The following is a 59,077-nucleotide window of genomic DNA, read 5'->3' on the forward strand; positions in this document are numbered from 1 at the left end:
CGCACGCGGTGCAGGAGACACAGGGTACTCCCGGGTTCGATCCCTGGGTCGAGAAGATCCCCTGGAGGAGGGCATGGCAATCCACTGCAGTATTCTTGCCTGGAGAATCCCCCATGGACAGAGGAGGCTGGCAGGCTATAGTCCATGGGGTCGCAAAGAGTCAAACACAGCTGAGTGATTAACACACTCTCCTGGAAAATGTATCCACGGGACAAATGTCTGAAGTCTCTGAAAAACAAAAAATCACTACACATGCTCTAAAGACAACAAGAGCACGGGAGCGTGTTGTCGCCAGGTGAGCCTGTGGTAATGAAGCAGCGTGGCTGTGATTTGGGGTGCACTAGGGAGGACTGAGACAGGAGGAGAACGCAAGTGGCTGTCAGTCTGCTGTATGGCTGCAAGCACCTGAAGAGACACAGTCAGGCGAAGCTGACATCTGCCAGGGAACAATTAGCTGTGGCAAGCCCCGAGCCTCTGCTCCGCGCTCTGCAGGCTTTGAGATGCTTCCAGATGTCCCTGTGTTTCAACGCAGCATCTTCTTAACACACAGCAGGAAGAAAGAAGCCGGGGGCACAAGCTGAAAAAAGTACCCACTTGATTACCAAGTTCAGTTTAGTCCAGGGATAAGAACCACTTCCAAGGAGCTATGGGGTCAACATTAGTAGGGTCATGGAATGTATCATAGAATGGCTCGTTTAATCCCATAAAACCCTATGAGGTGGGTCACATTAAGCCACTTTCATAGGGCTTCCCTGGTGGCTCAGCGGTAACAAATACACCTGCAATGCAGGAGACCCAGGTTCGATCCCTGGGTCAGGAAGATCCCCTGGAGAAGGAAATGGCAACCTACGCCAGCTGGGTGGTAGAGGTCAGCCAGCTCATGTTCATCACAATGAAAATGCCGGGGTTCACCTGCTCTCCTGCCTCTCTTAAAGCTGCATGCAGTGTGCAGGGCCAACCCCAAGGTGGAAAGGACCCTCAGATGTGCCCGTCCTGGCACCTGGAACTTTTGTGACAGTCCCTTGGTCCTCTTCCCCCTCAAGTCATTTGCCACATTTAATGCACTCACATTTCCCTCCTTACAAATCCTTCTCACAGGGGATTCCCTGGCAGTCTAGTTGCTAAGACTCCGTGCTCCCAATGCAGGGGGCTGTGGTTCAATACCTGGTCAGGGAACTAGATCCCACATGCTGCAACTAAGACCTGGTGCAGCCAAATAAATATTTTTTAAAAGAAGCTTTACTTAAAAAAAAAAACATCTTTCTCAGTGTCTGGAGAGTTCAGAAATACACACTGTATAAAGGGTGGAAAGACATGACGTCTAAGATTTTCTTTAAACCACTTTAGCCAACCTAATAAGGGGGGAGAAAAAAGAAGAAAAGAGGAAATAGAAGAAGCAAATGTGGAAAAATCTCGACAGTTATTGAGTTCAAGGAGAGGTTCAGCCTGGGTGTAAGGGGATTCCCTGTGCTAGCCTCCGTATTTGTATACACTCTTGAGCAGTTGACCTTTTTCATTATAATTAAAAAATTTTTTTTCTTTGCTGGAACTCCTGCTCACACATCCATCCTGGCTCTGTTCCTTCTCTTTCTATACCTTCTCCCTTAAAAATGTGTTTTTCCCAAAGTCTTTGCTCACTTCTTCTGAGTCACAACTCTATGGGCTGGGCCTCGCTGTTGCTTTACTGGAGTTCTCTGTGAAGATGCCCTGACTCTATAGCTTCAGTCATATTTCAAATGTATATATATCTGTATCTATCTATATACATTCATATATATATATATCGAGGGAGAGAACTGTAACAAAACTCATAAATCTATCAGCTAACCAGCACTGACATTTTGTCATGTGTTATATTAGTCGCTCAGTCACGTCCTATTCTTTGAGACCCTATGGACTGTAGCCTGCCAGGCTCCTATGTCCACAGAATTCTCCAGGCAATAATACTGGAATGGGTTGCCATTCCTTTCTCCAAGGAATCTTCCTGACCCAGGAATTGAACCTGGGTCTCCTGAATTGCAGGCAGGTTCCTTACCGTCTGAGCCATCAGGGAAGCCATATTTCCTTCGTATTTTTAGAATCAACGTTTTCCAAATGTCGTTAAAGATCCTAACACCCTAACACACATCTCAGACTCTCCAGACCCACCTCTCTTCCCTGTTGGCCCAGAGAAAACCCCTGTTCTGAACCCAATGTCTCCAGACTATGTTTACACCGTGACTACATAAGCCTGCAATCTATGGAACTGTTTTACTTTGTAAATTTACAGAAAGCAAGTTCACTGCCTGTGTCTGTCTGTAACTTTTTTCCTTCCACATTGTGCTTACCAGGTCACCCATATTGATACAGGAAGCTCTGGTTCGTGCACGGCGAATGCTGCAGAGTATTTCAGTAGATGACATAGCACAACTTTTCCACTTACTCCCCTGTGGATGGACATCCTGGCTGTTTCCTGTACACACACTGCAGCAGTGACCGTCCTCTAAGGTCTCCTTGTGTGCACATGTACAAGCGTGCACTTTCCACTGTGCGTCACGTACCAAAGGCCCTTTAACACGTTACGGTGCTTGTTTGCTTTTCTTATTGCACCACTTAACCCCAAGCAGAGAGTACGTTCTTATCTCTATGCTATTTTTTTAGCACATTATGTGAAAGTGTTAGTCGCTCAGTACTGTCTGACTCTTTGTGACTCCATGGGCTGTAGCTTGCCAGGTTCCTCTGTCCATGGAATTCTCCAGGCAAGAACACTGGAGTGGGAGCCATGCTCTTCTCCAGGGGATCTTTCCAACCCAGGACCGGGTCTCCTGCATTGCAGGCAAATTCTTTACCTTCTGAGTCACCAGGGAAGCCCATTCATACCTATTAATGGATTAACTAAAGGGAGGGAGGCGGGAGAAGGGGAGGGAGTGGGGAAGGAAGGAAGGAAAGAGGAAAGGTAGAAGAGAAGCAAAGAAGGGAAGGAGGCAGGCCATAGAAGTCTCCATCATCAAGGTCAGCATCAAAGGACTAGATAGCCAATGGCACTGTTGTCTCTATTTTACACTAGTACTTAAACAGACCTCTCATAAAAGCCAGTTAAAGACTAACTTGGATAGTTTTTCAGATGAAGTGAAACTACATTGTCTTAAGCCAGCTAAGCCTAGACAGATAAAAGACAAGACTTTGTCAATTTAAAAAAATAAAAGAGCCATTTATCCTACCAGCAGAATGAGTTTAGCCAGAGGAATTGTAATTTGGGAATGCAGTGGACAGCAAGGAGATCAAACTAGTCGATCCTAAAGGTAATCAACACTCAATATTCATTGGAAGGACTGATGCTGAAGCTGAAGCTCCAATAATTTGGTCACCGGATGCGAAGAACAGACTCCTTGGAAAAGACCCTGATGCTGGGAAAGATTGAGGGCGGGAGAAGGGGGTAATAAAGGATGAGATAGTGGGATGGCATCACCAACTCAATGGACATGAGTTCGAGCAAATTCTGGGAGATGACAGGGGACAGACAGGCCTGGTGTGCTGCAGGCCATGGGGTCACAAAGAGTCGGACACGACTTAGCGACTGAAAAACAGTGATGCGGCTTTGGTAGACCACAGGCAAATCCAGGCAAGGAAGAGCGCTTGCTTTTATGGAGGAGAGGAGGGAGCTGGGAGGGGCATGGGGAACTGGGAGGGGCATGAGAGGTCAGGCAGCTGGCAAAGGGGCAGGACTGGCCCCGGGAAAGATCCCAAACATTGTGCAGGAGGGGAAGCCAGCTCAGAGAAAATGGGACTGAAAGAGGACTCACTCCCTCCAGCAGGCTAGACTCAGGACCGCACACTGGGCTGCCGTGTCTGCCAGACCAGGGGCAGGGGAGGCTAGTTTGGAGAAAGACAGAAGGAGTCTCTGGGGAGTCGCAGGAGTCATGTACAGATGTCAGAGGTCACAGTTGAGTCATCCCACCATGTGTGTGTACGCAGTCGTATCTGACGCTTTGCAAGCCCATGGACTGTAGCCTGCCAGGCTCCTCTATCAGTGGAATTTTCCAGACAAGAATACTGGAATGGGTTGCCATTTCCTACTCCAGGGCATTTTCCCTCCCCAGGGATCAAACACCAGTCTCCTGTGGCTCCTTAGCAGGCAGTTTCTTTACCGTTAGCACCACCTGAGAAGCCCTATATTCTGCACAGCAAATTTGAGGAGGTGCTGAAACTCTGGGCTGCAAGGACAGATATAAACACATCATGTTGTTGTTCAGTGGCTAAGTTGTGTCTGACTACTTACGACCCCATGGACTGCAGCACGACACGCTCCTCTGTCCTCCACAATCTCCTGGAGTTTGCTCAAATTCACATCCATCGGGTGGGTGATGCTATCCAACCATGTTATCCTCTGCCGCCATTAGAGGCACCCAGTGCCAGGGCTGAACTCCACCCTCACATTCTGACCCATCGCCTACATTTTCAATAAGATGATGCTTAGTTTGAGTTTCCAGATACATCCAAAACAAAACAAAATGATCAAGAGAATTGGGGCTCTGGCTACAGATTAAGTTGTTTTGGTCAGAGAGACACCTGGTGGCCCTCGAGAGAAACCACACGGTCCTGTCAAAGGACACTTCTGCCCCAAACACAGCACCAAAGAGTGGCGGGAAACCCAGCTTCTTCTGCTACACGGAGTACCCAGAGTCACCTTTGCAGGGAGGGGGTGGGCCAGAGGGGCACATGAAACTAGGACTTTGTGGCTGGAGGGAGTGGGTTCAAACACTCACCTGGATTCTGTGTCCTGGACAGCCAGCTTGACTGTTGAAATGGGGCAGGGAGGTAAAGAGCTCTTAAGGCCACTGTGAGGGCCAGCTGAGCTGAGAGTGATGGACTCGATGGTGGCGCCCACAGTATTTGAATGTTGCTTGTCCCCTGACCTTACTGGAGCCCGGTAAGGGATCAGTTTCACAATAGGTCCTTCCCGGGACCCCTACAGCCCCTCTGCTCAGATGGTTACAATGTGATCAGGGAGCTGGGGCGGGAGCTGGGGCCCCCATGGGCAGGCAGGCTTTGCTCCCTTAGTGTCCCAGCGCTGTCCACCCACAAAGCACACCCCTCAAGAAGTCACCTCCATGGGGTTTCCTTTTGTGGGGTGGGGGTATGACAGCCTCTCCCCGCCTTGATAAATTTCTACATGCTTACATTATTCCTATAAGCAGTTTCATGTTTATATCAGCAATAAATAATCACCATTTCCTTTTTGGAGGGAAAAAATGTTAAATTTCCATCAGTTCTTATTTTCATTTAGCCTTTGGATGGCCTTCCATCAGTCTGTGTTTTCCATCTTTTTGAGCAGAGTAAAAAGACTCTGGGATTTCACAGCATTATTTAATGCTCTCATGTTCTATCCTGTAATTTCAGCCTTTGTCATTGTCTTTACACAAAGGAACATGGCAGACAAGCAGACATCTCGCTCTGGAAGGAACCCAAACAGTGGTGTGCGTGTCTCTGCCCAAGCTAAGGTTGAAAATGAAGAAAGGAGGGTGGTTTCATTCCTAAGAACTCCACAATTCTTTCCAACACCCACTCAGCTTTCCCACACATCAAGGTAATCTGAAAGGGAAACTGAGGGTCAGCAAGAGTGGTTCCTTAAAGCATTTCTTTGTATATGCACCCCTCAACTTTTTTCAAAACAAAAGATGCAGTGATAAAATGGTTGTCTGTGTATAAAATTTTATTAACTTGGGAAGAATTTTATATGTATTAGGGAACTTATCTGCTGATATATCATTAGGAATTTTTCAAAGCAAAAAAAAAATCCTATAATTTAAATAACCTTTTTCTAATTCACCTATTTGATTGGCTGATTTTGGCTTATGCTGGGTTTTCTTAAAATAAAGGTCATTTTGGGAGTTATCTGGTGGTCCAGTGGTTGAGAATCTGCCTTCCAATGCAAGGTATGCAGGTTCAGTGTCTGGTTGGGAACTAAGACCCCACGTGCTGCAGGGCGACAGCCCACACACCACGATGATAGAAAGCCTGCCTCCTGCAACTAAGACCTGATGCAGCCAAAAATAAATACATAAAATTAAAAAAATTAAAAAGTCATTTTCATTATTCCATCTTACGCTAGTAGAACAAATTGGGAACAGAACTGTATTTTGACATGTCAATTTCCAGGTGCCATTTAAGAAAAAAAGAAAAACTAGGATTATTACATTCATTTAATGGGTGATCCTGTCACAGTTTTTCACTTATCTTTCCCTGGTGGCTCACATGGTAAAGAATCTGCCTGCAATGTAGAAGATCTCAGTTTGATCCCTGGGTCAGAAAGATCCCCTAGAGAAGGAAATGGCAACCCACTCCAGTATTCTTGCCTAGGAAATATCATGGACAGAGGAGCCTGGTGGGCTACAGTTCATGGTGTCTCAAAGAGTTGGACACAATGGAGCAACTAACACAAATATTAATAGTGATCCTTTCACAATTTTTCATTGAGATCTTAAAGACTGAAAAGTTTTCAGGAATGGACAGATGTTATGATTTATTCTGGTGCATGTGGAATTCTATCAGGCAAATTTGCTCAAGTTTTAGAAGACAATCTGTTTTCTAAAGAAATGGACTCCCTTGTTCAGGGGGTATCAACCTTCCCGTTCCACAATGGGACGTGCATACGACAGGAAATCCCCACAGCTGGGGCATCCAGAAGAGGGGCCTGGGACACCTGGCATGAACTCCTAAGGGCGCAGGAGGGCACTTAGGACAGCCTGTGCGTGACTCTCTGGCTGTGTGTCACACTGAGCCCCAAGACCATCACCTCGATGACTCTACAGAGAAGGGTTGGTACTAGAATGCAACAAAGGGGGAGCTCTCCCCGTCTGACAAAAGATTAATTCACCAGCATGCCCACGAGACCTACAACTGGTGTGTGTGAAGCTACTATTGTGTGTGTCAGTGAAAACTGCACAATGTCTATTTCCCTTTTAAGGCAGGTGACCACACACCCCAGTTAGCCTGGGTAGTCCCAGTTTAGGCCAGATTCCCTGGTGTAATTATTAATAGCACCTCCTTTCACTCTTGAAAGTGTCCTGGTTTGGATGATGAATGACACCGTGGCTTCACCTCTAGGTACTGCTTACTCAGAACACCCCCATCTACCCCAGGATCTCTCTGGAGGCTTCCCAGCAGAGTGCTTTGTTCCAGACTTTTCTACCCCTCTTCCCACCTCACTCCTTCAGGGACGAGGATCCCAAAACATCACCCTCCTGATGAAGATGTGTGCATCAGAGAACAGCCTTTTGTAGATAATCGCTCTCAACCAGCATCTGATGGGGTAATATAGTCCACGTCTGAACCTGCAGCATTAACACTCTGAGGGAGTGCTTTTCTGAGCTCTCCCCACAGACCACTGAGGCAGGCACTGAAGGGAAGGGGTTACACAGTGCTGGGATGGCCCAACAGGGGGCTCTGGCCACCCCCCCACCCATCTCTGCCCCCGAAAAGGCACCAAGCAAAGCCAGCGCCTCAGTTCTCCCCAAAGATGGCGCCACACCAGCCCATACACACTTCCCTCTCACACAGAGCAGGGCACAGGCAGGTTTTTAGATGAATTAAAAAAATGAAATTTTATTCTAAATATAGCATGGAATGTTTTTGAAATATGAATTCTTTCCTGACCCAAAAAAAAACAAACAACAAAAAAAATTCCTGACACTGTTTGAACATCTAAAAGGTTATCTTCTGTACAATTATATAAATATCTCCATGTCCCTATACACATAACATTTATGGTCCTAAAAGCTTTTTGAAAAGTTGATACAATTGTATTCTTTAGATATGATTAGCCTTCTCAGCAGAAACAGGAAACATTCCCAGAGCAGCAGCTGGGAACGGAGAAGGACACAACTGAGAACACAGCAGGATGGGGCTGGGGAAGGAAGACTGGAAACAAAACCACACCTCCACCCTGCACACGGATTTTAGAGGGTAAGACGCAGCACAGACTCAATGACATGCAAATGGGAAGGAGCTATCCGAAGGCAACGTGACATGACCTCGAGGTCACATTTCAAGCCAGTTCAGGGAATACGTCACCTGGCAGCTTTGTTCTTCCAGGAACAAGGGCTTTTTCCTTGTTGCTTCTTATCAAACAAACTGTTGATGGTAGAGCCAAATTAGCGAAAAGACCTCAGGGCCCGCGGACATGAATTCAGATCCCTGCTCCGGCATGCACACTGGCTGTGTGATCCTTGGCGGGATTCCTAGCCTCTCTGAGCCTGTTTCCTGCCTGTGTGAAATGTGGACAATGTTGTATCTACTTTGCTAGTTCATTGTGACGATTAGAGGTAAGCAATAAAAAGTGCTTATATCCCCCTGAAAAATAACTGACAGTAAATAACTGAAGTGTGTGTGAAGTGTGTGATAAGGGCTTCTCCCTTGAAACTGAGAACAGGCTCTACTCACTTAGTCAGATTTGGCTAGTATTAGCAGACCTCCACAGGCTCTGCCAATCACCACCAAGCTCGGAGTCTGCCGTGGGCCCACTGCTGTCGCGCTGATTATCATGCAACCGTTAAGGCCACTGGAAGTTAGAAACAGTTCCCTTGGGAGTGGTGGGCACCCCCTTCCTAAGGCACCAGCTCCATGTGCAGGAGTCGAAGCGCGTGGAGGGCTGGGGTGTCCTCTTTCTTGGGTCTCATTGCCCCAGGGCTGCGCAGCTCTGGGGAGCACAGACCTGAACCCCATACCAGACCCTGTGAGGCGACTGTCAAACCACAGGCCATGCAACTGAAGCCCCTGAAACCAGGCAAGCAGTATCTTGAGCCACATGCCTCCCCCAGGACCCCACAGGAAGCTGAATTTCTCAAGCCTCAGGCTCTCAGACCCTCAGCCCAGCTAGGCAGCGACAGTCAGCAACCACACTGGATTAAGCGTGAGAAGCCGGGACTCTAGGAAGAAGCGGTTCGCGGGCAACCAAGACCTCTGGTCACCAAGGAGAAGCGTGGCAGGCTTTCTGGTGGTCGCGTGGGCAAGGGGTTCAGGCAGGAGCACAGGAGCCCCTTGGAGAGCAGCAGAGAGGATGTGAGGATGTCAGCCCTGCCCTCGGATGACGGGGTGTCACACCCCCACCGTCAAGGGCAGAGGAGGAAGAGACGGCCCCAGCAGAAAACAAGGGGGCGCCTGAGGTACAGGTGGTCTCAGGCACGCGATGGGCCACGGGTGCTGTCAGAAAGAGCCGGACCCCGAAGTTTCTATGAGCTCTGTGGAGGGGCGCAGCGAAGATGCTGGACCCAATGAGACTGGTCGTGTCACAAATGCTAAGGCAGGGGATGCGAGGAGGGCTTGTCCTTCCTATTCTTGAGGCCACAGCAAGGTGTCCGATGAGCCCACGAGCGCGTGGGCAAGCACGCCTTCCCCTGAGCCCATGGAACCCGGGGAATCGCGCCCCCGGGCGCAGGGAAGGGGTGATCCAGAATATTCGCCCAGGCCTGGAGGGGCTCGGCCGCCTGCTGCTGCCGCTGCGGGCTGGGAGCCTCAGCCGCGGGGGCGGCTTTCAGATGCCCTGCTCCTCGTCCCGGTCATTCAGGAGCAGAGACCACTTGTCGCCCCTGTCGTCGGCCGCGCCGCTGTGCTGGGACAGCTTGTCGGACTTGAGAGGGGACAGGGACACCTGGCTGACGTAGCTGACCTGGTCCCAGGCCGAGGCCCGCGGGGAGTCGCGCCGGCGGTCGTCCATGCCGACGCGCACGCTGACCTGCGACGCGCTCAGGGGCTTCATGTGGCCGTGCGCCTGCGCCTCGTACCGCGCCAGGTCCGGCTTCCTGTAGCTGCAGGGCGGGGATCCAAGAGCGCCTGAGCCTGGGCACAGAGCATCCCACCCCCCCTTTTAATAAGCCCCGTGCAGCCCTCTCATCGAGTCTTCTACTGACACGCAGTATCAGAGCCTCGTGGGTTTTAAAGGAAAGGCCACTGAACTGCTAAGGTTCAGCTCTGCCTGATTTAGAAACTTCAGTCCAGATGCCTGGTACATAGTATAGAGCATGCGTGCCAAGTTGCTTCAGTCGTGTCCGACTCTGAGACCCCAAGGACTGTAGCCCACCAGGCTCCTCAGTCCATGGGATTCTCCAGGCAAGAACACTGGAGAGGGTTGTCATGCCCTCCTCCTGGGGATCTTCTCAACCCAGGGATCGAACCCGGATCTCCTATGTCTCCTGCATTGGCAGGCGGGTTCTTGACCATCAGGGCCACCTGGGAAGCCCCCTGGTACATAGTAGGCTGTTATTAACTCTTGTTAAATGAAAACATGAATAAGCGTCTCTTGTGTAGGAGGGAAAATGATAACAAACAGGATCCTATGACCATATATTTACATAAACAGCCCTCGAGCAGAATAATTGGAACAAGCCACGCGTGGTGACTGCTAAGCGGCAAACCGCTGGCTCGAGGTTGAGAAATCATTTACACAAACACATGCTTGGCCATGCTCAGGGCCTCTGGCTGTGGCTGTGGCAGGTGTCCCCAGTGAGGGAGTGAGCCACACATCCGCCCCGGCCCAGGCCCGCCACGGGGACTCACCACTTGAGCTGCAGTGACGAGAGGACCACAGACACGGAGGAGGCCGCCATGGCCGCCGAGCCCATCCACGGCTGCAGCACGACGCCAATGGGTATGAAGACACCTGGCCGAGGGGAGGACGACACTCAGGCCGTGGCCCAGGGCAGACAGCGAGGAGGGCCCAGCCTCGCTGCCCATCTGATGCTGTCCTCCTCTGGGCAGCTCAGAAGCCTCCTGCTGGGTGCTGGCCATGGGCCCGTGGAGCTGAGGCAGGCTGACTCAGAGCTGGAAGGTGGGGACTGAGTCGAGGGAACTGAGTCCCCCACCTGTCCAGACCTTCCTGGGACCGTCCAGAGGTGGCATCACTGGTCTGGGGGAAGCTCCAGGGCACCCCAGGGACCCCTTGGGGCAGCCATCCCGGGGCCCCTCGGAGGTGTGAGCATTGGGACAAGATGCTAATGACCACGGTCCCCGTCTACACGGAAGGTCCCTCCTCGAGGGCGTCAAAGCCCTTGATAAAGGGTGATGATACCAGGTCCCGGGATAGAGCCACAAGCATGGGAAGGGACAAGCCGCTGAGCCAGCTCTGGGGCAGGAAGTGCATCTACCAGAGCCAGGCTGTGGCGGACACGCCGATCCACCGTGCGCTCAGGCACAAGAGGGGCACGTGCGGTGGCAAAGTCTTGTTTCAGTACGGTCTCGGGGCTTCCCTGGTGGCTCAGTGGTAAAGAACCTGCCAGCCAATGCAGGAGACACGGGCTTGATCCCTGATCTGGGAAGATCCCAATTAAAAAAAAAAGAAAGAAAAGGAAAAAAAATAGGTCTTGGCCCACATGCATGTTTCCCTTGCATGAGGGTCTAGAACTTTCCCCTGTCTGGTGACACAAGATTCAGTGGGGGAGGGAGAGGTCAGGAAGCAGAAAACGTCCATCGCTTTCCACAACTATTCCTGAGTCAGGGTAAAACCTGGGGGGAATTAATTCTTAAGGTAAAGTTCTGAAGCATTGATCCCTGAACCTAGCATGCAGCAGGTGCCCCATAACTGTTAAGAATGATTACTTTTCAGACTGTGTGTCTTAATAATGCTCTGGAAAATAAGGCCATGGTAAATAGGATCAAGCACCTTGGCCAGCTTTTCAGAGCAGCCTGGAGTGAATGGAGGCCTGGTTCCTCCCTGCAGTTTCTCATTCATCTTTCATGCTCTTTGCGACTCCATGGACCATGGCCCGCCAGGCCCCTCTGTCCATGGGGATTCTCCCAGCAAGAATACTGGAGTATTGACTGCCATGCCCTCCCATGCCCTCTACCTTAGACACTTACAGAGCAGAACATAAGCAAATTAACTCTTTCCAGAGGCTTCTGGCTGCAGCTGGGGTCGAGGCAACAGGGCGGTGAGGGCCTACCTGCCGCGACGGGGATCCCGATCAGGTTGTAGATCAGGGCCAGAACCAGGTTGAGCCGTATTCTCCAGACGGTCCTCCTGGAGAGGTGGATGCTGGCCACCACATCGAGCAGGTCATTCTGTGGGAGAGGACCATAGGTGAGTGGGTGTGTGGGGGCCACGGGGACGGGGAGCCGCAGCCGAGCTCACCCTGATGAGGACGACGTCGGCCGCCTCGATGGCCACGTCAGTGCCCGTGCCGATGGCAATGCCCACGTCGGCCTGCGCCAGGGCCGGGGAGTCGTTCACACCGTCGCCCACCATGGCCACTCTCTTCCCCTGGTTCTGCAGCTCCTGGACCTTGGCCACCTTGTGAGAAGGCAGCACCTCTGCAAAGACTTTGTTGATGCCAACCTGGAAGGAAAGAGAAACGGCACTGGATAAAGAAGTACACAATAACATCCGGTGTTGCCAGGGGGCAGCAGCAGGAGCAGAAGCCCAGGAGCCACCCCAAACCCACCCCACAGCAAGCCCTGCAGATTGCGGGGCACACAGCAAACGCAACCCCCACTCCGGTCCCAATGCCACCCCCACGTCCCACCCTCCCAGCGCTCCTCTCCACATGCTGACCCGGTGACCTCTCCAAAGCAGCCGTCACTGGCACCTGTGGGTGGTGCCACACTACCTGCTTGCTCCTGCAAAGGGCTCTTCTCTTTCCCCAGCCCTCCCCATTCTGACTGGGGACCACCTGACTCAGGCCTCCTCTCCCCTGGAAGGTGTCCCCGTCTGCCAGGCTGAGGGGTAGGCTAGCAGCCCCCTGTACACGGTTTACACTCGCCCCTGGGTCACCCTCTCAACAGAACTGTGAGCTCCCCGAGGGCCATGCTCTCAACGCAGCTTAGTGAGTGCTGAATGCCTGAATGAGCTTTAACTAGGGAAAGTGAGTACTCTTAGAAGGATGGCTAAGACAGGTGCCACTGCTCCCCTCTAAGAACCAAGTCATTTTCAAAAGCAGACAGCTTTATACACATTTCCCGAAGGGCTGGTATATAACTGCCAGGAGTCTGCACTGGAGCCATCCCCGTGCAGCAGGCCAGGAAGGCAGGCAGGCAGCCGTGCTGCCCTTGTGCTGCAAACTCAGAGCCAAGCGCAGAGGGAGACCTGCTGGGACCCAGGAGCCAGCTGGTGCGGCATGAGAAGAGCTGGGCGGCAAAACACTCCCTTAACATAAAGGGGGCAAGAGTGTTTATCGCAGCCCTAAAGCCATGGTCTTTCTTCCTCACTGTAGAATCTGGGAAGTAGAGAACACCGTAACTGCTTCTCTGGGGCTGCAGCCAGCTGTGCAGAAATTATAGCACCCAGGCTCCAGCGATGTGGCCTTTGGGGTAGCAGCAAGGTGGTCCCCCTGTGGGCTCGGAGCAGATCAGAGCAGGTGGAGAGGAAAGCCCCGGCGGAGAGAAAAGAGCAGAGCAAAGCTGAGTGCTCCACGCACTGCTGCTGTTATTGCTGAGTTGCTCAGTCGTGTGACCGACTCTTATGAACCTACGGACTGTAGCCCGCCAGGCTCCTCTGTCCATTGGATTCTCCAGGCAAGAACACTGGAGTGGGGTGCCATTTCCTTCTCCAGGGGACCTTCCCAAACCAGGGATCGAAGCTGCATCTCCTGCACTGGCAGGCCGACTCTTTACCATTGAGTCACCTTTCCTCCAACTGTTTCTGCCAGCTTAAAATTGCCTGCAATTGCCGAGGTGGGAGACACGCCAGCCCCGGGCCCGCACCTGGGTGGCGATGGCCCTGGCTGTCTTGCGGTTGTCCCCGGTGATGAGCACCACGTCCACGCCCATGCTCTTCAGCGTGTGCACGGCCAGGGCGGCCTCCTGCTTGACCGAGTCCGCGACGGCGATCATGCCGCACAGTACACCTGCCGGAGACACCATGGGTGAGCACGCGCCAGGGCCCAGGCAGCGGAGGAGCAAGGCAGACTTGGCGGCCGGGGACAGTGTCCCTAACACCATGTCACAGGCCAAAACAAAACGCCGGATCGTACAACAGGACACACTGTTTTGATTTTGCTTTTTAAATTTATATACATTTCCAGATGCACACAAAAGTCTGGAAGGACTATCAGAAAGTTGGCAGCGGCTCCCTGAGGGGTGGGATAATGAGGGATATTCCATTTCTTCCAAAGTTCTCAGAATTTTCCACATATTCTGTAAGGAACATCTATTGCTTTGTGGAGTGCCCGACTCATAATAACTCAATAACTGTTAGCTGTTAAAACATGAGATACACAACAAATGCTACGTAAAAAGTGGCAACTGTCCAAACAGCTAGGAAATCCGCCCTTCCTTTCTGTCTCTTCCTACAGAGAACACTTGTGTAGAGTTTTGTTTTTAGTGACTCTAGAGACTGACACAGGAAGGTGTGTGAGAGCTGAGGCATGATGGAGAAACGAGAGTGAAGTTGGTAAGAGGTATTTTAATTGAGTCAATTCCAGCTCTTGAGCTGAGGGGGTGGTGGGTTTAAAGGACTCGGGAGAAGGAGAAAATAGAACTAAAAATAACAGAGAGGAACTTTTTTTTTAAAGGAAGCCTCAATTTCTGCCTGGCGTCTCCAGCTCCCCTCGAGAGCAGAGGGCAGGGGAGCGGGGCAGTACCATCGATGGCGACCAGGATGGCCGTCTGGCCCTTCGTCTCGTGGTCGGTCATGGCGTCGCGGACATCACTGGTGATGGTCAGGCCGTTGCGCCTCATCCATTCCCGGTTTCCGATCAGCACAGAGAAGGTCTGCGTGGCTGCGTCTGCTCGAAAGAGGGTGCGGTTATTCCCACAGAGCCCAAGGTCACCGTGAGAAAGCACTAAAGACCACAGGATCCTTCTCGTAGCAAAATGTCCACTTGATGGTTCTGGAAAAACGACAACCTGGGAAGCATCTCTTGCCACCAGCATTGAAGGACCGGGGGGAAGAAAAGGACAATCAGCATGCAGAACTGTGGTGTGAATTAAGGTGTGTGAAGGTGTTACAAACACATTAAATGCCACGTAGTGTACCTACTGGCCTTTAGAGGTGTCTGCTGCCGTTTCTACAGGGATTAGAGCAGTTAATTATGTGTTCAGAATTGACTAGACTCCTCTCTGGCTCAGTACAGATGACACAAGGTGAACCAGCCAACCACCAGCCCATGTGTGCGAAACACTGAGACTACACCTCCTAAAAGGCCAGATGAGCCCTGCACCTGTCACCTCTAACTCAGATGACACGGACAGGCAGGTCCCTGCAAGGCAGAGGAAAGGTCATCAGGGGCTTTAAATGGCTAGAAGGTGGGTAACAATAAAATCTAAATCAAAATTTAACTTCTAATATACTTAGCAAAACTCAACCTGGGTTTTTTTCGGTTTGAGGCTTTGGTTCCATTCTCATGTTGATGGCTAGCAAGCCACTCTTTAAATAACCAGGGCCATCATTCAAAAAGCAGCTGCCCCTCCAGTGTCCGCTCTTCCTTAGGTAGACCACTTCCATCCTCTCTCCCTGACTGCTGCTAGCTTCGTAAATACGTCACATCCCATCAGAGACGACTACATGGAGGTTTCCTGGTTTTCAAGAACAAAAGGACTCCCATTGGTCTACCCTGTAGCTGACGAGAAGCAAGACTGGCCTGGGATAAGAAAGAGGAGACTCAAGATTAGGGGGCAGGTAAGCAAACTCCGACTCCTTGGAAAAGACCCTGATGCTGGGAAAGGTTGAGGGCAGGAGGAGAAGGGGACAACAGAGGATGAGATGGTTGGATGGCATCACTGACTCAATGGACATGAGTTTGAGCAAGCTCAGGGAGATGGTGAAGGACAGGGAAGCTGGCATGCTGCAGTCCATGGGGTTGCAGAGTTGGACACGACTGAGCGACGGAACAACAACAAAAAGCAAACTGTGAATTTTAAGTCATACGCCACTTCTGTCTGCCATTAGCATCGAGCCACATCAGAGGACATGAGAGAAGCTGCAGGCTGCCCTGGGAGGCAGACGGGCAGCACACCAGCCCCTAGTCAACTGTCTCACAAGCAGGAACCTCGGGGTGAGCCTGGCTTGGCGCCCTCGGTGGTTGGACCCAGCCCCCGGCAGACGGAGCAGTGGAGACCGAGGCCAAGGATACCTGCTTCTGCAGGGTCGCTGCCGACTCTGTTCTGGTGAGCAGTTGGTGGGCCCTGTGGGTGCTCGCCCTGGGCAAGGATGCTCTCCACGCTGCTGACTTTGCAGCTGATTCCACAGCCGGGCACCGCCTGGAAGTCCATGCAGCACCCCAGGGTCTCTGTGCCAAGTTCCTGGGGAGCACGGGGAGAGGAAGCAGAGAACAGGGGTGAGTTGAGAAGGAGGCAGGACAGGGGTGGGGTGAGGGCAGCGGGGAGAGCAGCAGCTGCTGGGAATTAAGGGAGGGACGGTGGGAGAACTTCCCGGAAAGGGAGAGAGAGGGACTCGAGCCAGCAGCTCTTTTTCTCTCATCTGACACAGATGCTTAAAACAGGCTCAACTCTGGCCACCTGATGTGAAGAGCCGACTCACTGGAAGAGAGCCTGATGCTGGGAAAGACTGAAGGCAGGATAAGAAGGGGATGACAGAGGATGAGATGGCTGGATGGCATCACTGACTCAATGGACATGAGTTTGAGCAAGCTCCAGGAGTTGGTGATGGAGCTTCCCTGGCATGCTGCGGTCGAGGGTTAGACACAACTGAGCGACTGAACAACAAATTCTCTCCTAGAATCTGGATGCCTGGGCATGCTGAACAGGATGTGGTCCAGAAAGGACAAAGGCCATGCACATCAAACACTTTCAAGTAAAGGCTGGGGGCAGCAGGGCTGAAGGTACCAGAGTGGGGGAAGATTTTATTTTTATGCTAAAAATAATTTCATAAAACTACAGAATAGGTAAGTGGTAACTAACTCTTCTGAGCTAACTGTCCGTGTACAGACCTTGGGGGAAAGGGGCGACACGGCAGGAGAAAGGACCTGGGCTTATTTGGCTAACAGAACAGAAGGGATGCCTGGGGTGAGCTGAATCTTTCCTGAAACATCAGGAGGTTGAGAGGGGAAACAGCCGAGCCCCACACAAAGGACTCAACACAACATGAGCATTCTGGAAGACTCCCTGTCCGTCAAGAGTTGTCAGCTTTTCCTCAAGGCATCCATGTCACCCATGACATTTACTGGTGATTGTACCGTCCAGACAGTTTACACGTTGTTCAGGGCGATATTCCAGCACATCCCTGGGGCCTCCATGTTCAGATTGAAAACAGAGAACGCTCACCTGGCCCTTTTGTCTGGAGAGTCAAGGGTGATGGCTCACCACTGACTCTGCCAACAACCCACAGGCCTCTGGTCACTTCTGCTGCTTCACCTCCATCCCAGGCGTCCCCTGTGGAGCGGACTTCTCCTGCCCTCGCCACAACAGCCCATCCATGTTTGTATCCCTTTGCACGAAATGCTCATAAAGGACTGAATCCGTGTATCTGTCTTCCTCACTCGACCCTCAGCTCCCAGCAGGCAGAGTTCACATCTTATTAATTCTTACTGTCCCAAGCTCGGATGCTCAGGGAATGCCTAATGAATGACCCTGCACACTGAGCTGCTTTGTGATCATCTGGAAACGTGAGAGGGGACCTGCCGCTGTGAGCTGCACCCCCACCTGCTCCAAGGGGGCCCTGCCCAGCCGTTTCCAGGCCACACACACCGAAGTGAAAGTGTGAGTCACTCAGTCGTGTCCAACCCTTTGCGACCCCGGGGACAGTAGCCCACCAGGCTCCTCTGTCCATGGGATTCTCCAGGCAAGACTAGTGCAGTGGGTTGCCATTCCCTTCTCCAGGGGATCTTCCCGACCCAAGGATTGAACCTGCGTCTCGTGTCGCAGGCAGATTCTTTACCATCTGAGCCAGTCTCTTTAAGCACACATGCCAAGGCCCCCTGCCAGAAGCAGCTGGCTCGTGGGGCGAGGAGAAAAGGCGTGTGTGGAGGAAGGAGCTGCGAGTCTTTCGGGGCAGCTGGTGGGAGTGGGGAGCTGGGGGGAGCGAGGGCCCAGCAACGCCCAGTGCACCTACCTCTTTACAGTATCTGGTCACTGCCACGCCCAGGGGGTGCTCGCTGCTGGCCTCCGCGGTCCCCACCACAGCGAGCACCTTCCGCAGCGGCAGCGTGGCCACGTCCATGAGCAGGAGGACCCTCGAGACTTTGGGGACCCCGTGGGTAATGGTGCCGGTTTTGTCGAACATCACGGTCTTTATCTGCCAGAAACAACCCCATCTCAGTGACCAAACACAGATTGGGCTCTCAGAGCCCTCACAAGCTCAAGGCAGAACTTCACCCGACCCACCCCAAGCAGGTAACAACACTCCTTCACATCCCATAACAGAATCCTCTATGCCCACCCCAAGGGTTAACCTCTCCTGCTACAAAAAACTTAGCTCCCTCTCTGCCCAGTTCTCAAAAACTCCACAGGAGCTCTCACTCTGATGTAACGGAAGGCGGTATGGTACCCTCCCCAGACAGTAACACCATGCCGACCTCTCCTGGTGTCGCGTCAGGAGGCCGACCCTGGGGGCCTGCCTTTCTCACTGTCCACCCTGTCTGCCGGGCTAAGCACTGTTTTCTCTGGTTCGTGTAGTGCAAAAGCCTACAGAGAACAGCGTTCTCCAGCTCCACGTTCAAGAAAGGAAGGGAGTGTTCCCTGGCCTTACTTACAAGTAACCACAGAGCCAGCCTGAGGGCCCGTCCCCCTCAGTCAACAGCAGCCTTGCACTGGTCTCTGCGGGTCTGGGCTTGGCCATTCTCGGCTACTGCGCTTAGATGGCCAAGTCCACCAGTCCCCGGAGCCTGGACAAGGTTGGCCCTTGCTGTGCTCAGACTGCGTCCTGCAGGCTCGGTTGCCCCCATTTAGCAAACAACAGACTCCCCTTCTTGTTTCTGACTTCAACACCATTAACAGGTCTTCCCTCAACCATTCTGGCCGGCTTTTATTCCAGCCCCAACTAGGCCGCCGGGAGGATCTTCCCAGCCTGCGATCATGCAGGTGCTTGACCCCACTTCACCCCGTTTTTTGGGTAAGCTGTGAATCCTGGACTAAATAAACCTGCAAGGCTCTTCAAGGCCCCTCTCTCCACCTCCTTCCTCCCTTCATCTCCTGTCAGTCTCTCACTCCATGACTGTCCTCATTTATTTATTCAGAAAATATCTGTGGGGTGATCTCCACGTGTCGGGCACCGGGCAAGACACCGGGGACACAATGACGGGGAAACAGTCACGGTCTCCCGATCTACGGGGTCTGGGACCGGGCAACGCGACCTCCGAGTCCCTTCCATGTGCTGGTCCCGTGGCCGGACCCCCTTCCAGTGCTGCCAACCGGCAGGTCCCAGACCTTCCCGGTCCACCTGCATCAACCCCCGTCCCATCCAACACACACAAGTCTACGGTCAGGCCTCTCACACCGTCCTCACGGCAGCTCACACTCTACATGGCGCCTGCAGTTTACCTGCCCCAGGTCTGTCTGTCTCGCTAGACTGTGGATCCCAGCACGGGATCCACATGGTAAACACTCAACAGGTAGCGAAGAAATAGAGGGGGCACAGAAGGCTGGGGCTGCTGCCTGAAGGGAGACGGCTCGTAGATACTGCCACCCGCTTCTCCACCCCAAGGTCCCGGGACCTTCCCCGGAGCCTGACCACCTGGCCCTGAGTCTGGCTCTGCATGTCTGAGCTGCAGGCCCCTGGGCCCCCGCTGCACTTTCCTCACCTATAAAATGGACACAACCAGCCCCCGCCTCCGTGCTGTCACTGAGATTATTTATACAGCATTCAGTCCTTTAACTGTGAACTGCTGTGGTTCCTACGTCATGCCCAGTGAGTCCTGGCTTCTGTTTTACTTAATCAGCAGGGCTTAACGAGCCCTCTTTCAGGTTTTTCTCATTTTCAAACTCAAATTTGAATATGAAATTTAAACAAGTACTCTTTTCACTAGGACTAATGAAAAAAAAAATTGCGCAGTTGTACAGCTACAAAATCACCCCACCCGAGACCTCGAAGGGAGCAGGGGGAGCCGACCTTGTGGGCCATCTCCAGGGGCTTGCCTCCCTTGATGAGGATGCCGTTCTGGGCGGCCACCCCGGTGCCCACCATGACGGCTGTGGGCGTGGCCAGGCCCAGCGAGCAGGGGCAGGCGATGCAGAGCACCGTGATGGACGTCTGGAACGCGAACCGCAGGACCACCTCGGCCTGGGAGATGCCCTTGCTGGGGGCCTGACGAGAGGGGAGAGACGGAGGCAGGGTGAGAGTCAGACGAGGCATCACACAGAACTCTGATCACAAAAGCACGTCTCACTCTGTAATGACCTCTGTGGGAACAGTATCTAAAAAGGAGTGGGTATATGTACGTGTAACTGACTCACTTTGCTGTAAAGTAGAAACTAGCACAACACTGTAAATCAACTATCTTCCAATAAAAATTCATTAAAAAAATAACAAAGAACATCCCAGTGCAGTCGGGGGATCTGAGATGGCTGGATGGTGCTGGGCTCAGGACGCGCTATTGCACGGCTCACGTTACTGCTCCACATCCCACCTTCCCAACCTGATCTTCAGGGAAAGGCACTATGAGAGGAGAGAATCACACACAAATCCCCAACAGGGGAAGAACACAGAGTCTACAATTGGACCATGTAGGTCCACGTCATGGCCCTGACGGTGTGTCTCAGCTTCCTCAAAACGGAGATGATAATGCCCATCTCCCAGGTTTTTGTAAAGATTAAAGGAGATAATATACAGTCCATGGGGCCACAAGAGTCGGACACAACTTAGCGACTACCACCACATATAAATACATATAAATATAAATGTACATAAGACCGCTCCTGACATAGAAAGAGAAGCTTCTGAGCAATTATAACTAATACATTATCATATTATAACATTATCATTATTCTTTTATAACTATTACACTATCATTATTCTTTTATTATTATTATAAAGCTTTAAAACATTATAGATTTCCAGAGAATTGACTCTAAGGTAATAAACACGTGGGAACAGATATGAAGATATTTCTCATAGTGTTTGTTCATAAAGGCAAGAAACTGGGAACAATCAATAGGGGATTGGTTAAATTGTATGTATGGCTTGCATAATGGAATATTATGTGGATGTTAAAATGATGATGTACACATATACTTATTCACATGGAAAGATATCAGTTATATTGCTGACTTAAAAAAACAAGCACAAAATGGCATGTGTTAATTAGTGCAAAATTATCTGCCTATATGTCTACACAGCCCTTCAACAATCCTGCAAAGATGTTCACCAGAGTATAGGGGTTTGGAGCCGTCTTTATTTTCTTCTATTTTTCACCATTTCCTGTATAAACCTCAAACAACAACAATAAAAAATACAGGTCTCCTTCCCAGTTACCTGGTGACACACATCGGTATGATTATCTGCAATCTAACATCTTGAGTGATCTCAATTTATCTTTCAAAATGGCTAGTGGCGCTCTGGTGAACAACTGAGAGATGCTGGAGTCACTTAATTACAGTGAAATGTCTGTTTTCTAAATGGAGGATACAGACCACCATCTCTTCAGCTTCGATCTAGTCTTTGAAAGGTGGGATTCTAAAATAAGATACATTAGTAAGGGTCATTCAATTTTCACAGAAACAGTGTGATTTAGGTAGAAGGGCATGGTGTTTAACCCATCATGTGATGTTTTAGACGTAAAGATGGGTGCTTTTTTAAAGCCAGGGATTCTTGTCAAAGTCACACCTCGCATTCTGAGGGAGGTGGGGTGCACTTCTGGAGGGGGAACATGAACCCTGTCCCTACAAACGACCTTCACAGAGCAGAGTGACAACAGTGTCTTCAAGGAACATATAGTACCTCTGGTGCCAGCATCCTCCCTGATATCGCAAATAAAAACAAAACAAGCAAAAGTAAGACAGAAAGGCAGGGACCAGCAGGAAGCCACCCATTCCAACTTGTTCAGGACTGAGTTTCCCACAGGCATGTGCCAGCGAGATGCTCTCCCACAAAACCAGAATTTCTGGTGGTCACGTGCCATAATAACCACTGGCAAGAAGTTCTAGGAATACAGTCACAGGGTTCTCTTCTAAGCACAGAAATCTCCTTAGATGTCAGAAAGTATCTAACTTAGACATCTTTCATTTTAAGCAAGGAAATGTGAGGGACGAAATGATAGCTAAGTGAATGACATGCACCCGAGAATATATGATATGCCGCTATAGAAAAAAATGTGTTTTTTTTTTAATATTCATTCTGTATTTACAGTTTCTTATTTTATGGCTCTAAGGCAAAATATGCATTAGACTGGGCTAAGTCTGAGATATTTTTAAAAATAAGGGAAAGTGTTGTTCCACTCACTGGGCAGTTATCAAATGCTACTCCCAGTGGGCCATCAGCTTTTTCTGTCTATCAAGGTTTCTCAAATTCATTTGGGGCCAAATAATTCTTTGTTGTGGGGGCCTGTCCTGTGAACTGCTGGGTGTTCAGCTGCATTCCTGGCCTCTATTTATTAAATGCCAGTAGCCCCCCTACCTTAGTCACGACAACCAAAAACATCTTCAGACACTGTCAACCAAAATCACCCCCAATTGGGAATCACACATGTACACAGTCATTTCCAAAGCAGAAAAAGGTGTGTTTTTTTGGCGGCGCCATGCAGCATACAAGACCTCAGTTCCCTGACCAAGGGGGAAGCCACGTCCCCTGCAGTGCAAGTCTTAACCGCTGGACAGCCAGGGAAGTCCTTGAAGCAGAAACTTTTTGTAACTTTTTGAAATTTGATAAAATTGTATTTCCGAAGACAGTACTCTTCCACTTTTTAAACTCAAAAATGTATATTCCATTGTTTCATATATAATGCCTAATAATTATCAAAAAGCTATTAGCATTACTCGGGAACCTGCAAGGTTAGATTTACATGGACACAGCCAGCCAAAAATATATTTTTCTTAAAAATAGTTAAAGAATATTATCATGCTATTGAAACTGCACGAAAACTCTGGGAGATGGTAAAGGACAGGGAAGCCTGGCATGCTGTAGTCCATGGGGTTGCAAAGAGTCAGACACGACTGAGCGACTGAACAACGAAAACGATAATTCAAATCGTGACTGATGTGACCTGTCTTCTATGATGTGTGTTTCACAACCTCAAAAATGGCCAACAGTGCAAAAATGCAAATGCTTTAAACATTACAACTGAGAGCCAACGGTGTTTGAAATTATCAGAAAGTAAAAAGTGTCTTTAGTGAATAAAAAAAAAAAACCTGCAGGAGTCGAGTGATTGATTGATTGTCCCACCCTGGCCGAGGTTGTGCTGCCAATAAGTGAAGCAAACAAGTAAGTTGTAATGGAGAATTAAAAGCCCAATGAATCTAAGACATGAAAAAACAGTATTAATGGCAATTGATTATTTAAAACACAGCAACCACACTGCCCACAGCATTCAACTTACAGGAAAGTATTTCTGAACAACACCAAAATCGATAAAACCGATTACAATCCATACCACCAACGTCACAGTTGAAATGATGATGATAAATGGGACAAAATATCCACTAAACCGGTCAGCCAGTTGCTGAATGGGTGCCTAGGGAAATAAAACACCAAGATCGTGGGACGTTACAATCTCTGAAGAAATATACCGGCCATGGGTGGACAAGGGCTGGGATTCCTAGCTCCCTCATTAACTATAGTTATTAGTCAATCTCTCTAACTCAATAAAATCTGCCTGATTCTGTGGGACTCTTGGAATAATTTCTAAAAGCAGGGAACTGAAGTTATACTGCTTTTAAAATTCCTTCAGTACCTTGGACATCTGGGCCTCTTCCACTAGCTTCACAATCTGGGCCAAGGTGGTATCATTGCCCACGTGGGTGGCAGTGATGAGCACAGAGCCATGGGCGTTCATGGACCCGGCGATTACCATGCTTCCGGGCTTCTTGGTGACGGGCATGGCCTCTCCTAGAGGTGGGGAGGGGACCAACGTTACGTGAGGAGCCCGATCGGTGTCCCCAGGGCCCAGGCAGAGCACTGACGCCCACCCAAAGGGACTGAGTCCACACCTGTGATGAGGGACTCGTCGGCCATGGTGTTGCCTTCTAGGACCTTCCCGTCCACGGGAAACTTGCCCCCGGGGACCACCTTGATGATGTCACCTCGTTGCACCAGCTCCATGGGCACCTGCTCCTCCCTGCAACAGAAGCCGCTCAGGTTACACTCGGGGCCCCGCGGGAAGCCTGCCCCCTGGCATGTCACCCAGGTCGGGTTCTGGACACTCCGCCAGCTTTACTCCGAGCAGTGGTCGTCATTTTCTCTACTGTGTACAGCCTGAGTCAATACTGTGCAGCTGCTGGGTGCCAGGCACTGGGTGCCAGGCACTGTCCTAGAGCTGGGGAGACAGCGGTGAGAAGGACAGTCAAGTCCCAACCCTCATGAAGTCAATTCTGTGGAGCAAACAGACCAGCAAGATAGTTGAAGACTTAAACAAGTGCTATGCTGACAGCGAGGTGACTGGAGGGCTGTTTTCTGTGGTGGAGGAGGAGGAGGGAAGGGGACAGGCCTCATTTGAAGATGACATTTCAGCTGGATGACAAGAGGACCCAACTTATAAGGAAAGAAAACTCAAGGGAGAGGGACTTCCCTGTGGTCCAGTGGCTAAGACTCCACCGTCCCAATGCAGGGGGGCTGGGTTCGATCCCTGGTCAGGGAACTAGATCCCACATACCACAACTAAGAGTTCACATGCTGCAACTTTAGAACCTGTGTGCAGCAACTAAGGCCTGGTAAAGAAAAGAAAATTTAGGAGAAAAAGAACGGCTAACGCAAAGCCCTACGGAAGGATGGAAGGGGCCTTTGAGAAACAGGAAGGCTGCAGGCAGGACTGGAGGGGTTTAAGTGAAGCACACAGAACCCGGACCATGTTGGGTCTTGCAGAGCAAAGTGTGGGCTTTGGGCATAAGGTTTTTAGTGGGAAAGTGACACAGGTTCACATTTTTAAGTCATGTCTCTGGCTGCTGCATGAGAATGGGCTGTAGGGGCAACAACAGAAGCTGAGAGAGGAGTCAGGCTGTGGCAGCCTCTCAAGTGAAAGACGGCCTGGGCTGAAGGTGGAGGGAAGTGAGACTCAGGAGCTTTGGGGGCACAAGGTGTTAGAAAGACATGTGGATGCGCTGAACACCTAAGAAAAGCAAGCACGAGCTCTCAGTTGCAGGTTGAGAAGCTGGGTAGATGAGAAGGCATTTAATGAGAAAGAGATGCCTATGAGAAAGCAGCTACAGAAGGAGGGGAACAGGAAAGGAGAGGAGATGAGGTCTCTGGTCTCACATGGTAAGCCAGAGATGCTTGCCTGACTTCCACACAGATGTGGCCAGTCCGAAGAGTTCAGTTCAGTCCAGTTGCTCAGTCGTGTCTGACTCTTTGCAACCCCATGGACTGCAGCATGCCAGGCCTCCCTGTTTTATCACTAACTCCGGGAGCTTACTCAAACTCGTGTCCAGAGTCAGAGAATAGGGGTGAGAAACTGGATTTGAGCTGAGACTAGAGGTCAAACTGGGAAGCTGTCAAAATACAGACAGAATTGAAAGTCGGAAATGGTAAGAGCTTCCACAGGAGCATGGCTAGAAGAGAGACCTGGGACACCCCATCTTAAGAGGCTGAGCAGGCGGAAGCGCCCACAGGAGGGGACAACCACCCCACAGCATTGAATATGCAGATGTTGTGGATGTTGATGCAACTATGTATAAAATTCATCACGCCCTACACTTGGGATTTATGTTCTTCAGTGAAGGTAAGTGACAGCTTAATAAACAAAGACAAAGACAAAGTTTTAAAGGGACTGAAAAGGAGGGGAAACGCTGGTGAGAGGCTAACATGAGCATTAAATGAGAGTAACGGTGGGATTTGGTTCATGGACATGATTTGATGTCTCTGGCAAAAGTGACTTCAGCAACCAGTGGAGGAACAAGGAAGACTGGAGGGGGCTGAAAGACTGCAAGACGAGGAAACCAGACAGGAGCTGGAGGCAGCCTGCAGAAGAAGTGCTGCGTCTCCCCGAAGCCAGAAGCGAGGCCACAGGTTAAAGGGCACAGTGGTGGGACCAGAGCGGTTTCTGGGATGCAAAGAAGGCCAAGAACTAACCGTTAAAAGGAGGCTGACCGGAGATATGTAGAAGCCTTATTCTGTAAAAACGCCCATGTTATGAGATATGATTTAGAGTCAGTTTGTGTGTGTGTGTGTGTGTGTGCTTAGCTGCTCAGTCATGTCTGACTCTTGTATGCAGAAGCCTTATTCTGTAAAAACGCCCGTTATGAGATATGATTTAGAGTCAGTTTGTGTGTGTGTGTGTGTGTGTGTGTGCTTAGCTGCTCAGTCATGTCTGACTCTTGTATGCAGAAGCCTTATTCTGCAAAAACGCCCGTTATGAGATATGATTTAGAGTCAGTTTGTGTGTGTGTGTGTGTGTGTGTGTGTGTGTGTGTGTGTGCTTAGCTGCTCAGTCATGTCTGACTCTTGGTAACCCCATGGACTGTAGCGTGTGTGTGTGTGTGTGTGTGTGTGTGTGTGTGTGTGTGTGTGCTTAGCTGCTCAGTCATGTCTGACTCTTGGTAACCCCATGGACTGTAGCCCGCCAGGCTCCTCCATCCAAGGAATTCTGCAAGAATACTAGAGCTGCTTGCCATTTCCCCCTCCAGGGGATCTTGCAGGACCAGGGATCGAACCTGCATCTCCTGCACTGGCAAGCAGATTCTTTACCACTGTGCCACCAGGGGAGCTGGAGTCAGTATATGTAACTGTAAAGAACATGGGCTCTGGAACGAACAGTGTAGGTTCTGTCCCAATTCCACTACTTAACACCTGTGTGACCCTGGGCCAGTTGCTTAGCCTCCCTGAACGTCAGTGTCCACATCTGTACAATAAGAATACTAGGAGTTCCTTCCTCATAAGGGCTTTTTCTTTCTCTTTTGGTTAAACACAAATAATGTTAGTATAGCATCTGGCAAATAGTAAGTCCCAGCAATGACAATAATCATTATTGTTTTTAATATCTCCAATCTTATGCATAGGGCTTCCCAGGTGCTGCTACTGATGAAGAACCTGTCTACTAATGCAGGAGATGTAAGAGACACAGGTTCATCCCCTAGTTTGATCCCTGGGTCAGGAAGATCCCCTGGAGGAGGGCATGGCAACCGACTCCAGTATTCTAGCCTGGAGAACCCCATGGACAGAGGAGCTTGGTGGGCTAGAGTCCATAGGGTCACAAAGAGTTGGACACGACTGAAGTGACTTAGCAGTTAACCTTCTAAAGAAGAAAGACACTTCTCCCTTTTTTATTCTTGGGCTAGTTGAACTCCTACCTCAGTATCCAGTTGAACTCGTATCTCTCAGCCTGTCTAAATCTTCCAAATCTTGCGAGGCAGACCCAGCTCATGCACCACATCCTGGGAAGCTCTGTTTGACCACCACTAGCCTTCTCCTTTGGAGAAGGCAATGGCAACCCACTCCAGTACTCTTGCCTGGAAAATCCCATGGACAAAGGAGCCTGGTAGGTTACAGTCCATGGGGTCACTAAGAGTCGGGCATGACTGAGTGACTTTACTTTCACTTTTCACTTTAATGCACTGGAGAAGGAAATGGCAACCCACTCCAGTGTTCTTGCCTGGAGAATCTCAGGGATGGGGGAGCCTGGTGGGCTGCCGTCTATGGGGTCGCACAGAGTCGGACATGACTGAAGCAACTTAGCAGCAGCAGCAGCAGCAGCCTTCTCCTTCTAAGTTCCAGACACACTGCCTGCACCTCTCACTTGGCGTCTGGCACACATGCACCCCCTTGAACCTCATCTTAGTATGTAAACGATCTGCCTGCTGAAGTGGGCTTACAGGAGGGATCCTTCTGTCGTGGCTGCGCCGGCCCCTGCAAGGTCATGTGTCACGTCCTGTACACCACGGGTGTGTGCTGTGCAGCACGCACGCTGATATAAATTGATCAAGGACTTCTGACAGGGATGATTACCTGATGATCACGTTGTCTTCACCAAGGGTCACGACAGTGGCTTCCGTGGCTTGCAGAGACATGAGTTTGGCAAGCGCTTCTGAGGTTTTGCTCTAAGAAACAACCAGAATGTGAAGTGTGAGCGAGAGTAAGCCGACCTGTGCAAACCCAGGCTATCACTCACAAGGCTGGTGTTAGAGAAGACCCTGCAAGGAAAGGCAGTCCCTTGACAGCCCCTCCACACATCTGCAGGCTTTCAGGATGGGTGTCACCCCTTGCCCGGGGACAGAGCTGTGCTGTCACTACCCTGGGGCCACCAAGTCCTGCGAATTACATTTCAGGTGGAAGAAACAATACCCATCTGCCCACTGACCATTTTCTTTTAGGTTCACTCTAACTTTTTTAGGACCCGACTTCCACTCTCTTATAGGACACACTGACATCTGGAACAATGGTGGTAAGAACGGCATGACCCTGAGGTGGGAATGTGGATATCTAATCCAGGAAGCTACACGCTCGGTTGTTTACCAAGAGACGATGCGACCTCTGACCCGAAAGCCAGAGTTCTTTCCAGTACACGCGGCGCCTGAACAAAGGCTTTTAATAATTAACCAGATTAGCTGGGATTTTAGAAGTAGCAACTGGTTTGGAGATTAGCAGCTGGGGCACCTAATTATATGTAGGTTTCACGTTTCTTCGAGTCGTGCCCTTGATGGCGTATCCTGAGTAATTCTAACCACGGTGTTCAGATGAACTGAGGTTTGTGCTACTGAGGAAAGAGCTCTGCCTTTAATCTGAGGCTGCAGTTACCTTCACCACGTGTTCCAGCCACCGCCCCAGGGCGATGAAGACGAAGAGCATGGGGGGCGTGTCAAAGAAGGTCACGGGGCTCCTCTCGGCCTTCTCGGCCACGGCCACCACCAGGATGACGAGGGAGTAGACGTAGGCGATGCTCGTGGCCAGCACAATGAGCACGTCCATGTTGGCCATCCCGTGGCTCAGAGATCTGTAGGCCTGGACATAGAAGTACCAGCCGCCGAGGAACTGGAAGGCGGTGGGGGAGAGTGACAGTCGTGACGGGGGCCCTCGGGTCTGCAAATACTCTGGGCTCACCCATGTCGCGGACATCCCTTTGCCCTCCATAACTGACACGTATGAAATGTACTTCCTCACTCAGAGGACTTCTGGCCACAGGAGTGGATGCTCATGGGAGACCTTTAAGACCCGGAGGACTCAACCATGTAAATGTCCATGGATGGTGAAGAAGGTGAAAGAGATCATGGTGCGTTCATACTGGGCACAGTGCTATGCGGTCCCTGAAGAGACCGTTGATGGGAGAGACGTACACAGTACGTGGTTGAGTGACAAAGCCAGTTATAGATCAGTAGGTCTGCCGCTACTAAGTCACTTCAGTCGTGTCCGACTCTTAGCGACCCCACGGACTGCAGCCCACCAGGCTCCTCCGCCCATGGGATTTTCCAGGCAAGAGTACTGGAGTAGGGTGCCATTGCCTTCTCCGTCAGTGGGTCTAGTATAAGCCTATTTCGGCTGTAAAAAAGGCCTATATCTGTAGTAGTGAATACATACACACACAGACATATATGCATGTAAATATGTATTTTTCCTATACAGATGAAGATCTGTTAAAAAACAAACAAACAAATTCAGCCTACAGATACTTGCCTCCAGACAGTCCTAATTAATAAGAATTAATTCTAATATTCTAGTATTAAGCCTAATATTAAGTCAGGAGTTTTATTTTATATTCCAAAATAAATGGAAGGCATGTCTCCCACCAGAAACACAGCTAGTTCCTGAATGTGGTCCCCAAGGTAGACATAACACAAGGGCTGTGCCTTTTAAATTATGATTTCCCAGAAGAGCAGCAAGAGCTCCAGGGTGGTCCAGCTGCTGCTTCTAAGGGCAAATTCAGTGGGAAAAAAGGAAACACGCTACACTGGATCACCAAGCCTTGCCTCGAAAGGACTGCTGTTCCAGGGGAGTCTGGTCATCTGTGAACTGCCCATGAAGCCAGGTCCTTTCTCGTTCCCCATGTTAGGCCCTTAGTGTCAGCCATAAGATAGAAAACATCAGCAACGGGCTGGGTGGTGGGGAAATAGGCAATGAAGAGGCACCTGGAGCAATGGACAGCATGCTAAGCGGCCAGCACCTGCCGGCCACACGCAGGCATGCCGCGCAGGTGTGCCTCCCGCCAGCCCCCGATACACACCTGGACAAAGGTGCACAAGATAAAGAAGATGAGATTCAGGATGGACAGTCCTGGGACGACGTTGTGGTCCAGGACCGAGGACTGAGGCTCATGGCTGGGTATCAACATATAGATCATTAAACCCATGACGGGGATGCCAAACACCAGGCTGCACAGGAAAGAGTTCTTCCACCTGGAAAGCAACGCAGCAACACGGACATGTCAGGCTCCGCCTGCCCCCGGGCTTCCAGGCTGGGCCCCTCCCGAGGACTCGGTTTGAGACTTGCCTCTGCCCCGTGTCTGGGACAGACCACCAAGGGCTACAGTGAAAGCAGTGCTTGCTCCCTACATTGGCCATCTGAGGGGACATCAAAGGTCTAAACCTCCCTGCAAGGATGCTCCAGGGATGTTTAGACGTAGCCCTGGTCTGCCCGTAGCCGAAGCGGTACCTCCAACCTACAGGTGAGGCAACCAAGGCCCAGAAAAAGCTGAGAGTTCAGCCCCAAAGAGGTGACCATCCTCAGACTATGACCGCTACTGTTCTTTCTTCAAAACTCACATGTTAGCCATCAGCCATAGGTAGCTGTTTAAATTAAAATTAAAGTGAAGTCGAATTAAAAACATATTTCCTGAGTCACAGTGGCTGCATTTCATACTGGGCAATGCAGACATACAGCATTTCTGTAATAGCAGAAGGTACCGTGGGACAGTATTGTTGAAAGGGTTAACATTATGAGGTAAAGACGATTAATTCAGCAGAAGCTGCTGTAGGTGGTGGTGGTGGGATGGGGGGCAGTTGAGGGGGGCGACAGGGTACCCAATTAGCACAGAATCAGGCAGGTGGGGTCCGGGGAGAACTGGCCCCATAGGCAGAGCTACGGTTTATCTTTTCTGTTCTACCTACTGCTTTATTTCCACCTTGTGGTCCAAGTGATGAGCGTTGGGGATCCTCTGGGCCAGGGAGGCACGAAAGCCAATTTCCTTGTTATCAAAAGGAGGAAACAAGAAAGAAGGCACTTGGTTAAAACAGGCATCGGGGGAAAGCACTTTACACCTTTGGAAATGAGGTTAACCTACAACTGCCTCTGAGGACTCAGGACTTCTGGCCCCACGTCGCCCTACAGATGCTGTCCACAGGGACGCCTGCTCCTTCTGTCGGCAAAGGCAGCGGATACTGGGAGGTGACTGAGCCTGCCCCGAGCTGACGGATGCCGAGTTACAAGCTTGGGATTTGTGAGTGAAAGACTCCCCAGTATCAGTTGGGGAGTTGGTCAGTGGCCACTGCTCTCTGCAGGATGAAACTGAAGGTCAGAGGTCAAACCCCCAACCAAAGCCACAGCATCATCGGATCCAGTCACAGGGCCCCCAGCCCTCAGCACAGGCCCTCCTGCTGAGCAGACTGTGGCTCCAACAGCCTCTGTGGTTTTTTCAGGGATTATCTCGCCCAGTTCTTTGGCTGCCTCACTTCTCTCCTCCACCCTTCTCTGCCTTATTTGATCTGATCACTAGATTTCTGATTCCCTTTATGAAATTACACAGAAAAAGCTGTCAGGAAATGTCCTGTCAGCCAGCACAATAGAAAGAGGGGCCCCGGGGACTCTGATGTTGGGATTGTACACAACAATTTGTTACAGTAGGAGCAACGGCATGTAAGGCCATCTAAAGACAAATCCTTCACAGCTAATGCCGGCCTAGTTACATCAGGAGATGATGCCCCAGAGATGCAGGAATGGGGGCCAGACATTGGCAGTCTTCCCCAAGTAAGAACAAGGAGGGAGCTACAGTGAGCTGGGTAGAGGCCAGCAGGGTGTTCTAAACAGGAAGTGGGGGAGACCTTCCCTGGTGGTCCAGTGGCTAAAACTCCTAGCTCCCCAAGCAGAGGGCCTGGGTTCAATCCCTGCTCAGGGAACTAGATCCCACATGCTACAGCTAAGATTACACATGCTACAGCTAAAAAAGGGATCCCACATGCCACCACTACCACCCAGCGCTGCCAAATAAATTATCTTTTAAAATAAATAAAAAGAAACAGGAAGGGTACTGGAGGTATGCTCCAAGCTCCACCTGGACACTCCCCATCATTACTGCATCCGTCAACTTCTCTCCCTCACCAGTGCCTTATCATCACTGTTCCGTAAGACCTGTGGCATGGCAGAAGCTGGATGCCCACTGCGCTTGGAGCCGGGAGGTCTGGGTTTGAGTCCCAGGTCTTGCAACCTTTAGCTGGGTGTGGGGGATCTAAGTCCCTGAACCTCTCTGGGGGATCTCTGTTCCTCATCTGATAAAGAAGCTGAGTTATCTACCTCTAAGATTAAGGTACTATATCAACAGCAGTAACAGTATTTGCATATCAAAGAGCTCTGCTAGGCCAGACAACAGACAATACCTCTCTTACACACACACACACACACACACACACACACACAAAGGAAAATTTAACATGACTCAAAGCCTGCTCTGAAATGTTTCATTTCATAAGCCACCGTCCCTGCTAAACTTCACCATTATGAGTTACGAGTTCATCATCTGGTTCAGTTTTGACTGTCTCGGCCCAGCCAGATCACCACTGACGCTCTGATACAGCACAGACCTGGGAGAGGATATGGAATGTCTATGGACAAAGTGAGGAAGGAATGGAGTGGAGGTATATGAAACTGCGTTGACCGATTTTCCAAAGGAGAAATGACTGAACTCTCCTGCTGCAAAGAAGGCCCAAATGCAGGGAAACTCTTCCCAACACCAACAGTCCTTTTGTCTGCAGATACTTGGCACAGATGTAAATAATATTAAAAATTACTATTAGTCTTTTTTTTTTTTTGGCTGTGTTGCATGGCTTGTGGACTCTTAGTTCCTAGCCAGGGATCAAACCCAGCCAGGCCCTCCTCAGTGAAAGCACAGCGTCCGAACCCCTGGACTACCAGGGGACTCTCACGATTAGTCGACTTAACATCATATACCAGGAATCCTGGTGATGCTGCTGTTTCTCAGGGACTACTTGAAATTAAAACAATAATATCTTTTCCTTTTTCCTGTTGTTTAGTTGTTAAGTCGTGTCCGACTCTTTTGAGATCCCATGGACTGTTGCCTGTCAGGCTCCTCTGTCCATGGGATTTCCCAGGCAAGAATACTGGAGTGGGTTGCCTTTTCCTTCTCCAGGGGATCTTCCCCACCCAGGGGTCAAACACACACCTTTTGTAACCCTGCATTAGCAGGTGGATTCTTGGCCAATGAGCCACCTGGGAAGCCCCCTTCACTGATTTCAATCTCAGATTATCTGATACTTACTAAACCCTTATAGTTTTAAAATAAGTCACCTTATTTCCATGGGAAAATCTGAAGATTTTATCAATATATTAAACTGGCTGATTTTCTCTCTTTTTTTAAATTAGCTACATTTTGCTTACTTTTTATATGATGATTATAAATCAGTTTTTAAAAAGGTGGGTGCAAAATTTTTTGGATGAATCACTTACCTCGATAAGTTTGACAATATCCCGCGGACCAATAATTTCAGGATCAAACTTCACGTGGGCTTTGCTGGTGGCAAGAGCCACAGAGGCGTAGATGATGCCTTCTGTCCTCCTGAGTTTGGACTCTATGTTGTGAACACAGGAGGCGCAGGTCATCCCCGTGATCTGCAGCAAAAGACGACAAAGATCTCATTGACCTAGGGTCCAGAGGACTCCATCAATGGCATACAGGGGGCTGGTTAACAAACAGCCACAAGAACTCTGTCCTCCTTCCCAATGTGCAAGCCTCCAAACCCATAGTGCAACATTTTAACCCCAGACATTCCCCAGAGGCTTCAGGGAATATAACCAGTGGTTCCTCCCCACCTCAGGTACAAGAGACCAATCACTAAGTAGATGGCAAGGACTGAGGCTTGGCTCCCAGCTCTGGTAACGATGGGCTTTCACAGCCCTGTCCTGGTTATCCATTTCTGCCACCCCAGGCTGTGTGCACCAGCGTGAGAAAGGAATTCCAAGTGAGTCAGCCATCTGTCATCTGCATCAAGTGAGCCAGACAACTAACTCTTCTGAGTATCACTTCCCTGGTGGCTCAGATGGTAAAAGTGTCTGCTTACAATGCAGGAGACCCGAGTTCATTCCCTGGGTTGGGAAGGTCCCCTGGAGAAGGAAATGGCAACCCACTTCAGTATTCTTGCCTGGAAAATCCCAAGGATTGTAACCCTGGTAGGCTATAGTCCATGGGGTCGCAAAGAGTTGGACAGGACTAAGCGATTTCACTTCTTCATTTCTTCTGAGTATCAGTGGTCAGCACTTCCCAGAAAACAAATTAAATACAGACATAAAATACCTGAGCACGTGATGACAATACAAGTATCGATACCATTTAGTCTGTTAAAAAAATAACACCGCAATTTAAAAAACCAAAACATTGTTCAAAAAAATGTTTTCGTCTTCCCCACTGTCTTTTTTTTTTGTTTGGCCACGCCACACAGCATGTGGGATCTTAGTTCCCCTCTCAGGGATGGAACCCACACCGCCTGCATTGGACGCATGGAGTCTTAACCACTGGACCACCAGGGAAGTCCCCCCAAGTGACAGTCTTGTTCTAGATTTCCCATTCCGTAGTCTGTGCAGAGACGAGCACCTCTGGACCTGGAGGTTTTCAGAGGGGCCCTGCTCCTGTTGCCAGCCCTGATTCCAGCTGTAACCCAGCGAGTGCTACCCTGGGCCCCTCTGCACACACCGAGGCCCGACCAGAGCGGAGGGCTTGCTCTACAATGAACACCACTTATCAGGACCTCAAAGTGCCACTCATGTCCTCAGCATTCGTTCTTCAAACATTTACTCACCACTAATAGCAGGGACTGAACGTAGCAAAGAAGAAAGACGCAGTCACTTTGGTCAACAGCATTGCTCAATGCTTATGGATTCCTTCTAAGTCTCCCTTTATTTGTACAAAAGAAGCTTTGCACAGAAGTGCTTGTGAACACACTATATGTGAAATAGGAGACCCATCTGTTGTCTTCCATGATTTGTTGACAAGTACAGCTGGCGACAGTGGGCAGACAGGAATGCATGCCCCAACTCGTCCCACCCCCTCCAGCAGCACTGGGTATAGCAACCACCTCGGCGTTCACCCCAGACCAAGTGCCTGGCCACACTTTAGTCACCAGACACCTTCCAGATCCATTCTGTGCCTCCGACCGAGCCCTCTCCCCCTGGGATGGCTGCTGGCTTCCTCGCTGACAAACATCCCACAGCCTGGACACCCCTCTGGCCTTTCAGCTTCCCTCCCGGCCTCACGGGACGTGTTCAGATTTGACTCCCTTGAACCACCAAGCTCAGGATAGCCGCTGTCTCTAATCCCTCGTCCTCGCCCACCACTGCCTCCTCCTCCTAAAACCCTGGCTGCATCCCTAGGACTCTGACACAGAGGGCATTCCTTCACAAAACAGATCCTAGTCACTGGCTTCAAAGGAGAACCCAACGATGACAGGATATAAGCAAGATGGGCGAGCGTCCTGCTCACAGCCTGGCTGCGGAGGCCGTCTTGGGCCGGCACCGCCCAGCCCCCTGCTCCAGCCCAGCTGCCGTGCTTACCATCAGCTCGAGGTCGCCATCCGAGCCCGTGTAGTCTTCCATCACTGCTGCCTCAAAGCCCAGGTCCTGGACGAGCTTTGCTATCTCCAGGGGCTGGATGGCTTCCGGGTTGTACTTCACCTCTGCCTTTCCTGCCATCAGGGCAACCAGCACGGACAGGATCCCTGCAACCAGCGGGGCACAGCTGGAACCCTCTGGGCCAGGCCTCTGGGAGATGATGAGCTCAACACAAGCTAGCAGAGGAAGGCCTCTGCCCCTAGAAGTTCATAGAAGAGTGGTGCTCACTCTTGGCTGGGCGTGAGGATCACCTGGGGAGGAGCACACCGTACCTGGCCCTTTGTGTTAGGCACTCAGTTGTGTCTGGCTCTTTGCGACCCCATGGACTGTAGCCTGCCAGGCTCCTCTGTCCATGGGATTCTCCAGGCAAGAATACTGGAGTGGGTTGCCAGGCCCTCCTCCAGGGGATCTTTCCCACCCAGGGGTCAAATCTGAGTCTCATTATGTCTCCTGCATTGCAGGCAGGTTAAAGCTCTCCTGGGGGTTCTAATGGACAGCCAAGCGTGAAAGCCACCATTCTAGAGCCACGCTCCTCAAACGGTACTGGACATACACATCACCCATGGCCCTGGTTGAAAGCACAGACTGGCTCAGTGGGTCTGGGGCTCACTCTGGGGGTCACCCCACTCCCAGGCTGAGCCATGCTGCCACCCCAGCAGGGGCAGCTTTGAGTCGGGCCCTAGGAGACACTGGTGAGGATGTACACCTCAAAGCAGGGGACGGAGTCTGCAACTGGCAACTACTGTTACACCAAGGAGGTACTTTTTCCCTCCACTTTCATACACAGGAGAAAAAAATAATTTTCAAAAGTGGTTTTCCTTACTCTTTTTCCGTTTTCAATTGCTTTCAGGAATGTAAAAGAACTCCCACGGACTATCTTGCTACTGTTATTGCTCATTAATAGTTTAAGGGAGGGAGGTCCTGCCTTCCACTGAGTGAAAAAAATAAATAAAAAATAAAATACTATGTAATTTCATTTGAAAAAAAAATTGTTTAAGGGGAGAAAAGAAAGCTCATTCACGTAAATGAAAGGAATGATGTGCTTTAAAAAACAATGCCGTAAGGGATAAAATGAGGGATTCAGGTGAGGAAGAGAAACATGGGCCTGTGAACCACAGGGTAACTTCCGAGCAATCTGCCCAAGGGTGACCGGGGAGCTCCAGGAACACCTCAGTTTGAGAACCATCCTCTAGAGCTTCAGGAAGCCCTAGGCTTGGTGAGCAGGGCGAGCCACAGAAAAACAGAAGGTGACCCTGGAGGCCAGCAGAGTCATGGTTCAGACATTCTCCAACACAAAATTGGGACAGGATTTTTGTTCCACTTTCAGGCTTAAGAAACCAGATGGCCAATGTTGTTTAGAGGACAAAATATTGGCATTTTTACAACTGTTTATGATTTACAGGGACAACAGGGCAGAATACTTGAAACTGGAACTTCTCCACAAAATACAGGCTATTGATGATGTGTTTGACAGTGAGAGGCTTTGGAAGGGAAAACCACAGACTGCTACCAAGACAAGCTAGGTGGGGAGGCCACTCATGACTGTACCTTGACCTCTAAACCAGATTCCCCATGGCTAACTCACTCAGAGATCCATTTTATCTCAAACTAAATACTCCTTAAAGGGCAGAATGCCAACTGCTCCAGATGTTTCCAGAGAAACATCTATCCTCTAATATACAATGAACATGCCACCAGATTATCAGTGTGTGCTAAGTCATGTCCGACTCTTTATGACCCCATGGACTGTGGTCCGCCAGGCTCCTCTGTCCATGGGATTCTGCAGGCAAGAATACTGGAGTGGGTAGCTGTTCCCTTTCTCCAGGGGAATCTTCTCAATCCAGGGATTGAGCCCATGTCTCCTGCATTGGCAAGTGGGTTCTTTACCACTGAGCCACCAGGGAAGGCCCACCAGATTATGAGGGCTCCTGATAAACGTGGTCAATAGAAATGCCAAAGGGCGCACACATCACCCCACATTGCTAACTGTGATGCCCGACAGTCTACAAGACCGCCTTACAGCAGCATTCCAGGCTCGGTGCAGTGTGGACCTCTTACCAGGTTCTTTCTGCAGGTTCCTCTCTATGTTGGACACACAGGACGCACAGGTCATGCCTGAGATCTGTAGGAAGCACTTCTTTGGGGCCACCGTGGTGGAGGCCGGGAGGGACTTGGGCGACTGGCGGGGGATGTGGTTAGTGTGGAGTCCCCCTGGCTGGGGAGCCTCTTCCTGCATGGGCACAGGTGTGCCAGCTGCCGCAGGCCCCACGGCACTCCCAGCACTGTGGTTGCCAACCTGGTTGCTGGAACAGTTTTCTAGGACAGAAGGTCAGAAAGCATTCAAATTAGAAATCATTCAAACTAGAAGAATGAATTAATTTTTTTCTGGAACAGGAGGGTCAAGCCTAACAATATTCAGGTCAAAGTTTATGGAGAAGATTATGGGTGGGGTGGGGAACCAGAGATTTCATCACTGAATCTCTTCACAGTCAGACGGAGACACGATTCCGCATGTCCACATGTAGGAAAACACACCAATACTGCAAGGATGGAATGTTCTGGATAGACGAATGCTCTAATGGATGATGACAATAACAGCAGTGGTAAGAACTCACCAGGCACCCCACCCTGTTAAGCACACATATGGCCTCCTTTAACTGTCAATGTAGCCCTGTAGCAAATACTGCTACTGATTCTATTTTACAGATGAAGAAATGAGTTATAAGAAATTAAATACTTTGCCCCAAACCCCTCAGAAATCAGGGAATTGAGCTTACACATCTGGACTGTCTTTTAACCACAATAGCATCCGGGTTAACAGAGGCCCACTCCCTCCCCTCCGAGAACCAAACTGCCCCAAACACCTTAATTGAGTTGCTGGCCCTTCCCTCATCATTTGTCTAAGTCCTCCATACATTCTAGGCAGGAGCCTTTTGTCAGCTGTACCCACTGTGAACTTGGCCTGACAGCCTGTGGTTTGCTTTGTCACTCTCATCTAATGCTATCTCTTTTGACAAAAGAAGGCCTTGATGTGAATGAAGTCCAATGTACAGTCAACTAAACCAGCTTCAGTGGTGATGCGCTCTTTCCTCTGTTAATGGACATGTCTACCTCAACACTGAAAACATCCACGATGCTTTCTTCTAGCTCTGGTTTCTGCACTGAGCTCTGTTATCTCACAGGAAGCTCTACATTCAGGTCACTGATATGCCTCACGTTAACTTCTGTGTAGGTCTGAGGTGATGGTCAAGAGTAATTTCTTTCTGCTTGGATTTCCAGTTATCCGGCTCCAATACTGAAAAGGCCATCCTTTCTCTGCTGAGTTCCAGGGATCAGGGAGCAGATATTTGCCCACCACACATGTATAGACAGATGTAACCAAGCATCAACCAGATCAAGATACAGAACGATTTCATGGTTCTGAAAAGTTACACTTTTGCGATGACACAAAATACTCTTGAAGAGTATGTAGAAAAGAATGCCATCATTTGACGATGAACTCTCATTACTTCAAAGTCCACAGCCGCTACAACAGAAGCTCATTTTCTGGAAAGTGCTAAAACTACTTCCACTCACTTGGAGTGCAGCTGATGGACACTTTCAGCACCTTCAGTGAAGACCCTCCAGTGCTCCGGACTTAGAGGCCCTCCACCTTCTGGATGCAAAGACTATTACCTCACCTAGCACAGCTCTGCTCTCCTGGACTTTGTCCTTCAAAATGACTCCACCTCTGGATCTCAGGCTCTTAACATTCAACCTCCTACTCCTAATCCATCAAACCCTCCTGCCGCTATCCATCACCACTGTCTGGATTCACTTGCCTTTCTATTCAAACACTGTGGCCAACAGTTTCATTAACATTCATGCTATTCTCCAACACAGAGGTCTAACTCAACTAAATTCTAAGCTTCTGAAGACTGCTAAAGAAAGTTTAAATAAATGAACAGAAACTCAAGCCAGCCTATGCTACTGGGTCCATTATGCCAACCCTGAGAGGGCGTACACATTGATTTGGCTTTCTGGAAATCTACTTAACAGTATTATCAAAAATGGTACCTCTAACAGTTTGGTACTTAGTAGTGGCACAATAAATATTTGTGATGGAATGAAATAAGGCTGATATCCTATGACCCAGCAACTATGCTTTCAGATATTTATCACAAGGAAATGAGTCTGTGCAAGGACAAACAAATCATGTGGTTGGACGACTGTCCTCAAGGAACCCCTGGTCAATTCAGAGTGACAGAAAAAAATACAAATAAGGCCTTTTTAGCATTTACGTGGTTATAAAAGACAGGCATCAGCACACTTACAGTTTATCCTAAATTAAGTCTGACAGGTAAAATACAGGACGCCCAGATAAAACTGGATTTCAGATAAACAAGGTTTTTTTTTTTAGTATGTCTCAAATACTGCATGGGACATACTAATTCTAAAACATTCTTTATTGTTTATCTGAAATTCAAATGCAAACTAGATATCCCGGATTTTTATTTGCTAAATCTGGCACCCTAAGTACATCTTGGGGTAAACATAATTCTCATAATTCTGGCCAATCAAAACCCCTGTTTTCTCCCCAGGTTTACTTTCTGTCGAATTCAATTATTCCGGATTATGTAGTTCAAGGCAAATTTCTTTTTACTGCCACAGACTTGATTCCACTGTTGAAAGACTTTAAGCCTCATGCAAACAGCAGATGGCCACTCCACACTGCACTCTTACCTTCTGAGGACAGGATTTACTGTCCTGCTGTTTTCCTTACTGATTTTTGTTTAAAAACAAAACTCCTTCCTGAAACTTGGTACAAAGACAAAGCATAGGGTGGGGCCTAGTTCCTCCTCATGACTCACCCACTCCCATGGGTGTGTGTACAGGGATCTGAGCCCCTCTGAGCCCCCTGCCTAGGAAGGGCTCCTCTGGGGGGAGGTGAGTGGGAGTGGGCCATGAGGGGCGGGGGAGGGAGGGCAGTGGCTGGGTTTCTGCCATCTCCCATGGCTCACTCCCACCCTCCCCCTGCAGAGGAGCCTTCCTACCACCACCGAGCCCCCCATCTCACCAGCCCACCCCTGCGGCCCAGCATGGTTTCCCCTTCTCACTACCACACGAGCTCTCCAGAGGGGCTACGCCTCACTGCCCAGCGGCCTGCAGCTCACACAGGCCTGGCGAAGGGCAGAAACACGACAGGCGCCAGGACATCGTGCATGGCTCCATGCAACGGAGGTGGCGGGAAAAGCAGCGTGTGAGTGGCTGGTGGGTCAATGGGAGGGGGCTTGGGGACAGCCACCACCCAGGAAACCGTCTACTGAGGTGGGGTCAAGCCTGTGGGCACCTCACTTTGTGAAGGCAGTCTTGTCCCCCTTTTCTCACAGCCATGGCTGGTGGCGGGGGAAAGGAACCATCGTCCCGCCTTTCCTTCATTCCCACTTTCAACAGAATGGGCTCCAGGGGCTGAGACCAAGGTCCTGTTGTCTCTATTATTCTGTTTTGTTCAGCAGAGAAATCTCCGAGCAAACGAAGATGGCTCCTTTAGAGAGAGGAGGGCCAGGTGTTCTCACAGTATGTTTTTTACAAACAACACAGGATCAGCATTCTCTTCAGAAAAGAAGCCCAAAGTCCAAGGAACTCAGCATTGAGTCCCAGTGACCTGAGAGGCAACACAGAAACACCCGGGAATTCTAGCTCCTCAATCCAGACAACTGGCCCACCAGCTTACGTTGCAGCATTGTCAGCTCGGAGGACCCGGGAGGCAGGGAGTGTGGCTCACCTGTCCAACCGTGCGGGGACCACGTCGTAAGAGGAGAGAGAATGGAGACGCCCCCAGGGAGCCCTGACGCACATCACCACGTACCAGCCAGGATGGAGGCCTCGAATCCCATGTCCTCCACCGCGGCTCGCAGTTCTTCTGGGTGAGTTCGAGATGGATCGTAGAGAACCACTGCAGTTCCTTCGGCCAAAAAGACTGAGATCTGGTGCACGCCCGCCCTCTGGGAGATCAGGCCTTCAATGGACTGGACGCAGGACTTGCAGGTCATGCCGGCGACGGCCAGCATCATGGTACAGGGCGCACTGGGCGCCGGGGGGATCCTGGAGTCTGGGCCACTCCCTTCCGCCCCATTAGGAAAAGAGACTTTAAAGTTCCCAGGAGGCAGGGCCTCGATGGCCCTCCGCAGGGCCCCTGGGGAGACGAGAGAAGGGTCGTACTGGACTCGGGCAGTCCTGCTCTCCAGGGACACGTGAATACTCTGAACCCCGGGGAGCTGGCCGATATTGTCTTCAATGTTCAGGACACAAGACTTACAGTGCATTCCATCCACTCTCAGGTGCAGGGGGACCCCCTGGCCCCCTGGGGTCTCAGAGTTATTGTCATTCTGATTAACGGGAGCCGGAGGGGCCGCTGAGAGGGTGCTCTGGAGCCGCCTGACGTCTATGGGTCCCAGGCTTACCGGGGCCACCTTGTTCTTGATGACAGCTTCAAACCCCATATCAGTTATGTGGTCCCTGAGGTCTTGGGGTTGGATAAGGTAAGGCTGGTAAGTGATGACTGCCTCCTGGTTGCTGAGCGAGACGCGGACCCTCACGACACCCTGCAGTTTCCCGATCTTGCCTTCTATGGAGCTGACACAGGACTGGCAGGTCATGCCCTCCACCCGAAGCTTGACCACGGCCTCCGAGGTGGGTGAGATCCTGGAGGCCCAGGAGGTGGCCTTTCCCTCGGCCACACTGGCCTGGAAGCCCATGTCTTCAATCTGATGGCAAATCTGCATCAGGCTTACCACTGAGGGCACGTACCTCACCTCAGCGCTGCCCTGCTCCAGGGAAACCTTAATGCTCACAATGCCTTTCAAACTGGAGACCCTGCCCTCAATGGACTTGACACACGACTGGCAGGTCATGCCCACGATGCTGATGGTACCAGCGGCCGTCTGGGAGGGGCACACGCCATCCAGGTCATCCTCGTAGCCATTGTTGTCAAAGGCAAAGCTCTGCTTCATTGCTGGCTGGAAAAGCTTAGACAGGATCTAAAGAAAGAGAAGGAACATTTTTTATCCTTCAAGTGAAACGTTCTCTAAAATCTCCCAGCTTGTCTGGGCCCTGAGAAAATGGAAAACAATACTGCTGGTATCCAAACATCTCAAGAGGACAAGAACATCAAAAGATACTACTCATCAAATGAATGGGCTTCCCTCGTGGCTCAGTGATAGAGTCCACCCGCAATGCAGGAGATGGAGGTTCAATCCCTGGGTCGGGAAGATGCCTTGGAGAAGGAAAATGGCAACCCACTCCAGTACTCTTGCCTGGAGAATCCCATGGACACGGGAGCCTGGTGGGCTACAGTCCATGGGGCCGCTGAAGTCAGACACAGCTAAGCTTCTAAACAACGACAACAACAAATATCAAATGAAAGGATTCGGAGGGGTTCCTTCCAGCTCTTTCTGTGATTCTGAACACAGAAGTCAAAAGCCCACCTTGGTGAAATGTTTTTCTACCGTGGATGGAGTAAACGTTTCCACAGGAAAGGAGACCATGATGGGACTGACAGACACAGGACGGGCATGGGGAGTCTGAACACAGGCAGAGAGCACAGAAGAAGGGCACAAGTCCCTCGAGACCTTCCTGACACCAGTCAACACCTGAAACTGCCCCACTGGGCTTGGTCCTTTAGGCTCAAATTTCGGAGGTCCTGCCGGAGTGCAAATACACAGGATAGCCAACACCCTAATTCTGCCTCTCTTTCTAGGCGTGTCCGTCTCATTCTCTTAGCAGGGGTTAGATTTAATGACCACTAGGCACACGTTCTGAGGACACACCTCCCAGCCCGTGGGGCCAGACCACGGTGCCTGTGACCAAGGGTCAGGAAGGATGCTCCTTGAGCTCAGCAGTGCCCAGGGGACCAAGGGGAGCAGGAGGGGGACAGCTGGAAGAACAGGAAGTCTGGCTGAACAAGGCACTTCTCAGAGATGCCTCCAGAGTGCCCCACATGGACCACTGCAGTTATTACTCAAAATGACACATGCTCCACCAAACTAAAGGGATTCATTTTTTTTTATCTGATCATGGCTCAAGTGTAATTTCCTGAACTCTTCTCTTGATGTTGTGGCTTCAGTCATTCTGCTTAGCAAAATTTCCTCTTCCTAGGATCCCAGCCTCACCATGCTCTTAATTAGATTTAGTTTCTCAGTTCAGTTCAGTCACTCAGTCGTGTCTCTTTGCGACCCCATGAACTGCAGCACGCCAGGCCTCCCTGCCCATCACCAACTCCTGGAGTCTACCCAAAGCCATGTCCGTTGAGTCGGTGATGCCATCCAACCATCTCATCCTCTGTCATCCCTTCTCCTCCTGCCCTCAATCTCTCCCACCATCAGGGTCTTTACAAATGAGTCAGCTCTTCACATCAGGTGGCCAAACTACCAGAGTTTCAGCTTCAAGATCAGTCCTTCCAATGAACATCCAGGACTGATCTCCTTTAGGATGGACTGGTTGGGTTTCCTTGCAGTCCAAGGAACTCTCAAGACTCTTCTTCTTCTTCTTCAGAGTTCAAAAGTATCTTTTCTTTGGTGCTCAGCTTTTTTTATAGTCCAAATCTCACATCCATACATGACTACTGGAAAAACCATAGCCTTGACTAGATGGACCTTTGTCAGCAAAATGTCTCTGTTTTTTAATATGCTGTCTAGGTTGGTCATAACTTTCCTTCCAAGGAGTAAGTGAAAGTGAAAGTGAAGTCACTCAGTCGTGTCCGACTCTTTGTGACCCCATGGACTGTAGCCCACCAGGCTCCTCTGTCCATGGGATTTTTCAGGCAATAGTACTGGAGTGGATTGCCATTTCCTTCTCCAGGGGATCTTCCTGACCCAGGGATCAAACCCGGGTCTCCCACATTGTAGACAGGTGTTTTACCATCTGAGCCACCAGGGAAGTCCAAGGAGTAAGCGTCTTTTAATTTCATGGCTGCAGTCACCATCTGCAGTGATTTTGGAGCCCCCAAAAATAAAGTCTGACACTGTTTCCTCTGTCTCCCCATTTATTTCCCATTAAGTGATGGGACCAGATGCCATGATCTTTGTTTTCTGAATGTTGAGCTTTAAGCCAACTTTTTCACTCTCCTCTTTTACTTTCATCAAGAGGCTTTTTAGTTCCTCTTCACTTTCTGCCATAAGGATGGTGTCATCTGCATATCCGAAGTTATTGATATTTATCCTGGAAATCTTGATTCCAGCTTGTGGTTCTTCCAGCCTAGCGTTTCTCATGATGTAATCTGCATAGAAGTTAAATAAGCAGGGTGACAATATACAGCCTTGACATACTCCTTTTCCTATTTGGAACCAGTCTGTTGTTCCATGTCCAGTTCTAACTGTTGCTTCCTGACCTGCACACAGGTTTCTCAAGAGGCAGGTTAGGTGGTCTGGTATTCCCATCTCTTTCAGAATTTTCCACAGTTTCTTGTGATCCACACAGTCAAAGGCTTTGGCATAGTCAATAAAGCAGAAATAGATGTTTTTCTGGAACTTGCTTTTTCCATGATCCAGCGGATGTTGGCAATTTGATCTCTGGTTCCTCTGCCTTTTCTAAAACCAGCTTGAACATCAGGAAGTTCACGGTTCACATATTGCTGAAGACTGGCTTGGAGAATTTTGAGCATTACTTTACTAGCATGTGAGATGAGTGCAATTGTGTGGTAGTTGGAGCCTTCCTTGGCATTGCCTTTCTTTGGGATTGGAATGAAAACTAACCTTTTCCAGTCTTGTGGCCACTGCTGAGTTATCCAAATTTGCTGGCATATTGAGTGCAGCACTTTCACAGCATCGTCTCTTAGGATTTGAAATAGCTCAACTGGAATTCCATCACCTCCACTAGCTTTGTTTGTAGTGATGGTTCCTAAGGCCCACTTGACTTCATATTCCAGGATGTCTGGCCCTAGGTGAGTGATCACACGATCGTGATTATCTGGGTCATGAAGATCTTTTTTGTAGTTCTTCTGTGTATTGCCACCTCTTCTTAATGTCTTCTGCTTCTGTTAGGTCCATACCACTTCTTTCCTTTATCGAGCCCATCTTTGCATGAAATGTTCCCTTGGTATCTCTAATTTTCTTGAAGAGATCTCTAGTCTTTCCCATTCCATTGTTTTCCTCTATTTCTTTGCATTGATCATTGAGGAAGGCTTTCTGAATCTTTTCTTGCTATTCTTTGGAACTCTGGATTCAAATGGGTATATCTTTCCTTTTCTCCTTTGCTTTTCACTTCTCTTCTTTTCACTGCTATTTGTAAGGCCTCCTCAGACAGCCTTTTTTTTTTTTATTTTTCCATTTCTTTATCAGTACTATTACCTGCTTCAGACGTTTGGGCATAGGATTTTATATATGGTACCTGATTATAAGAAAAAAAGTATATGTCACTAGGCACCTATACAACCCTGCTCATCTTCAGTTGAATCTCCATTATGTGGACTGATCTTCTCTGTCCCTGTGTATAAAATGCAGGTATTTTTGACTTCAGCTTTTGAGCAGCTTAACAAGATGAAAATTTAAATAACTTTTGAAACAGATTATGAATGTTTTTTTGTATATCCACAGAGGAAATCATAAGCTAATTTGGGATTAATAATTACAAGGAATTTTTAGAAAAATATTTTTAAATAGAGGAAAGGGAATAATTAAGTAATTTATGAGTGTGCACTAAGTTGCTTCAGTGTTGGACCCTCTGCGATGCCATGGACTATAGCCTGACAGGCTCTTTTGTCCGTAGGATTCTCTAGGCAAGAATACTGGAGTGGGTTGCCATGCCCTCCTCCAGGGGATCTTCCCAACCCAGGGATCGAACCTCCGTCTCTTATGTCTCCTGGGTTGGCGGCGGTGGCGGGGCGGGGGGGTTCTTCACTGTTAGAATCTAGTGTTTCGGTTATTTGTTACCACGTGACAAACCAAACCTGGTGGCTTACAAAGACCGTGACCGCTCACAGTTTTTCAGTTCAGACAGGTTTGGCAAGAAACGCTCATCTCTGTTCCATAGAGTGTCATCTCGGGTGACCTGGATGGGGCTGGGAACTATCTTCTAAGAAGATAGTGCATTCACGACATAGCTGGCAGGTTGATGCTGGCTGCTGTTGGTAGGGGCCTTGGTTCTCTTTCCTGTAGTCTCTCTCCATGGCTAGGCTGGGCACCTCACAATTGGGGTTTTCTGGGTTCTGCGAGGGAGTGTGACAATAGTAAGCATTCCTAGAGAACAAGCGCTTACCAAGCCTCTGTCTGCATCACACTTGTTAATCTACCACTGGCCAAAGCCCCTTGCAAGGCCAAGCTCAGTCAATACAGGAGAGAATTACATAAGGGTTTACATACAAGGAGGCGGAGTTCACTGAGAAGGCCACTCAAATAAGTCCATCACAGCATGCCAGTGCGACTGAGAGGGAAAAAGAATAGTACACACACAGATATTTATGTATGGATGGAGTTATCTCTACCAGAATGTGTTGGCACTGAGTCTGTGGACTGGGCAGCTGAAGGGGTCAGGTAGTTGGGGTCAGGCGTAGGAAGAGTTACTTTACACTGTGCAACTTATACAATGTATAAGCATTACTGGATTCTAAAAAAATTGATTTAAAAATTAAAATAATGTGAGCATAAAGGAGATCCAGAGCAGTGGCTTGATTGTAACTGGTATGAATCAAATCCTCACTTAACTGAATCAAAACCTCATTTAACTAAAAAAAAATCCAGCAAAAACTACAAAGATATTCACTTTAAAACAGTATTTTAGTAAACCAGAAATCACCTCCTTATAATAAGACATAACTCTCAACCAGTCCATTGGAAAAACAAATCCTTAATGATTTACTACCAATTTCTTTGTCTTGGTCCTAGGTCGACATACAACTCACCAAACCCAAGCCACAAAGCTGGCTCTTAATCCCTAGATTATTGATCCTGTTAATATGTTCCTCCTCAAGGAATTTGCAGAAGTGTTGGAAGCCATTTGTTTGTAGCAAATGATTCTCAGAGGTCTCCCTTTTAAACACGCAGTTTTCTAAGGACAAGCAGTTATGAAAGACAAGGTTTTGCAAATAACACAACTTTGCGAAACACCAGTGTACCTGTTGGTTTAGCGGCAACCTTACAACAGCTGTCAGGTGTTTGGATCATTTCTAAGTGAACACACAGACTGTATGTACTTTTAATTCTGTTCTTCGATGAAGACAATCTCTAGGGTAGGGGAAAACTCATCTACTGAGTTCAAACAAACACATCTAGGTTGAAGGGTTCATCAGAAGTAACAGACATGGTAAGTGGACACAGGGAAGAGGTTCCGTCCAGGAAAAACCAGGTGGAACTGCCAATGTTGTTTGCATCCCACTAAATCACAGACTCCTTGAGAATAAACACTGGGGACTTCTTCTGCAGGTCCAACACCAGGTTACCAGCTTTGGAATTTTCAATAAACTATCAGTACAGTAGACATCAGGATGAGAAGGGCCTGGAAATACCTGGGAAGAGGGTAATTCTACAGAGAGGAATCCAAAAGTGAATTTCCATTCTTTGCTACCTCTCTAGGTTTCTAGGTCTCATGGAATTTGCTGAGAGTACCAGGACTTTCCAAAGAAGGGCAGGGAAAGAAATATAAACAGTTTATTCACTAAGATGGAGCCAGGAAAGGATAAGATCTTTGGATAGGCCATTCTAATATGAAGAAGTTGGAAATGAGGGTGGCATGTTTTAAGCAAATTGTTCAAAGCGAGACTGAAACTGCAGAGCCCAGAAATGACACACCCTGTTAAAAATGGCTGTGATCACAAATCAAAGGGCAAATACTTTTACATGCACAAGGAAAGGACCACTAACCACTTCTGAGATCTCTTCATTACACCTGGATCTCCAGCATCCTTAGGTAGGATACCACTTGCCAATATATCTTGAGACTACTTTCACTCTGAAAGCTGTAGAACACCCTTAACAACTTATGAGGCAAAAATATTATTACATGCCTGCAACTTATCCAGTATATAACCTCCACCCATACAACTGTATACACCTGAACTTTCAGGGAACTGAAAATACAGAAAGGTCCTGATTTTTTCCATATGTACACAGACCCAATAGGTAGCAAATAGTTAATGATTCTCAGTGTTACTTTATGAGGATGGCATTTTATATTCCTAACGCTCAAGATAATTTTGTAAGGAGATACTCTTATCACCATTTTACTGCTGAAACAGACTCAGGGGTTTATCCAACGTCACAAATAACAGAGCTGGGATTTAAATCCAGCTCAAAGTCCAACAGGCTTTCTATTTTTCAAGGAAATCTTAAGGTTACTTTTTTTTCTTTTTCGCCATGTTAAGTACAGGAAAAGATTACAATGATGGAAGCGCAAACTGAAGAAAACAAAAGCAGCCACATCCTACTGCACGGGAGGAGAATTCACCACCCTAAAACACATCTTTTCGGCATATTGTTTCAAGCTAGTTATTTTTGGGGTAATAGCCGACACTGAAAGGGCTCTGAAAACCAAGTAAGAGTTGCCTTTTTGGAAGAAAGACTTTTATTTGTAAGGGAAATCTCCCTCTGTCCCCAGAAGAGGAGGCTGATCAAATCTCTAGAAACTCGACTGATGGATGGAGACACCCTGTCTCCCTGGTGGCTCAGAGGTTAAAGCGTCTGCCTGCAATGCAACGCGATTGATCAATGGAGAAGGAAGTGGTATAAATGTCTACCATGATCACTCTGTTTCCTTGCTTTTCCCGGTAACTTGCCCTGACGCTCCCACCCTCAACATCTGTGCCTTTGGTATTTGAAGTGAGGGTTTCGTTTATTTCGGTGAGTTACTTTTTCCTGGTGTCTCCCATGTATTCATGTTATTTAACTTTTGTTTGACTGTCTCCCGTCAGTCTGTCTCAGGTCAATTTCATTTTTGGACGAGCCAGAAGAAAAAGAAGGCTAGAGGAAACTTTCTCCCTCCCTGACACTACCTGTCAGGTAACAATAGACTCCTTCGAGGTGAATGAACACAGTATACGGAGGTGAGGGTGTGGCTGAGATCACTGGGGGGCCTGGCCCTAAGCCTAAGCAGATAGATACTAAGGCCTGCAACCCTTAGTATCTGCTTTATTCTTATCTGAGAATTCCTTAGGCATCACAGATTCACAAGGGAAGGAGGGTCAGAAGGGACTGACTCAAGAAAAGATCCCACCCAAACCACTCCAGCTCCGGGGGGTGGTAATACACAGAGAAGCCTGGCAGGCTGCAGTCCATGAGGTCACAAAGAGTTGGAAACGACTGAGCAACTGAACAACACTCCAGGCAAATAGGTGTCAGTCTCTAAAACCCCCACTGAGAAAAAATCAATCTCCCCAGTGAAACCAGTATGTAAAAAAAAAAAGTGGGCAGTGGGGTGGAGCGGGGTAATTCCCTGGTGGTCCATTGGTTAAGAATCCAGGCTTCCAACATGGGGGTGCATGGGTTCGATCCCTGGTTGGGGAAACTATGATTTCGCATATAACATGGTACCACCAAAAAAAACAAACAAACTGTATGTACATAAATTTAGACAAATACATAGTTAGGTATTAACACATAAAATTGAAGGTACCTATGGGTGAGTTATGACATTCTTTTTACTGTCTGTACATATTTTGCAATTTTTAAAACTTAATGTTTAAAAAAAGGGTCCTACTTTTATACTAGAAAACAAATGTGGTTTTTCAGTTTCTTTAAGGCAAAGAAAATGTCTTGCTAAACCATACTAATAGAAGCAATGATAACATTATCATTGAGATAAAGATGACAGCAATGATGAACAGATGACATGTTTCAACGTGGCTTTATCCTCTGAGCTTGCTTCCCTGGTGGCTCAGACGGTAAAGACTCTGCTTACAGAGCAGGAGACCTGGGTTCTATCCCTGGGTTGGGAAGATCCCCTGGAGAAGGGAATGGCAACCCACTCCAGTTTTCTTGCCTGGAGAATCCATGGACAGAGGAGGGTTACAGTCAGGTGGGGTCGCAAAGAGTCAGGCACAACTAATCCTTTATCCTTATGCGTTAAGGAACATGTTCACTCCATATGTTTAAATATCAGCCCTTCCCATCTGTTGTGAATTTTTTGAAGGGATATCTGACAGCCTCGAGTAGGAGATTCAGCCTTATCTGAGCAAATCCAAGCCTCAGTTTTCTCAGCTGTGAAAGGAGGTAACAATAATATGCACTCCAGTTCGGCAAGGAGGTCTGAAAGCTAAGGACTGAAAGCTGCTGCTTCTGCTAAGTCACTTCAGTCGTGTCCAATTCTGTGTGACCCCATAGACGGCAGCCCACCAGGCTCCCCCATCCCTGGGATTCTCCAGGCAAGAACACTGGAGTGGGGTGCCATGAAAGCTAAAGGAATGTAAAAGGCTAACATCATCAGTTCAGTTCAGTTCAGTCGCTCAGTCGTGTCTGACTCTTTGCGACCCCATGAATCACAGCACGCCAGGCCTCCCTGTTCATCATCATCTCCCAGAGTTCACTCAGACTCACGTCCATCGAGTCCGTGATGCCATCCAGCCATCTCATCCTAGGCCGTCCCCTTCTCCTCCTGCCCCCAATCCCTCCCAGCATCAGTCTTTTCCAATGAGTCAACTCTTCGCATGAGGTGGCCAAAGTACTGGAGTTTCAGCTTTAGCATCATTCCTTCCAAAGAAATCCGAGGGTTGATCTCCTTCAGAATGGACTGGTTGGATCTCCTTGCAGTCCAAGGGACTCTCAAGAGTCTTCTCCAACACCACACTTCAAAAGCATCAATTCTTCGGTGCTCAGCCTCCTTCACAGTCCAACCCTCACATCCATACATGACCACAGGAAAAACCATAGCCTTGACTAGATGGACCTTTGTTGGCAAAGTAATGTCTCTGCTTTTGAATATGCTATCTATGTTGGTCATAACTTTTCTTCCAAGGAGTAAGCGTCTTTTAATTTCATGGCTGCAATCACGATCTGCAGTGATTTTGGAACCCCCAAAAATAAAGTCTGACACTGTTTCCATTGTTTCCCCATTTATTTCCCATGAAGTGATGGGTCTGGATGCCATGATCTTCGTTTTCTGAATGTTGCGCTTTAAGCCAACTTTTTCGCTCTCCTCTTTCACTTTCATCAAGAGGCTTTTTAGCTCCTCTTCACTTTCTGGCCTTTGAAAATGACTATGAAGACAAACAAGGCCTCACTGGAACTTCAAAAGTAGTCCAGGGAAGTAGGCAGGGAACTCATTATTTTCGACCATTTTACTGATAAGAACTAATTATTAAAACTCATGTACACATTCCCCCATCCCCACTCCAATCCCTTCAAACTGTCCTTTAACGCTATTTCACAAAGGTTCAGAAAGAGCTCCCAGTGAGAATTATTTACATTTTATCTACTGATAAAACAAACTCGAACTCAGGCATTTTACTTCAAACACCGCAGAGGACAGTATGCCTGGGCTGTGTGGGTTCCGGCCTGACCTCTGGCCTCAGGGCCATAGCCAGACCTGGTGCTGACGGTGCACTTTCCAGGAAAATCCACACCAATGACCGTTTACTGCCAGTTTCTTTCCCTTGACCACAATGAGGAAAAAACTCAAACCCTTCCTGAGAAATTGGGTGCACTATATCTCACTGTGGTTTTGATTTGCATTTCTCGGAGGACTGGTGATGTTTATCACCTTTATATGCATCTGCTGGCGATTTGTATGCCTTTGCAACAGTGTTAGAACGGTTATCATCAAAAAGGCAAGCGATAACAAATGCTAGTGAAGATGTGGAGAAAAAGGGAGCCCTTGTACACTGTTGGCAGGAATGCAAACTGTTAACAGTTACGATGGAAAACAATATGGAGGTTCCTTAAAAAATTGAAATAGGACTACTATCAGTTCAGTTCAGTTCAGTCGCTCAGTCGTGTCTGACTCTTTGCGACCCCATGAATCGCAGCACGCCAGGCCTCCCTGTCCATCACCAACTCCCGGAGTTCACTCAAACTCATGTCCATCGAGTTGGTGATGCCATCCAGTCATCTCATCCTCTGTCGTCCCCTTCCCCTCCTGCCTCCAATCCCTCCCAACATCAAAGTCTTTTCCAATGAGTCAACTCTTCGCATGAGGTGGCCAAAGTACTGGAGTTTCAGCTTTAGCACCATTCCTTCCAAAGAAATCCCAGGACTGATCTCCTTTAGAATGGACTGGTTGGATCTCCTTGCAGTTCAAGGGACTCTCAAGAGTCTTCTCCAACACCACACTTCAAAAGCATCAATTCTTCGGCGCTCAGCCTTCTTCACAGTCCAACTCTCACATCCATACATGACCACTGGAAAAACCATAGCCTTGACTAGATGGACCTGTGTTAACAAAGTAATGTCTCTGCTTTTGAATATGCTATCTAGGTTGGTCATAACTTTTCTTCCAAGGAGTAAGCGTCTTTTAATTTCATGGCTGCAGTCACCATCTGCAGTGATTTTGGAGCCCCCAAAAATAAAGTCTGACACTGTTTCCGCTGTCTCCCCATCTATTTCCCATGAAGTGATGGGACCAGATGCCATGATCTTTTCATTTTCTGAGTGTTGAGCTTTAAGCCAACTTTTTCGCTCTCCTCTTTCACTCTCATCAAGAGGCTTTTTAGCTTCTCTTCACTTTCTGCCGTAAGGGTGGTATCATCTGCATATCTGAAGTTATTGATATTTATCCTGGCAATCTTGATTCCAGCTTGTGGTTCTTCCAACCCAGGGTTTCTCATGATGTACTCTGCATAGAAGTTAAATAAGCAGGGTGACAATATACAGCCTTGACGTACTCCTTTTCCTATCTGGAACCAGTCTGTTGTTCCATGTCCAGTTCTAACTGTTGCTTCCTGACCTGCATATAGGTTTCTCAAGAGGCAGGTTAGGTGGTCTGGTATGCCCATCTCTTTCAGAATTTTCCACAGTTTATTGTGATCCACACAATCAAAGGCTTTGGCATAGTCAATAAAGCAGAAATAGATGTTTTTCTGGAACTCTCTTGCTTTTTCCATGATCCAGCAGATGTTGGCAATTTGATCTCTGGTTCCTCTGCCTTTTCTAAAATCAGCTTGAACATCTTGCATTTCACGGTTCATGTATTGCTGAAGCCTGGCTTGGAGAATTTTGAGCATTACTTTACTAGCATGTGAGATGAATACAATTGTGTGGTAGTTGGAGCATTCTTTGGCATTGCCTTTCTTTGGGATTGGAATGAAAACTGAACTTCTCCAGTCCTGTGGCCACTGCTGAGTTTTGCAAATTTGCTGGCATATTGAGTGAAGCACTTTCACAGCATCATCCTTCAGGATTTGAAATAGCTCAACTGGAATTCTGTCACCTCCACTAGCTTTGTTCATCCAGCAATTCCTCTCCTGGGTATTTACTTAAAGGAGATGAAAACACTATGCTGCTGCTGCTGCTGCTGAGTCACTTCAGCCGTGTCTGACTCTGTGCGACCCCACAGATGGAAGCCCACCAGGCTCCCCTGTTCTTGGGATTCTCCAGGCAAGGACACTGGAGTGGGTTGCCATTTCCTTCTCCAATGCATGAAATGCACCCTCATGTTCACAGCAGCATTATTTACAATGACAGACATGGAAACAACCTCAGTGCTCATCAGCAGCTGAATGGATATAGTAAGTGTGGGATACATACAGGATGGAAAACTAGTTAGCCAGCAAAAACGACATCCCACCATTCGTGACAACGCGAATGGATCTTGAAAGCATTATTCTAAATCAGAGAGAGACAAATACTGTATGATCTCACTCACATGCAGAATCTAAAACAAAAAGAAAAAGAAAAAAAAAACTCAGAAAAAGAGGTCAGATTTGTGGTTACACGAGGCAGGGAGCTGGGGGGAGGAGGAATTGGACAAAGGTGGTCAAAAGATGCAAACTACTAGTTACAAGATAAGTCCCAGGGATGCAATGTACAGCACCATGGCTGTAGTTAACAGGGCTTCCCAGGTGGCCCAGACAGAAAAGAAAGGCTACCACTACTGTATAGTACGTACAAAAGTTACTATGAGGGTAAATCTTGAGTTCTTATCACAAGAAAAAAAATTTTTTCCCTTTAAAAAAAAAAAAGAGATGATGGATGTCACTAAACTTATTGTGGGTGCTCATGTCACAATACAAGTCAAATCATTATGCTATACAGCTTAAACTTATACACAGCACTAATACATCAATTACATCTCAATAAAACCGAGAGAAAAAAGAATGAGGGGGGAATATAATAATGAAACGCAAAAGCAAATTAGCTGTCACTTTTCACCCAACAGGCTGGAAAAAGAATTTAAAGTTTGACGACACAGTAAGAAAGAGAATTGGGGAAAAGAATTCTCAGCTACTAGTGGTAGAAAAATAAACATACACAACCTTTTTGGGAGGAATTAAGCACTATTTGTCAAAATAGTAAGTGCCCCTGTCCCAGTACTTCTGGGAATTTCATCATATAGACCCATAGGGCCATGAAAATGTCCATTTCTATACTCCATACTGAAATGTGGCAACCATCTAAATATTCTTCTGTACAGAACAGTTTACATAAGGTGTCCATCCAAAAGAATTTTATGCAGTTTTTTTAAAAAGGTGAATCTACATGTATTGCCATGGAAATCTATCCATGATAGATTAAAGGGGAGAAAAGCTGTAACCCTGTATAAGAGCATATACTATATCCTACTTTTCTAGAGGAAGAAAACCTCACTCTTATACTTTGTTACTGATGTTTATATCCTGTGGATACTAATTTTAGGAAAAAATTAAGAAAATACAATGACACGTTCCCTAGAAAAGTGCGTACCACTGTAGTACTGCTATCGGCGATTCCATGACAATTGGTTAGTGACTTCTTTAAGTGACTGGATCACCCACTTCATCCATTTTTTCCCCTTTATTTAGCTGGGATACACCTGTGCCAGCTGGGTCGTCTTGGTTTCATGCAAGCAAGAAAAACAAAACAAAAAAACCAGCCTGACCACCTCTCACCCAGCACAGAATCCTGTATGTTGGGACCTCCCTGGTGGTCCTGTGGTTTAGGCTTCACCTTCCAGTGAGGGGCGTGCACCTTCAGTCCCTAACTGGGGAGCTAAAATCTCACATGACTTGTGACCAAAAAACCCAAAATATAAAACTGAAGCAATATCGTAACAGATTCAACAGACTTAAAAAAAATCTACAGGTAAAAAAAAAAAATCCTTAAAAGCAAAAAGAATCCCGTAGGTTGCTTTCTAAAATGGTCAGGCCCACAACCCAACACCCTCATCACAGTCGTCAACGAGTTCAGTGTTTGCAACACCACTCCTTTCTCCGGCCACAGAAATCCACTTCCGGTTCGTGTATTTGTTGAGTCAAGAGTTCGCTCACCGTAAACTAATATACTGTCAGATATGGAAGAGAAAGACGAGCAACGCAGCGGCCAAGCTTGGCCACAGGCAAGGAGTAGGGAGGCTGGGCGGGCAGATCTGAGTGCCAAGAGGAACTCCGTACCACCCTCCAGCTGGAATGAGGGCCAGGAGCCTGTACTTTCCACAGCTCCTCAGTGGGGTTCTCAGAGGCAGGAGCCTGTTCCTTTCCAGGCCACTGTCCCGGGCCTGAGAGGAAGCAAAGAAAGACCCGGGGAGGCCTGCGGACAACAGGGCTAGCACAGCCAGGCCAGGGCGCCGAGGCCGCCTTCTCCTTCTTGGTGCGCATGCTCCTGGAGGGGTGGCTGTGCCTGTGGCGGGGTACTCGAGAACCTCCCCTCACACAGTCCGCTCACACCAGCGAGAGGAGGAGGCGCTAACAAAGTGGAGGCAGGGGTGGCCCCTCCAGGCTCGGTTCTGACCAGTTATGCCTTTGCAAAACACAGAAGAAACCGAGGGCTTGCTCAACAACGTGTTTTCATTTTACATTGTACAGAACGTACTCTATCTACACTTTACAAGAAACGTAAAAAGTACACAAATCCACTAACTACAGTTTTGAAATGCTTTCTTCAGAGCAGCTACCTGCATCTTTTGTGAACCATGCACTGCCCAAAAGGTAACTTTTTGTTCACTCTATGTTAGCACTCTTCAATCCTCAGAAGAAGATAGGGTTTTCAAACACTATCTCACCCAGCATGTTAATACTTCCCTGTCCCAACAAAAAAGCAAGGGGCCTGTCCTCAGACAGACCTGGGATTCAACCCTTCTGGCGGATTATCTAACCTCTTGATCTCAGCTTTTCTGTCTGCTAAAAGAAGACGATGATGACATGGAGGTGACAAGTCCCTTCCAGTACACCACGTACTGGAAGTTATCTCAAGTAGATCCAGAGTTTGATTTATAACAGACTTTGAGTCAATACACTGTTAACAGCGAACCAGTACTCAACTGTAATTGACGTTTACTTTGGTTTTTAATCATCATAAACCTACTACAAATTTCCCCCATTTGGGGATAGTTAATTCAAATTATATTATGTATAAATATGTCCCATGGATAGAGGAACCTGGCGGGCTAGAGTCCAAGGGGTCACAAAAGAGTCTTAGTGACTAAACAACAAATATACATGTTTATATATATATATCTCTTTCTATATTTCCACAAAATATTAAGTATAAAAAATACAAGGTATGTAATACTTTTGTACACATACACAAACTCACATATGTTCATATGTGTAGTGGCAAAATGGCTGAAGCATACAACTGCTTTAAGTCTTTATAGTTTTCTATATTCCGCTGCTTCATGTTAAATTTGCTGTGCATAATAAACAGGTGTTAACTTTTATAATCAGAGCTTCAGGAAAACAAAAAAAAAAGCTGCAACTGTGCTCAGAAACATTAACTGGCCAACACAGTTCCACCAGACATTCAAAGTGCACCAAACACATCTCCAGAGTTAGGAATCCCACTGAAGATCATTTTGGTAGGGACAATACCATTGTGAGTGTATATAGTCCTCGACAAGGTGCTTTCACAACCCAGGAGGCAAGACTTCTCATCCCAGGAATCTGGAGCTGGAGCAGTCCAAGCTCACCTGCCAGATCCCACAGCCCAGTAAGGGTGCAGACCCTAACCTGACTCTTGCAGCCACAGACTCCACCCTGGCCTCTAGCCTGGCCCCCCTGAAGGGCTCCCGAGTCAGGTTCTGGTTGTTTCCCCAGTCACATGAGGTTAGAAGTGGCCATCAAAAGTCATTAGACTATTTCCCATTCAGATATCTCAGACATAAGTTGAATTTTGTCAAGTAGTAGTCTGAACACTTTAAAGAAAAGCTCTTAAGCATTTTACACACAAAAAATTATATCTTCCTGTCTTACAACATTCAACTAGAAATATGAAAGTTCACTGTGTACTGCATAAATGGACGTTCATAAATCTTCAATGTACACAAACCTCTTTCATTTCAAAAATCTCAACTTACAATATCTCCTTTAGTTTTACAGACTTTTTAAACAACACCAGAAGAAACAAAGATAACTCCTAAAGGAGCAAAAGACATATGAAATCTTCCCTTTATGTCTATGTAGTAGCATTTTTTCCCCATCTACTCATGGCAATGAAAAGAACCCCACACAGACCACCTGTGCCACCTGGAAATACCACTGAAGCACCATTTTTACAAAACATTAGTCACACTGCCCTGCTTTTGAATGTGACCTGACGTTTGGGTTAACAAACCTTCCATTTGTTTAAGAGCAGGTTCACTTGGCAGCAACATTTTCAAAATGCTTATTTAGTTGAAATGTGAAGATTAACACAAGAAGGTACACGTGTTAAAAATAAATAAAAAGAGGGAGAAGATCCATTTCTGTCTGATTTGCATTTTGAGAAACTTGTTCACCACAGAGGCTTAAAAAAAAATCCTGTAAGTAAGGAGCAACAAAACCCAAGCTTTATCCACCGTGGACTTAATCTCTGGGAAGTTCCCTTGGGCTCCTCCTGGCTCACTCCATGCCCCAGAGCCACTCTACTGGCCCCTCTGATGTAAGACAAGCAGGAAATCTCCATCTATAACCTGGAACTTTTATAAGAAGCCCTCCTGGCTTGTCAGCCCTTCTGCAACACCACTCACCTGCTTGGAACTGATCTCTTCCGATCCATTCAAATCCTTCTGTGAAAATTCTCCTTCCTCTGATGGGGGAGGGCATTCCTCCTCTGAAATCACCGGCCTGCTGGAGCCCCCGGTCCCAGGGCTCCTCTTGAAGGACCACCGTTTGTGGACAGTCAGCAGGGTCACCTGTGGGTCACCCAGAGTCGCCAGGGAGGATGGCTCGGGGTTCCCGGGGGTCTGGTCCCCAGCTCTCTCCATCGCTGCGTTCACGCCTTTACCTCGCAGTTCACCTTCTCC

The 59,077-nt window shown here is 48.5% G+C and overlaps 1 protein-coding gene across 1 annotated transcript; it reads right to left on the reverse strand.

Annotated features, from left to right (window-relative positions):
• Positions 1–7,613: 7,613 nt before the first annotated feature.
• Positions 7,614–58,835, reverse strand: ATP7B (ATPase copper transporting beta). Its single transcript, XM_068984440.1, has 21 exons — positions 58,802–58,835; positions 41,613–42,783; positions 37,823–38,080; positions 35,708–35,871; positions 33,611–33,772; positions 31,042–31,118; positions 30,159–30,330; positions 28,739–28,972; positions 27,950–28,041; positions 24,004–24,131; positions 23,748–23,902; positions 23,394–23,528; positions 19,973–20,167; positions 17,978–18,160; positions 16,041–16,209; positions 14,550–14,693; positions 13,672–13,814; positions 12,104–12,307; positions 11,916–12,033; positions 10,534–10,636; positions 7,614–9,785 (listed from the first exon to the last, which is right to left on the reverse strand). Exons 2-21 carry the CDS (start codon positions 42,754–42,756, stop codon positions 9,512–9,514), a joined length of 4,254 nt encoding a protein of 1,417 aa, XP_068840541.1. The 5' UTR covers positions 42,757–42,783; positions 58,802–58,835; the 3' UTR covers positions 7,614–9,511.
• Positions 58,836–59,077: the final 242 nt, after the last annotated feature.

The sequence above is a fragment of the Capricornis sumatraensis genome, chromosome 12 (genome assembly GCF_032405125.1).
Source record: "Capricornis sumatraensis isolate serow.1 chromosome 12, serow.2, whole genome shotgun sequence".
NCBI classification, from domain to species: Eukaryota; Metazoa; Chordata; class Mammalia; order Artiodactyla; family Bovidae; genus Capricornis; species Capricornis sumatraensis.

What these genes read in the sequence shown, in the direction of transcription:
- ATP7B (XM_068984440.1), bottom strand. Translation starts at nt 42,756, where the DNA reads ATGAAGCAGAGCTTTGCCTTTGACAACAATGGCTACGAGGATGACCTG. An exon ending in CACAAGGTGGAAATAAAGCA is followed by an intron (nt 30,331 to 31,041) that starts GTAGGTAGAACA and finishes GTTGCTTTCCAG; the next exon opens with GTGGAAGAACTCTTTCCTGT. An exon ending in CGGGATCCCCGTCGCGGCAG is followed by an intron (nt 10,637 to 11,915) that starts GTAGGCCCTCAC and finishes CCCCTCGGCCAG; the next exon opens with GTGTCTTCATACCCATTGGC.